This window comes from Coregonus lavaretus (genome assembly GCF_964263955.1).
Source record: "Coregonus lavaretus genome assembly, chromosome: 16".
Taxonomy (NCBI): domain Eukaryota; kingdom Metazoa; phylum Chordata; class Actinopteri; order Salmoniformes; family Salmonidae; genus Coregonus; species Coregonus lavaretus.
In genome coordinates this window covers 36,306,272-36,378,360 of record NC_140003.1, presented here as the reverse complement: position 1 = coordinate 36,378,360, position 72,089 = coordinate 36,306,272, and the positions used below count along the sequence as shown (strand labels likewise).

The 72,089-nt window shown below is 45.5% G+C and overlaps 1 protein-coding gene across 1 annotated transcript; it reads left to right on the top strand.

Annotated features, from left to right (window-relative positions):
- Positions 1-26,604: 26,604 nt before the first annotated feature.
- LOC311143830 (NALCN channel auxiliary factor 1-like) lies at positions 26,605-41,705 on the top strand (the record flags this gene model as incomplete). Its single annotated transcript, XM_084179712.1, has 3 exons — positions 26,605-26,682; positions 39,231-39,402; positions 41,383-41,705. 3 exons carry the CDS (start codon positions 26,605-26,607, stop codon positions 41,703-41,705), a joined length of 573 nt encoding a protein of 190 aa, XP_084035838.1.
- Between the last annotated feature and the right edge of the window lie 30,384 nt (positions 41,706-72,089).

The following is a 72,089-nucleotide window of genomic DNA, read 5'->3' as shown; positions in this document are numbered from 1 at the left end:
AAGCTCTTAAAGGGTGGTCTGCTCAATGTGAGGGGCGGTGTCTGGGTGTTTCCATAGGGGCGACCTCGGTGGAGAGTCCGAATCTAATGCCAGCACTGCAGATTCCCCCCGAGTATGAGGATTTGGCACGGGCGTTCAGTAAGACTAAGGCGGCGCAGCTGCCGCCTCATAGACGGGGGGATTGTGCGATAGATCTCCAGTCAGGAGCAGCTCTCCCGCGGAGCCATGTGTATCCCTTGTCTCAAGAGGAGAGAAAGGCTATGGAGACGTACATCTCTGAGTCTCTTAGACAGGGATACATACGGGCCTCCATTTCACCCGCTTCCTCAAGTTTCTTTTTTGTAAAGAAAAAGGATGGAGGTCTGCGCCCGTGTATTGATTACCGCGGTCTCAATCAGATCACAGTGAAGTACAGCTATCCACTTCCTCTGATTGCGACTATGACGGAGTCACTGCACGGTGCGCGGTTCTTTACAAAATTGGATCTTAGGAGCGCATATAACTTGGTGCGCATTCGAGAGGGCGATGAATGGAAGACAGCGTTTAGCACGACTTCCGGACACTACGAGTATCTAGTCATGCCATATGGGTTGATGAATGCTCCCTCAGTCTTCCAATCCTTCGTCGATGAGATTTTCCGGGACATGCAGGGACAGGGAGTAGTTGTATACATCGACGACATTCTGGTGTATAGTCCTACCAGTGCTGAGCATGTAGCCCTGGTGCGCCGAGTATTGAGGAGGCTGTTGGAGCATGACCTATATGTCAAGGCAGAGAAATGTCTGTTTTTTCAGAAGTCGGTCTCCTTTCTGGGTTACCAGTTATCTGCGTCAGGGGTGAAGATGGAGGTAGACCGGGTGTCAGCTGTGCGTAATTGGCAGACCCCAACCACTGTGAAGGAGGTGCAACGGTTCTTGGGTTTTGCGAATTATTACCGGAGGTTTATCCGGGGTTTTGGACAGGTGGCAGCTCCCATAACGTCTCTGTTAAAGGGGGGTCCGGTGCGCTTGCGGTGGTCAGCTGAGGCGGACAGGGCATTTGGGAGACTGAAGGACCTGTTTACCTCGGCGCCGGTGTTGGCGCATCCGGATCCCTCTTTACCGTTCCAAGTAGAGGTGGACGCGTCAGAGGCCGGGATAGGGGCCGTTCTTTCCCAGCGTTCTGGCACTCCACCTAAACTCCGTCCCTGTGCGTTTTACTCTAAAAAGCTCAGTCCGGCGGAGCGGAATTATGACGTAGGAGACAGGGAGCTGTTAGCCGTGGTACAGGCCCTAAAGGTGTGGCGGCATTGGCTCGAGGGGGCTCAACACCCTTTCCTCATTCTAACTGACCATCGTAACCTGGAGTACATCCGGGCAGCTAGGAGACTGAATCCTCGCCAGGCTCGCTGGACTATGTTTCTAGCCCGGTTTGTGTTTAAAATCACATACATCCCTGGGTCCCAGAACGGGAAGGCAGATGCTCTGTCTCGGCGGTATGACGCAGAGGAGAGGTCAGTTGAGTCCACGCCCATACTACCGGAGTCTTGTCTGGTTGCTCCGGTGGTGTGGGAGGTTGATGGTGAGATCGAGCGGGCGTTACGCACCGACCCGAGTCCTCCACAGTGTCCTGTGGGTCGGACGTACGTTCCGCTCGAGGTACGCGATCGCCTCATTTGTTGGGCTCATACGTCCCCCTCCTCTGGCCATCCGGGTATCGGCCGGACAGTGCACTGCCTTAGCACGAAGTACTGGTGGCCAACGTTAGCTAGGGATGTGAGGATTTATGTCTCCTCCTGTTCGGTGTGTGCCCAGTGTAAGGCGCCCAGACATTTGCCCAGGGGTAAGTTACAACCCCTGCCTATTCCACAACGACCCTGGTCCCACCTCTCGGTGGATTTTGTTACCGACCTTCCCCCCTCACAGGGGAATACTACCATCCTGGTCGTTGTGGATCGGTTCTCTAAGGCCTGTCGTCTCCTTCCCATGCCGGGTCTACCCACTGCCCTACAGACCGCAGAGGCTCTGTTCACCCATGTCTTCCGGCATTACGGGGTACCCGAGGATATAGTGTCTGACCGAGGCCCCCAGTTCACCTCTAGAGTGTGGAGAGCATTTATGGAACGGTTGGGGGTTTCGGTAAGCCTTACCTCGGGTTACCACCCGGAGAGTAATGGGCAGGTTGAACGTGTCAACCAGGATGTGGGTAGGTTTCTGAGGTCATACTGTCAGGGCCGGCCGGAGGAGTGGGCGAGATATGTGCCCTGGGCCGAGATGGCACAGAACTCTCTTCGCCACTCCTCCACCCAACTAACCCCTTTTCAGTGTGTATTAGGGTACCAGCCGGTTCTGGCACCATGGCATGAGAGCCAGATCGAGGCCCCCGCTGTGGATGAGTGGGTGCGGCGCTCGGAGGAGACGTGGGACGCTGCACACGTCCATCTGCAGCGTGCCATACGTCGACAGAAGACGAGCGCCGACCTACACCGCAGTGAGGGGCCAGTGTACGCACCTGGAGATCGAGTCTGGCTCTCAACCAGAAACCTGCCCCTCCGCCTGCCCTGCCGGAAGCTGGGTCGGCGGTTTGTGGGGCCATTTAAAGTCCTGAGGAGATTGAACGAGGTGAGTTATAGGTTAGAACTACCTGTTGATTACAAAAATATTAACCCCTCGTTCCATGTGTCTCTCCTCAGGCCGGTGGTAGCTGGTCCACTCCAGGACTTTGAGATTGAGGAGACTCCTCCGCCCCCGGTTGGACATCGAGGGGGCTCCGGCGTACACCGTGAGGTCCATCCTGGATTCTAGACGCCGGATGGGGGGTCTTCAATATCTCGTGGAGTGGGAGGGGTACGGTCCGGAGGAGCGGTGCTGGGTGCCAAGGAGGGACGTATTAGACCAGTCCCTACTGACCGATTTCCATCGGGGTCATCCTGCGCGCCCTGCTCCGCGTCGTCCGGGTCGTCCCCGAGCTCCGGGTCGGCGCACGGCTGGAGCCGCGCGTCAAGGGGGGGGGTACTGTCACGGTTTCGGCCGAGGCTGCTCCTCTTCCTTGTTCGGGCAGGCTTCGGCGGTCGTCGTCTCCGGAGTACTAGCTGCCACCGTTCTATGTTTCATGTTCATTTGGTTTTGTCTGTTCATAACACCTGTCCCTTATTTGTGTCTTAATTGTTTCCCTATTTAGTTTCGTGTTTTGGGTCAGGTGTTATGCGTGATTGTTCTTGTCAGCCTGCCTCTAGGCATTTGAGTCTCTCGTAATTTGTGTGTTTCGAGAGTTCGCACTGCGTGCGCTTTTCTTGTTTTTTCCGCACTTTGTTTCGTGCGTAATTGTTCGCGCCACCCGGTTGGGTTGGCGACTCATTATTGTGTTGGACTTTACTAAAGTTCTGTTAAAGTCCTCCTGGTTTCCTGCGCTTGATTCCCTACTCACCCACACCACTCTGACATAGTATTGATTTCCTCCTCTTACCTTACCGCAAGGGACTATGTTTTTGTGTGTGTGTGTGTGTGTGTGTGTGTGTGTGTGTGTGTGTGTGTGTGTGTGTGTGTGTGTGTGTGTGTGTGTGTGTAGGTGTGTGTTTGTAGTTATGTACAGTACCAGTCAAAAGTTTGGACACACCTACTCATTCAAGGGTCTTTCTTTATTTTTACTATTTTTTACATTGTAGAATAATAGTGAAGACATCAAAACTATGAAATAACACATATGGAATCATGTAGTAACCAAAAAAGTTTTAAACAAATCAAAATACATTTTATATTTGAGATTCTTCAAAGTAGCCACCCTTTGCCTTGATAAAAGCTCTGCACACTCTTGGCATTCTCTCAACCAGCTTCATGAGGTAGTCACCTGGAATGCATTTCAAATAACAGGTGTGCCTTGTTAAAAGTTAATTTGTGGAATTTCTTTCCTTCTTAATGCGTTTGAGCCAATCAGTTGTCTTGTGACAAGGTAGGGGTGGTATACAGAAGATAACCCTATTTGGTAAAAGACCAAGTCCATATAATGGCAAGAACAGCTCAAATAAGCAAAGAAAAATGACAGTCCATCATTACTTTAAGACATGAAGGTCAGTCAATCTGGAAAATTTCAAGAACTTTTAAAGTTTCTTCAAGTGCAGTCTCAGAAACCATCAAGCGCTATGATGAAACTTGCTCTCATGAGGACCGCCACAAGAATGGAAGACCCACAGTGGAAACATCTCTCATGTTTCTGAGTTTGTATTCTGTCTATCAATACTCTGCTCTCTGTTTGAGATGCACTAGGACTCACCTACATGCACACACACACACACACTAACGCATGCGCACACACACACACCTTTGTTTTGCTGTTTGTTATTTTGCTATGCCCTCTGTACTGTAGTACTGCTGAGTGGTTTGACCGCAGAGCTTAGAGAGTTTAGAGAATGTTGTCCCAGTTTTCACCTTTTCACACAGACCTGTTTGTTTCTCTGTTCAGCTTTCCATCTGTGAACTCTCCCCTCCTTAATCTCTTGCTTCCCATCTCACCCTCTCTTCTTTCCTCTTCCTTTATCTTCACTCGTTATATCTCCTTCCCTCCCCATCTTCTCTCTTTACGGCTTTCCCGCTATGTTATGCTATCTGCACCCCCGCCGGGATCTCTCTCTCTCTCTGTCTCTCTCTGTCTCTCTCTCTCTCTCAATTTCAATTTCAATTTCAATTTAAGGGCTTTATTGGCATGGGAAACGTGTGTTAACATTGCCAAAGCAAGTGAAGTAGATAGTATACAAAAGTGAAATAAACAATAAATATTAACAGTAAACATTACACTCAGAAGTTTCAAAAGAATAAAGACATTTCAAATGTCATATTATGTATATATACAGTGTTGTAACAATGTGCAAATAGTTAAAGTACAAATGGGAAAATAAATAAACATAAATATGGGTTGTATTTACAATGGTGTTTGTTCTTCACTGGTTGCCCTTTTCTTGTGGCAACAGGTCACAAATCTTGCAGCTGTGATGGCACACTGTGGTTTTTCACCCAGTAGATAAGGGAGTTTATCAAAATTGGGTTAGTTTTCTAATTCTTTGTGGATCGCTGTAATCTGAGGGAAATATGTGTCTCTAATATGGTCATACATTTGGCAGGAGGTTAGGAAGTGCAGCTCAGTTTCCACCTCATTTTGTAGGCAGTGTGCACATAGCCTGTCTTCTCTTGAGAGCCAGGTCTGCCTACGGCGGCCTTTCTCAATAGCAAGGCTATGCTCACTGAGTCTGTACATAGTCAAAGCTTTCCTTAAGTTTGGGTCAGTCACAGTGGTCAGGTATTCTGCCACTGTGTACTCTCTGTTTAGGGCCAAATAGCATTCTAGTTTGCTCTGTTTTTTTTTTTGTTCTTTCCAATGTGTCAAGTAATTCTCTTTTTGTTTTCTCATGATTTGGTTGGGTCTAATTGTGTTGTTGTTGTTGTTGTTGTCCTGGGGCTGTGTGGGGTCTGTTTGTGTTTGTGAACAGAGGCCCAGGACAAGCTTACTTAGGGGACTCTTCTCCAAGTTAATCTCTCTGTAGGTGATGGCTTTGTTATGGATGGTTTGGGAATCGCTTCCTTTTAAGTGGTTATAGAATTTAACGGCTCTTTTCTGGATTTTGATAATTAGCGGGTATTGGCCTAATTCTGCTCTGCATGCATTATTTGGTGTTTTACGTTGTACACGGAGGATGTTTTTGCAGAATTCTGCATGCAGAGTCTCAATTTGGTGTTTGTCCCATTTTGTGAATTCTTGGTTGGTGAGCGGACCCCAGTCATCAGAACCATAAAGGGCAATGGGTTCTATAACTTATTCAATTATTTTTAGCCAGATCCTAATTGGTATGTCAAATTTTATGTTCCTTTTGATGGCATAGAAGGCCCTTCTTGCCTTGTCTCTCAGATCATTCACAGCTTTGTGGAAGTTACCTGTGGCGCTGATGTTTAGGCCGAGGTATGTATAGTTTTTTGTGTGCTCTAGGGCAACGGTGTCTAGATGGAATTTGTATTTGTGGTCCTGGCAACTGGACCTTTTTTGGAACACCATTATTTTTGTCTTACTGAGATTTACTGTCAGGGCCCAGGTCTGACAGAATCTGTGCAGAAGATCTAGGTGCTGCTGTAGGCCCTCCTTGGTTGGTGACAGAAGCACCAGATCATCAGCAAACAGAAGACATTTGACTTCAGATTCTAGTAGGGTGAGGCCGGGTGCTGCAGACTGTTCTAGTGCCCTCACCAATTCGTTTATATATATGTTGAAGAGGGTGGGGCTTAAACTGCATCCCTGTCTCCTCTCTCTCTCTCTCTCTCTCTCTCTCTCTCTCTCTCTCTCTCTCTCTCTCTCTCTCTCTCTCTCTCTCTCTCTCTCTCTCTCTCTCTCTCTCTCTCTCTCTCTCTCTCTCTCTCTCTCTCTCTCTCTCTCTCTCTCTCTCTCTCTCTCTCTCTCTGCCTCCCTCCTTCACTTAATCTCTCCTTTCATCTCTCCCTCCCTCCCCTCTTTTGCATAGTTGGAGCTCTATCCTGTAGACTGTGAGTTGTATTGTATTCCTCCGTCGTTGGCAGCGGGTGTATGTGCCTGTATTTGTCTTTCTGACCTCCGACCTGTTCCATATGCATGCTGCCTGTTTCCAGCCATCTCACCACTGAATAACAGTCTTCCCAATACAACTCCATTATAGTGTGATCTGTATCTGCAATGCAAATAGTCTGGGTAGCCATGATTAGCAGTACAGGAGTCGTATGGCTTGAGGGTAGAAGCTGTTAAGAAGCCTTTTGGACCTAGACTTGGCGCTCCGGTACCGCTTGCCGTGCGGTAGCAGAGAAAACAGTCTGGGGCCTTCCTCTGACACCGCCTGGTATAGAGGTCCTGGATGGCAGGAAGCTTGGCCCCAGTGATGTACTGGGCCGTACGCACTACCCTCTGTAGTGCCTTGCGGTCGGAGGCTGAGCAGTTGCCATACCAGGCGCGATGCAACCAGTCAGAATACTCTCGAGGATATGAGGACCCATGCCAAATCTTTTCAGTCTTCTGAGGGGGAATAGGCTTTGTTGTGCCCTCTTACGTTACAACATTTTTCAAAAATGTATTCAATTGTTTTTTCCCCCCTCATCAATCTACACACAATACCCCATAATGACAAAGCAAAAACAGGTTTTTATAAATGTTTGCTAATTTACAATTTAAAAAAAAACTTAAATATCACATTCACATAAGTATTCAGACCCTTTACTCAGTATTTTGTTGAAGCATCTTTGGCAGCCCCGAGTCTTCTAGGGTATGACGCTATAAGCTTGGTACACCTGTATTTGGGGAGTTTCTCCCATTCTTCTCTGCAGATCCTCTGAAACTCTAACAGGTTGGATGGGGAGGTAGCTGAACAGCTATTTTCAGGTCTCTCTGGAGATGGTCGATCGGGTTCAAGTCCTGGCTCTGGCTGGGCCACTCAAGGATATTCAGAGACTTGTTCCGAAGCCACTCCTGCGTTGTCTTGGTTGTGTGCTTGGGGTTGTTGTCCTGTTGGAAGGTGAACCTTCGTCCCAGTCTGAGGTCCTGAGTGTTCTGGAGCAGGTTTTCATCAAGGATCTCTCTGTACTTTGCTCCGTTCATCTTGGCCTCGATCCTCACTAAACGTGGCTTTATCCACACCTCCGTTCCTTTGAAGAAGAGCTATCTTTGATTCATCCCCCCATCGCTCCCTCCATTCCTCCCTCCTTCTCCCCCCACCCCCCAACACAGCGATACACTTTTGTGAAATCCTTTGAAGATGACTTCCTCTCTTCCTCCCTTTTTTCTCCAACTTTATTTGGTGCTACTGCATCAGTGATCCCCTTGTCAGATAAACATTGATGTCAATGTGTTCCAGATCATCATATGATAAATCAAACATGTCAAGGGATGTTCTATTGACTCAGTAGAGTGGAGTAGAGTGTGATGACAGACAGTCACTGTTTTATCCAACTGTGTAAGTGAGTATTGTTTTTTTTTGATAAGTGGATGTAGCTCAGTTGGTAGAGCATGGCGTTTGCAACGCCAGGGTTGTGGGTTCGATTCCCACGGGGGGCCAGTATGAAAAATATAAAAAATAATGTATGCACTCACTAACTGTAAGTCGCTCTGGATGAGAGCGTCTGCTAAATGACTAAAATGTAGATCGTGTAGTGCTTGTTGACTACAGTTATAATGCCACAGAGGATACATATGGCTTTCTGCTGTTGCTGCTATTGTTTAGTGTGACTTTTGGCCCAGAAATGCAAACAGCATATTATTAATTAATAAGGAGGAGTATAGGAGTTGATGTTGGAGAGTTAGATAACTAGTCCATAACACTGTTATTGTGCAATAATACAGTATGCGTGTGTATGGTATGTGTGTGTGGGCTTGTATTACTTGTATTGTAAATCCCCCAAAGTCCCCACAAGGATAGTAAAACAAGGAAAATGCTCCCTCGTGGGGACATTTCCCAGGTCCCTGTGAGGACAAAGGCTATTTTAGGCTTAGGGGTCAGGTTTAGGGTTAGGGTTACAATGAGGGTTAGATTAGAATTAGGGTTAGTGGTTAGGGAAAATAGGATTTTAAATGGATGTATTTTTAGGTCCCCACAAGGATAGTAAAACATACTCTTTGTATATGTGTGTGTTTGTGTGTGTATTATCCTCCAACATCACTTGAAGGGAAATTTGACTCTCGTACACACGTATCCGGAACACGCACACATGCACACATGCAGGTACATACATAAACTAAACGACTAAAACACACACAAACACATACATTTCATTTACAATGACGGCCTACCAAAAGGCAAAAGGCCTCCTGCGGGGACGGGGGCTGAGATAAAAAATTAAAATGTAGGACAAAACACACATCATGACAAGAGAGACACCACAACACTACATAAAGAGAGACCTAAGACAACAACACAGCATGGCAGCAACACATGACAACACAGCAAGGTAGCAACACAATATGACAACAACACAGTAGCAACACAACATGGCAGCAGCACAACATGGTAGCAGCACAAATATGCTACAAACATTGTTAGGCACAGACAACAGCACAAAGGCAAGAAGGTAGAGACAACAAAACATCACACGAAGCAGCCACAACTGTCAGTAAGAGTGTCCATGATTGAGTCTTTGAATGAAGAGATGGAGATAAAACTGTCCAGTTTGAGTGTTTTTTGCAGCTCGTTCCAGTCGCTAGCTGCAGCGAATTTAAAACAGGAGCGACCCAGGGATGTGTGTGCCTTGGGGACCTTTAACAGAATGTGACTGGCAGAACGAGTGTTGTATGTGGAGGATGATGGCTGCAGGAGGTATCTCAGATAGGGGGGAGTGAGGCCTAAGAGGGTTTTATAAATAAGCATCAACCAGTGGGTCTTGCGTCAGGTGTACAGAGATGACCAGTTTACAGAGGAGTATGTATGTGCAGTGATGTGTCCTATAAATCTGATGGCCGAATGGTAAAGAACATCTAGTCGCTCGAGAGCACCCTTACTTGCGATCTATAAATTAAGTCTCCGTAATCTAGCATGGGTAGGAGGTCATCTAAATCAGGGTTTGTTTGGCAGCTGGGGTGAAAGAGACAGGAGGAATTTGTTAATTTGAATCTAATGCTTGTTTTATTATTTAAATGTGGAACATGAATTGCATCATTCAAGTCAGGTGTGTCCTGACGGGGCGGCAGGTAGCTTAGTGGTTAAGAGCGTTGTGCCAGTAACCGAAAGGTCGCTGGTTCTAATCCCCGAGCCAACTAGGTGAAAAATCTGTCTGTGCCCTTAAGCAAGGCACTTAACCCTAATTGCTCCTGTAAGTCGCTCTGGATAAGAGCGTCTGCTAAATAACTTAAATGTAAAGAGGAGCAATTACGATAGAGGAAACCAAGTCTAGATATAATCTTAGCCTGCAGTTTTGATATGTGCTGAGAGAAGGACAGTGTACCGTCTAGCCATACTCCCAAGTACTTGTATGAGGTGACTACCTCAAGCTTTAAACCCTCAGAGGTAGTAATCACAGCGGTGGGGAGACAGGTTTTCTTCTTACCGAACCACATGACCTTTGTTATGGAGGTGTTCAGAACAAGGTTAAGGACAGAGAAAGCTTGACCCTATTAGATTTATTTTTATTCAATTCAGTCTGGTATGAGAACGGTAGCCCCTATCTGCAAAAGCATGGTGTCTGCAGGAAGCTGAGTATCTTGGCTATTGATCGGTGCCCTCAAATCTTTGGTATGACTTAATACCATATATGGGCAGGCCGAGCCGATGACCACATTTCAAGATGGCTGCTACCTACATTCCGGTTAGCGTTGTGAAGCATAAACTAAATAAACACGGAATACGTTGATACACACCGAAAGCCGGGACTCCACAGATCATGAGGATATCTAACTTGTCTGCCTGTGACCTACCGTTATTGATCACCAGCCCCGAGAGTCAAAATGTTTATTTTACACGTTTTCACCAAACAGCAAACATCTTACAAAGTAAGCTTCAATTTGGTCTGTGTTTGAGCTATAGCGACATGGGGGGTATCAGATTAACCCATAGGTTGGTAGGAACACATCTAGCCTATTGTTATCTGATGATGTATGACTTAATGGCAACATCAAATGTCCAACGAGTGACTATATCTTTGCGCATCAAAAATATGATGTTGCCTGCTTACGAGTTACAGTCATCCATATCGCCTGTATGTCCCCGACAACACCACAATGTTTGAGAGAGGTTGGTGTTGTAGAAATTTAGTTATTATAGTAAACAATAACGTTTAGGCACATCCAGTGTGCAAAAACAGTGCAATTACCACATTCAGACACTTTGGAGATGTTGAAAGGACACTTGAATGTACCCTGGATACCCCATAACACCACCACAATGTTTGAGTGAGGTTGATATGGTAGAAATTGTGTTTTTATACTGAACAAATAGCATTTAGGGATAGCAAATATGTAATAGCACTGGAATTATCTAATTTCCAGAGATATGCCACTTTGGAGAGGTTTAGGGACACTTGGAAACGTCCTGTGACCACACCTGACATCACTTACTAAAACATCTGCCCATTTCTAGTTGTTAGGTCTATCGGCCCCATTTTTCTTCTGATATTGTTCACATGTTGTGGAAGCCATCTGATGTGTTTCCAGCTCTAGTCATCAATAATTCACTTATAGCTTGTCAATGAAAGATGACTTTCAAAATAAAAAAATAAAAAACATATATTTTGTGTGTGCTTGATCTTGTGTATTCTGAACTATGTAACTCCTATCTATCTTCTGGTAATTTCCTCATAATCTCCCAGATGTCTTCTTTCCAAGTATACCAAGTTTTTGCATGTCAGAATCATGTAATTACACATGAATAGCAGTTACTTTTGGGTATGTCTATTTAGGCGGAAATCTACATTTTGCCATTACATTTAAGAGGTGAATTAAGGGCAGAGAAAGCTTGATGGACACTAAGAAAGCTTTGTTGTAGACCGTTTAACACAAAATCTGGGGAGGGGCCAGCTGAGTATAAGACTGTATCATCTGCATATAAATGGATGGGAGAGCTTCCTACTGCCTGAGCTATGTGGTTTATGTAAATTGAGAAGAGCGTGGGGCCTAGGATCGAGTCTTGGGGTACTCCCTTGGTGACAGGCAGTGGCTGAGACAGCAGATGTTCTGACTTTATACACTGCACTCTTTGAGAGAGGTTGTTAGCAAACCAGGCCAAAGACCCCTCAGAGACCAATACTCCTTAGCCGGCCCACAAGAATGGAATGGTCTACCATATCAAAAGCTTTGGCCAAGTCAATAAAAATAGCATGGTGATATCATTTAGGACCTTTAAGGTTGCAGTGACACATCCATAACCTGAGCAGAAACCAGATTGCATACCAGAAAGAACACTATAGACATCAAGAAAGCCAGTCAGTTGATTATTGACAAGTTTTTCCAACACTTTTATAAACAGGGCAAAATAGAAATTGGCATATAACAGTTAGGATCAGCTTGATCCCCCCCTTTAAATAAAGGACGCAGCGTGGCTGCCTTCCAAGCAATGGGAACCTCCCCAGAGAAGGGAGACAGGTTAAAAAGGTCAGAGATAGGCTCAGCGATGATAGGGGCTGCAACCTTAAAGAAGAAAGGGTCTAAACCATCTGACCCAGATGTTTTTTTTGGGTCAAGTTTAAGGAGCTCCTTTAGCACCTCAGACTTAGTGACCGCCTGGAGGGAGAAACTTTGTAGCTGGGCAGGGGAAAAAGAGGGAGGAGCATCGGGGCTAGTCGCATTAGAAGGGCTGGGAGATGAGGAAATGTTGGACGGGCAAGGAGGCATGGCTGAGTCAAATAGGAATCCTGACTTAATGAAGTGGTGATTAAAGAGCTCAGCCATGCACTCCTTGTCAGTAACAACCACATCATCAACATTAAGGGACATGGGCAGCTGTGAGGATGAGGGTTTATTCTCCAGGTCTTTCACCATTTTCCAGAACTTCTTGGGGTTAGACCCACAGAGAGAGAACTGCTCCTTAAAGTAACTAACTTTAGCCTGCTGGATAGCCTGAGTGCACTTATTTCTCATTTGGCTTTACAAGAGCCAGTCAGCCTGAGTATGTGTGTGCCGAGCCTTTCGCCAAATGGAATTCTTGAAGTGGAGTAACTCTGCCAGATCAGGTTCGAACCACGGGCTGAACCTGTTTTTAATTGTCATTTTCTTTATGGGGGCGTGTTTGTTAACAATACCACTGAAAATATTAAAAAATATGGTCCAAGCGTATTCGACAGAGGGGATCAAGCTGATTCTATACCAATTTACAGATCCAGGTCATGAAGGAAGGCTTGCTCATTAAAGTTTTTTAGCAAGCGTCTATGACAAATCAGGACAGGTTGTTTAACTGAGCAGCCATTACGAATACAGGCTGTAAAACAGTGATCACTAAAGTAATTACCGAAAACACCAGACTGATACCTATCAGGATTATTTGTGAGGATTACATCAAGGAGAGTAGCCTTTTCTGGGTGTTTGGAGTCATACCTTGTGCGATTGGTAATAATCTGAGAAAGATTTAGGGAGTCTCAGTTGGTTTAAGCATGTCCCAGTTAAGGTCACCTAGCAGGACAAATTCAGAATTAGTGTAAGGGGCCAGGAGAGTGCTTAGGGCAGGTAGGGTACAGGCCGGTGCTGATGGTGGACGATAACACCCAGCAATAGTCAACAAAGAGCTATTTGAAAGCTATTTGGTTAACATCAGTGTTCAAAACACTCTTTCTTAACAACGTGAACCCACACTTTCAATTGATCCATTTTAGGTAATAAGCTTCTAGTGTTAACGTGCAGAAAACCCAGGCTTTTACGAGAGTAGAAATCAGTGAAGCAGAAATCAGAACACAAGTCAGAATTGGGGCTAGCAACAGTAGATGGGCCAGGGTGTACATGCATATTTCCAGATATCATCAGCAGTAATACAATCAGGGCACGGCAGAGGACAAGGAGAGCTCTGCGGTGTTGATTTTTTATGACATTTTTTATGGCATCAGATGGTAACAAGATCATATTGTACAGCAATTTCATCAGGTAACATGAATACAAAGCCTGCGAGAGGTGGTTAGAATAGGATGGGAGGACAAGAATCCGTGTAACCAATAGAGAGTCAGAGTCGCGAGTGTGGGAACAAACATTGTCTGTCCCACGGTCGGGTAAACAAGCAAGTTCATAGTCAACAAATAAAACGACTTGGGGCTAGTGATTGTAAATTCAAAGAGTCACTCACCCCAACAAGATAACTTGAGAGAGTAGCTCTCTATGAGTCCAGCAGGCTATAAAAGTCTGAGATAAAATAAATAAATAGTAGGCCTATACTAGTTAATTAAAGCGTTTTGGAGTAATTTCATATAATAAGCTTCACAAGTTCATTAGCCTACATAAAATTCTGATCAGTCCAAAGTCTGCAGTGTGTGTGTGTGTACGTGCGTGTGTGCTGGAGGCGAGCGAAAGCTCGGGAGAGATGGGGGAGTGTGGCGGGGGTACCTGTACCAGACAGGGGAGACAGGCCAGGGCAGACAGGGAACAGATTGCAGGGTGGGACGCAAGCAGCAGTGCAGAAGGCAATGAGAGTAGGTGTCACACCCACTTGGGAGAAGCTTTTTTCGGGAGGCTGAGTAGGAGAGGATGCGTTCAACCTTACCAGACAGGTGCGTGGTAGAGCAGATAAAAACGTCAGAAGCGAAAAGCTTGTTGAAAAACCATGGTAAAGTTGGCTTGAGTTTCGATATTCGCCAGACATTCGGGCAAACCTGTCTGCCCTGGCCACCCTCTCTGCCCTGGCCTGGTAACGATCAACTTGTTACCAAGCTGAGACTTCTGGGAACACTTCCGCGAGACTTCCGGGAACACTTGCGAAACAGACCAAGCAGACGTCATCAGAGTGCGCAGCTGAACATTGTATGCTGGAAAACACTTGGTTTGTTATTTTTGATTAAAACAAAAACGTTATTCATAAATACGAATACAGAACTTGTTTCTGCGTGGATTCCACGACGCGGTTAGCTTTAAACAGCTAGGACCGCTATTTCTTGTTCCTGGAATCCCGCTTAAGAGACTGGTTGAAGCCTGCTAGACAGAGACGCTAAGCTGCCAGTGGCTCGACGGTGTTTGCGCTTGTTGGATGCATCTCTGCCTTGTAGTTATCTGACTGGCCGGTGTTGCCCGGAGCTCCCCCATCTGATAGTGTCGTCGAAGGAGCACAGCATGAGGAGAAAGGCAATCAATGATGGTCGCATGTCACGAGCCGTGGACGCCGAAGACAGCGACCTCTCGCAAAGCAGTCTACACTCCCAACGAGAGGCATGGAGCGGATACAAACAATGAATAGTTTCGCCGTCCTGGAGCCTGATCTTCCTGCACCTTCGTCGCTGGGGTTATCTGTGTCTGTGGCCGCAGTGCCAACTACTACAATTTCGAAATCGACGTCGGCAACCTTCCGTCCCTGCTCTGGATCGAGCGGGGCTTCTCCATCTGTCGGAGGCCTGCATCATGTGAAGCGTGGGAGTGGGCAGATTTCCTCATCCTTCTCGCCAGACGTGATTTTGGGCAGCTCCATGATAAGAAATGTGACCGTTCCTGGTGCAAAAACAATGTCCTATCCCAGAGCGCGAGTAAATTACATTACTAAGCTGCTCCCGAATGCACTAAGTCAGGACATGGAAATGGATTCTATCGTAGTCCATGTGGGTTTTAATGACATTATTAAGGGCAGCTCTGAACAGTTGAAACTGGATTTTAAAGAACTGATTGACTCTCTGCTAGACACTTACAAAAAACCAATCATCTCTTGCCCTGTGCCCTCTCTTTTGCTTTGGCAGGATTCTTGATCTTCACAACTGGCTACGTGATTATTGCAGCTCAATGGGTGTAACTTTTGTTGACAATTTCGATACCTTTTGGAAACAAAACACGTTTTATGAGGAGGATGGGATGCACCCAAATCATTTGGGTTCCTGGATCCTTTCAAAGCATTATAAGGCATCATTGAGACAATGACTTAGCAATGACCTAGCCCAGCTCAGCTAATCCCTACCATTGTGACACAGAGTTGTCAAAATGCTTCAGCAAATGTACATTACACCAGGGGCAATATAAGTAACCTAATGTATGTCCCTCTAACTGCCCTGAATGCCTCTGCTGATCCTACAGCTATTGTATGCAGTAATCATGTACCTAAGAACCAGATTTATACTGTTAGCACTGAGCCGGTGTGCCCGAGGAGGAAGGCCACTGTGTGCAGCTCACCCTTCATTAACATAAAGAACATGACCACATCTACTGCTGCTAAGCGTCCCAGTAAAGCAATAACAACAAGTAAGGATCCCAGACGAAAAGTGCTCAAAATAGCCCACGTTAACATATGTAGCTTAAGAAACAAGGTTCATGAAATCAATAATTTTCTAGTAACAGATGACATTCATATTCTGACTATCTCTGAAACTCACTTAGATAATACCTTGATGATACAGTGGTAGCAATACAAGGTTATAACGTTTACAGAAAATATAGAAATGCCAATGGTGGAGGTGTTGCTGTTTATATTCAGAACCACATTCCTGTGAAGATTAGAGAGGATCTCATGTTAAATACTGTTGAAGTAATATGGCTACAGGTTCATCTGCCTCACCTAAAGCCCATTCTGGTGGGAAGCTGCTATAGACCACCAAGTACTAACAGTCAGTATTTGGATAACATGTGTGAACTGCTTGATAATGTATGTGATATCAACAGAGAGGTATATTTTCTGGGTGATTTAAATATTGACTTGCTTTCATCGAGCTGCCCACTCAAGAAAAAGCTTCCAACTGTAACCAGTGCCTGCAACCTGGTTCAGGTTACCAGTCAACCTACCAAGGTAGTTACAAACAGTACAGGAATGAAATTATCAACATGTATTGATCATATCTTTACTACTACATATCTCCCGAGTTGGGCAGTGGTCTAAGGCACTGCATCGCAGTGCTAGCTGTGCCACTAGAGATCCTGGTTCGAATCCAGGCTCTGCTGTAGCTGGCTGCAACCGGGAGACCAATGGGGCGGCACACAATTGGCCCAGGGTAGGGGAGGGAATGGCCGGCAGAGAGGTAGCTCAGTTGGTAGAGCATGGCGTTTGCAACGCCAGGGTTGTGGGTTCGATTCCCATGGGGGGCCAGTATGAAAAAAAAAGAATAATGTATGCACTAACTGTAAGTCGCTCTGGATAAGAGCGTCTGCTAAATAATGTAAATGTAATGCTGCAGAGATTTGTTTGAAAGCAGTATTCAAATCCATTGGATGTAGTGATCACAATATAAACTCAGCAAAAAAAGAAACATCCCTTTTTCAGGACCCTGTCCAAATAACTTCACAGATCTTCATTGTAAAGGGTTTGAACCATGAACAATTAATGAACATGCACCTGTGGAACAATCGTTAAGACGCTTACAGACAGTAGGCAATTAAGGTCACAGTTATGAAAAAACTTAGGACACTAAAAAGGCCTTTCTACTGACTCTGAAAAACACCAAAAGACGCTCATCAAACACGCTCATCTGCGTGAACATGCCTTAGGCATGCTGCAAGGAGGCATGAGGACTGCAGATGTGGCCAGGGCAATTTATTGTCCATACTGTGAGATGCATAAGACAGCGCTACAAGGAGACAGGACAGACTGCTGATCATCCTCGCAGTGGCAGACCACGTGTAACAACACCTGCACAGGATCGGTACATCCGAACATCACACCTGCGGAACAGGTACAGGATGGCAACAACAACTGCCCGAGTTACACCAGGAACGCATAATCCCTCCATCAGTGCTCAGACTTGTAGGCCTGTTGTAAGGCAAGTCCTCACCAGACATCACTGGCAACAACGTTGCCTATGGGCACAAACCCACCGTCGCTGGACCAGACAGGACTGGCCTTCACTGACGAGTCATGGTTTTGTCTCACCAGGGGTGATGGTCAGATTCGCGTTTATTGTCGAAGGAATGAGCATTACACCGAGGCCTGTACTCTGGAGCGGGATCGATTTGGAGGTGGAGGGTCCATCATGGTCTGGGGCGGTGTGTCACAGCATCATCGGACTGAGCTTGTTGTCATTGCAGGCAATCTCAACTCTGTGCGTTACAGGGAAGACATCCTCCTCCCTCCTGTGGTACCCTTCCCGCAGGCTCATCCTGACATGACGCTCCAGCATGACAATGCCACCAGCCATACTGCTCGTTCTGTGCGTGATTTCCTGCAAGACAGGAATGTCAGTGTTTTGCCATGGCCAGAAAAGAGCCTGGATCTCAATCCCATTGAGCACGTCTGGGACCTGTTGGATCAGAGCGTGAGGGCTATGGCCATTCCCCCCAGAAATGTCCGGGAACTTGCAGGTGCCTTGGTGGAAGAGTGGGGTAACATCTCACAGCAATAACTGGCTAATCTGGTGCAGTCAATGAGGAGTAGATGCACTGCAGTACTTAATGCAGCTGGTGTCCATACCAGATACTGACTGTAACTTTTGATTTTGACCCCCCTTTTGTTCAGGGACACATTATTCAATTTCTGTTAGTCACATGTCTGTGGAACTTGTTCAGTTTATGTCTCAGTTGTTGAATCTTGTTATGTTCATACAAATATTTACACATGTTAAGTTTACTGAAAATAAACGCAGTTGACAGTGAGAGGACGTTTCTTTTTTTGCTGAGTTTAGCAGACATATCTAGGAAAACCAAAGTTCCAAAGGCTGGGCCTAATATTGTGTATAAGAGGTCATACAATAAGTTTTGTAGTGATTCCTATGTTGTTGATGTAAATAATATATGTTGGTCCGTGGTGTGTAATGAGGAGCAAACAGACACTGCACTTGACACATTTATGAAATTGCTTATTCCAGTTACTAATATTTACGTCATTTAGCAGACGCTCTTATCCAGAGCGACTTACAGTTAGTGCATAAATTATTATTATTTTTATTTTATTTATTTTTTTATACTGGCCCCCCGTGGGAATCGAACCCACAACCCTGGCGTTGCAAACGCCATGCTCTACCAACTGAGCTACCTCCTTGCCGGCCATTCCCTCCCCTACCCTGGATGACGCTGGGCCAATTGTGCACCGCCCCATTGGTCTCCCGGTTGCGGCCGGCTACAGCAGAGCCTGGATTCGAACCAGAATCTCTAGTGGCACAGCTAGCACTGCGATGCAGTGCCTTAGACGACTGCGCCACTAATAAGCATGCACCCATTAAGAAAATGACTTCAAAAACGGTTAAATCCCTGTGGATTGATGAGGAATTGAAAAATTGTATAGTTGAGAGCGATAAGGCAAAATAAATGGCAAATAAGTCTGGCTGCACAACCGATTGGCAAACGTTACTTCTGAAGGTAATTGGTTGCTCCAGATGTTATTTAGGGAATTCATAGCAAAGGGGTTGAATACATATGCACGCACCACTCTTCCGTGATAAATTTTTTTAAACAAGTAATCTTTCCCTCGATCCTGACTAGTCTCCCTGTCCCTGCTGCTGAAAAACATCCCCACAGCATGATGCTGCCACCACCATGCTTCACCGTAGGGATGGTGCCAGGTTTCCTCCAGACGTGATGCTTGGCATTCAGGACAAAGAGTTAAATCCTGGTTTCATCAGACCAGAGAATCATGTTTCTCATGGTCAGAGTCCTTTAGGTGCCTTTTGGCAAACTCCAACTCATGTGCCTTTTACTGAGGAGTGGCTTCCGTCTGACCACTCTACCATAAAGGCCTGATTGGTGGAGTGCTGCAGAGATGGTTGTCCTTCTGGAAGGTTCTCCCATCTCCACAGAGGAACTCTAGAGCTCTGTCAGAGTGACCATTGGGTTTTTGGACACCTCCCTGACCAAGGCCTTCTCCCCCGATTGCTCAGTTTGGCCGGGCAACCAGCTCTAGGAAGAGCTTTGGTGGTTCCAAACGGCTTCCATTTGAGAATGATGGCGGCCACCGTGTTCTTGGGGACCTTCAGTGCTGCAGAATTATTTTGATGCCCTATGCCTCGACACAATCCTGTCTCAGAGCTCTACGGACAATTCCTTCGACCTCATGGCTTGGTTTTTGCTCTGACATACACTGTCAACCATGGGACCTGATATAGACAGGTGTGTGCCTTTCCAAATCATGTCCAATCAATTGAATTTAGCACAGGTGGACTCCACTGAAGTTGCAGAAACATCTCAAAGATGTTCAATGGAAACAGGAAGTAGCTAAGGTCAATTTTGAGTCTCATATCAAAGGGTCTGAATACTTATGTAAATAAGGTATTTCTGTTTTAGATCTTTGCAAAAATGTCTAAAAACCTGTTTTCGCTTTGTCATTATGGGGTATTGTGTGTAGATTGATGAGGCCAATTTCTAATTTAATCCATTTTAGAATAAGGCTGTAACGTAACAAAATGTGGAAAAAGTCAAGGGGTCTGAATACTTTCCGAGTCCACTGTACATGTAGACAGGGCTGAAAAGTGAATGGTAGCAGGAATATATAAATACTTATGGTAATTTACTAATGGTAATATATTCTGTACATGTAAACAAGAGTAATAGTGACCAGTAGCAGGACAAATAGATACACACTAATGGTAATGGCAATCAATAATCAATGGACAGTAGCATCATGGAGTAATACATCTAATCAATAATAATTTTAGCAGCAGCGTAGGTTGTGTCTGAGCATGTGGATGTGCATAGAGTCAGTGTGGATAGTCTGTGGAAGAGGGAGAGCATTAGCTGTTAGCCTGTTACGAACCCCGTGGCTTTAAACGTCTAGGGTGGATGGACATGAGACCCGTAACATAATTCATGCAAATTATAAGCGTGACATGGAACAGTGAGAAATAAAACTACACGACAACCATAAACTACCGTCAAACATAAAATGTTTATTTTTAAACACACGGTAAAGGTTTGGGAAAAAAACTGATCTTGCCTGCCTCAAGAACCGCTAAGCTACTGCTAATCATACAAAAATACAGTGTGTGGTCCGCTGAGGTCTAACTAGTGTTTTTAGACAGTTTTCTTCCTACGGGTAATGTACGCCCAAGGGCAACTTGCTTAAACTCCCCTTTTCCCAGAAACACACAGAGTTACCAAACAGAGTAACCAGCAAATGAGTGAGTACACAAAACACAGGACACCACAGTATTCATACTCACATACGAAAAGTAGTCTAACAAAGTTACCAAACAGAGTAACCAGCAACTTAGTGAGTAAACAAAACACAGGACACCACAGTATCCATACTCACATACGGAAATAGTCTCACAAAAAAGACAACTGACCGGCTTTTAAACAATGGGATGTGTGATGGAAAAACCAGCTACAGGTGGTGCAATGCAGAGGAATGTTCACTGATTGGTCCACCTTAGCAATCAGCAGACACCTCAACGACCACCAATCAGGAACATACAGGACACCTGTGATTAGGGCAGAAGGAGAGGAAAAACACAAAAAGACACAGGATACCTGTATCCGTAACATAGCCATTTAACAGTCTTATGGCCAGGGTATAGAAGCTGTTTAGGAATCTGTTGGTCTGAGCCTTGATGCACTGGTACTGCCTGCCGGACGGAAGCATGGAGAACAGTCCATGTCTCGGGTTGCTGGAGTCTTTGGGAATTTTTCGGGCCTGTCTCAGACACCGTCTGGCATGTACGTCCTGGATGGCTGGGAGTTCGCCCCCAGTGATGCTCTGGGCCGTCCGCATCACCGTCTGTAGGGCCTTTCTTCCGGTCACGGGCGGTGCATGTGGCCACACAGTCGTGGGTAAACAGGGAGTACAGGAGAGGGCTGAGCAAAAACCCCTGGGGGGTCCCGGTGTTGAGGGTCAGCGTGGCGGAGGTGTTGTTGTTACTCTCACCACCTGGGGTTGACCCGTCAGGAAGTCCAGGTTCCAGTTACAGAGGGAGGTGTTCAGTCCCAGGGTCCCGAGCTTGGTGACGAGCTTGGAGGGCACTATAGTGTAGTCGATGAACAGTATTCTCACATAGGTATTCCTCTTGTGCAGGTGGGAGAGGGCAGTGTGTAATGCAATTGAGATTTCATCATCTGTAGATTTGTTGGGGCGGTATGCAAATTGGAGTGGCTCTAGGGAGTCTGGGATGATGGAGGTGATATGTGCCATGACCATCCTTTCAAAGAACTTCTTGATTACAGATGTTAGTGCTCCAAGGTGGTAGTCATTGTGTCAGGTAGCCTAATAGTTCTTGGGAACAGGAATGATGGTGGTCAGCTTGAGACATGTGGGGATTACAGACTGGGACAAGGAGAGGTTAAAAATTACCATGAAGATGCCTGCCAGCTGTGTGTGTGTGTGTGTGTGTGTGTGTGTGTGTGTGTGTGTGTGTGTGTTTGTGTGTGTGTGAGAAGGTGAGTGTGTGTATCTGTGTGTCGCTGCTGGCAACCTTGCACCAGTTTCCCCTTGCAGGCAATTTTTCATCCAACTGCTGCATTACAGACTGAAGAGAGAGATATAAAGGGGTAGAGGGAGATGGAGAGAAAGAGAGAGAGCGACAGAGAGCAAGAGAGTGAGAGTGAGAGAGAGAGTGAGAGAGAGAGCAAGAGAGAAATTAGCAAGAGAGGGGGGAGAAGGAGAGAGAGAGAAAGAGAGGGAGGCAGAGGAAGAGAGAGAAAGGGGGAGGGACAGAAAATGAGAGAGGGAGGAAGGGAGGGAGGGAGGGTGGGAGGGAGGGAGGGAGGGTCTGAGAGACTCTCCCTCCCTCCCTTTCTTTCATTCTATTTTAATTTGTTTAGTATTTTAGCCTAGTCAGCTCTAATAACGTGGAATCAGAAACGTGGGGATGTTATTTGTTCATCCTCTGTTTGTTATTCTGTCCTGCATTTTCCCCAAAAACACATTCCAATATACTCTGCAACCTGCAAATGGGGATGGGTGCAAAAATCAATGGACAAATTCTGCAGATGAGCACCTGAATCTGAAAGCTGTTCAATGATTTAGACAAATCATTTACTACACTCTTAGAAAAAAAGGTGCTATCTAGAGCCTAAAGGGGTTCTTCAGCTGTCCCCATAGGATAACTCTTTGAAGAACCCTTTTTGGTTCCAGGTAGAACCCTTTACACAGAGGGTTCTACCTTGAATCAAAAAGGGTTCTACTTGGAACCAAAAAGGGTTCTCCTGTGGGGACAGCCGAAGAACCCTTTTTGAACCCTTTTTGTCTAAGAGTGTATCCCCCAGATGGTAGTACATTGTAGAGAAGTGTGGTTAAGCTAACGGCAGCCTGTATCACTGAGGTGAATATTGATGAATCACTCCTACTCACAGTAGGCTCCTCCTGATAATTATCTTTGTCAAATTAATTATGTTTGTGTCAGCATTATAATACTATCTTACACCACATAACCTTGATTAATCAAACAGAATACATTTAGTTTACTATGAAACAAGCTGCATGTGTGTGTGTGTGTGTGTGTCTGTGTGTATGTTCAGTTATGTGTAGACTACAGTGTGTATGTTCAGTTATGTGTAGACCAGTGGCGGTCGGTGCCGTTTAAGATGATTATTTTAATGAGTATGGCCTTATTTCTATTACAGCATGTTGGATGACTGTCATTCATATTCCATTCACCCAGCTCAATGTAACGTCGATAGGTTTAGGCTACTACATGATACTCTAATTGTCGCTATACCCATCATGTGAATGAAAGTATACAACCTAGGTGCACAGGTAGAGAGACATTTGTGTCAAGGGGACAGACATTGACACATTCAATACCGCATTGCACATGTTTGCCTGCATCTAGCTGATCTAGGGTGTAATCATTAGTCCAACAGTTGCAAACAAGAGTTTCTATTGGACAAATTCAGGTATATTTATCCCCATTTTGTTCCGTTTGCTTCCATTTAAGAAGAGTTTTTCAACAGAATCGGCAGAATGAATACACCCGTGATCACACACAAACACAATTCACTTTCATAGCAGCCACATAAAAACAGCATGATCCCTTTGATCGTTGTATAGTTCCTTATCACATCTACGCGCTCTCCCCCTCTCACCTTTTCCCTTTGCTTGTGGACTTCAGTGCACAACACATCAGCTGTCTGTGACCAGGCAAAAAAAAACTTTCCAAGCCAAACCATTTTTATCCTAACCGCTAACCGCTACACACAGCCTACATCGTTGTCACCATATTAGCGAACGTCATAGACAACATAGCTACTAGAGCAACCTGCTACAATCATGCAGTACAGCAAGCAGTTTAGCAGTTACACCGGTGGGCCCCGGTGGCAATAAATTAATAAACCAAAAGCTTACCTTGACTTGGAAGAGTTCCAGTGTTGGATAGCCATAGCCAGCTAGCTAACATAGCATCCCTCTCTGTTTGAGCCAGGTGTTTGAGTAGGCTAAACCAGCTAGCTGCATTTGCCAGCTAAGTAATTGAAAGTGAAAGTGAAAAAAATATGAAATATAGCTAGTTCTCTCTCTAATTTCTGAATAAATTAATTTGTTCAGAACCGTTCAACTATTGTCTTTCTCTCTCTTTGAGTCAACTACTCAACACATTTTATGCACTGCAGTGCTACCTAGCTGTAGCTTATGCTTTCAGTACTAGATTAATTCTCTGATCCTTTGATTGGGTGGACAACGTGTCAGTTCATGCCGCAAGACCTGTGATAGGTTGGAGGACGTCCTCCGGAAGTTGTCATAATTACTGTGTAAGTCTATGGAAGGAGGTGAGAAGGAGGTGAGCTACACCATTGTGCTACCCTACAGGGTGCTGTTGAGGCTACTGTAGACCATCATTGTAAAAGTGTGTTTTAATCAATTATTTGGTGACGTAAATATATTTAGTATAGTTCTATCTAAAAAGTATAACTTTTTTAAAGTTTCACTATTTAAATTTTTCTGAAATTCACTGAGGAGGATGGTGCACCCCTTCCTCCTCTAAGGAGCCTCCAATGGTGTAGACTAAAGTGTGTATGTTCAGTTATGTGTTGACTACAGTGTTCATACTGCCGGTTCCTATATCCTATTTTCTGTTCACTCCCTCTTGGTCTCATTTCCCTCACCCCTGTTTCTCTCCCTCTCTCCCTCCCTCTCTCCTTGTGACTGGATTTCAGTTTGGTTTTATCTTATCAGTGTAAATGCCCATGTCTATTGATCTCTGTGGTACAGTGAGACAGTACAGGCATGGAGACAGACAGTTAGATGCCTGAGCCTCTCTCTACTCTACCCATACGCTCTGCATTAGAGTCTATAGTATGGTCATTTTGAGTCTGTAACGTAAACGCTAGGAGTCAGGAAGCAGGTGCAGAAGGTGAGCTTAATGATGAGAATAAGCAGATAAACAAAACAGGAGAAGTGTACTGAACGTGAACAAAACCAATACTGCCTGATGACTGAGCTACTGAGGGCTAAATAAAGGGGAAGTAATCAAGGTAATGATGAAGTCCAGGTGTGCATAACGATGGGGAGCAGGTATGTGTAATCTGGCATGCCAGGACCTGTGTTTAGTAGCCCAGCGACGTCGAGCGCCAGAGAGAGGGAACGGGAGAAGGCGTGACAGTACCGCCCCACCGACGTGCGGCTCCAGCCGCAGGACGACGCCGGCCAGTAGAACGATCCCGAGGGCGAGGAGCGGGCCAGTCTGGACGCGGAGATGGAAATCCGGGACAATGTTGGGTTCCAGGATGTCAGCCGCCGGAACCCAACAGCGCTCCTCTGGGGCGTACCCCTCACAGTCCACCAGGTACTGAAGCCGACCCCCACTACGTCGGGAGTCCAGTAGGGACCTGACGGCATAGGCAGGGGACCCATCGATGTCCAGGGGAGGCGGAGGGGTGTCACGGGGGACGGCATCAGCAAGGGGACCAGGAACCACCGGCCTGAGGAGGGAAACGTGAAAAGAGGGTGAGATGCGGTAGTTGGTGGGGAGTTGTAAATGGTAAGTTACCACATTAACCCTCCGGAGGGCCTTGAAGGGCCCCACAAACCGGGGGCTCAGCTTCCTGCGGGTGGAGCGGGAGGTTCCTGGTGGAGAGCCAGACCCAATCACCAGGATGAAACACGGGGCCGCACTGCGGTGGCGGTCTGCACGATCCTCTCTGACGGCGGACAGCGCTCTGGAGCCTCACATGGGCGGCGTTCCACACCTCCTCTGCGCGTCGGAACCACTCATCCACTGCAGGGGCCTCGGTCTGGCTCGGAGTCCACGGAGCCAGGGCCGGCTAATATCCCAGGACGCTCTGGAAGGGAGTCAGCCCAGTGGAGGAGTGACGAAGTGAGTTCTGGGTGTATTCCGACCAGGGAAGGAACCAAGCCCACTCCCCCTGCTGGTCCTGGCAGTGACTCCTTAGGAACCTCCCCAGCTCCTGGTTGGTCCTCTCCACCTGCCCTTTGGACTGAGGCCGGTACCCGGATGTAAGGCTGACCGTGGTCCCCAGCTTCTCCATAAAGGCTTTCCAGACCTGCGACCTGAATTGGGGACCAATTGTCCTCCAGAAGGCCATAGTGCCGGAAGAATTGCTTGAATAGTGCCTCAGCGACCTGGAGAGCGGTAGGTAGACCTGAGAGAGGGATAAAACAGCAGGATTTAGAGAATCTGTCAACAACGACCATAATAGTGGTAAAACCATCAGAAAGGGGGAGATCAGTTTCAAAGTCTATGGACAGATTTGACCAAGGCAGCTGAAGCACGGGAAGGGGAAGAAGTTCCCTGCTGGATCGTGCCGGGGAGATTTGGATTGGATACATACGGTGCATCAGTTGACATAGTGGGCGATGTCCTGCGCCAAGGTGGGCCACCAGTATTTATTGGAGATGGATTGGATGGTGCGGGTGATACCTGGGTGTCCAGCGGCGAGGGATGTGTGTGCCCAGGTCAACAGTTGATCTCTCACCCCTGTGGGGATGAAGATGCGGTCTGGAGGGCATGTAGCAGAAGTGGGTTTCCTCTCCAAAGCCTGGCAGATGTCCACATCTACGTTCCAACACACGGGGCCAACGATTCGGGAGGACAGACTGATAGGCTGGAGGGCACTCACAGGACCCTCCACCAACGTGGAACCACAGGGTGCAGGAAAGCAGGTCCGCTGGGTTCCTGGTCCCCAGGCGGTGATTCTCATCCTCGATCAGGAGATGGTGGGGTTATGAAGTTGGAGCCACGGGAGGCCGAGGAGGACTTTGTGTACGGGTGCGGTGGTGATGAGGAAGGAATGGCTTTCCTGGTACATGGGTCCCACGGTGAGGGTGAGTGGTGCTGTGATGTGCGTAATTGTGCCGGATCCCAATGGCCGCGTATCCAGGGCTTGGACAGGAAAAGGAGAGGAGAGCGAGTATGAAGTTATGTTCAGAGAGGAGGCGAGGGCCTGGTCGATTAAGTTCCCAGCGGCATCGGAGTCCTGTAGAGCTGTAGAGACAACACTTGAGGGACAGCCAGCCAGTGAAATGGGAACCAGAAAGGGTTTGGCGGAAAACAATGATAATGGAATACTCACACCTACCCTGGGAGACAGAAGGTCACGGGGCCTCCCCTCTGCTCTAGTGGACCCCGGGCTCTCCCGATGAAGGTTATCCAGACGGATGGCCATCACGATGAGAGCGTCCAATAATATTTTGTCATCCAAACATGCCAACTCTGTCTGGACCTCCTCGTGCAGTCCACTGCGGAATAAAGTGCGGAGCGCCGGCTCATTCCATCCGCTGGAGGCTGTCACAGTCCGAAAGGTGAGGGCGTACTCTGCAGCAGTCTGGGCACCCTGCTGGAGTTGGAAAAGTCACTCACCTCCCTTTCTGCCCTCTGGAGGATGGTCGAAGACCGCCCTGAACAGAGCCATGAATCTCTCATAAGAACCCAGCTCCTCACGGTAATGAGGAAGTCCAGGTGTGCATAACGATGGAGAGCAGGTATGAGTAATGATGGTTGTCAGGTGTGCGTAATGTGGGTTGCCAGGACCGGTGGTTAGTAGACTGGCGACATTGAGCGCCAGAGAGAGGGAACGGGAGTAGGCGTGACAGAGTCTGTGTCATGGCTTTATTGAGCACGCCTGACATCGACGCTGACAGGACGGACCACACTGAAGCATTTCAGAGCACGTCTGATACAGTCACCTGAATTAACCTATGGATAAATATAGTTCAGCAATTCTCAGAAATACATGGTACTGAAAGCATCAGATGTATATGTACGTGATTTAGCAGATGCACTTAATCAGGGCAATTTACAAGAGGAATTAGGATTAGGTGCCTTGCTCAAGGGCACATAGACAGAATTTACACCTATTGTGCTCGAGGATTCAAACCAGCAACCTTTCGGTTACTGGCCCTACAATCTTAACCACTAGGCTATCTGCATGTGTGTGTGTGTGTGTGTGTGTGTGTTTCTTGTATTTAATAACTCCACTCTGTATAATAGAATAGGCCTCCTGTAGCTCAGTTGGTAGAGCATGGCGCTTGCAACGCCAGGGTTGTGGGGTCGATTCCCATGGGGGGCCAGTATGAAAAATGTATGCACTCACTAACTGTAAGTTGCTCTGGATAAGAGCGTCTGCTAAATGAATAAAATGTAAAAATGTATAATGGGGCCCTTGCTGTGCGGTAATAAAATTAGCATTGCTTTACACTGCCAAATAAGCTGCTCTTATTAAAAGAGGTGTGTGCGTCAGGTTTTTTTTTTCCAGTAGAAGCAACAGGTGAATATATCTCTCTAGCCTCAGTTCAGGCTTGAGAAAACAGCCCTCCTGTTTTGTCATACCCATTCAAATGTAGCATGTGTTTAATTGAAGATGTGCCACTCAGGAAGTATGTGTTGTAGGGCTTTTTGCTTCACTTCCATTCCAATCAGTGGTGTTTGCTTCTGCATTACAGTCTGCCTGCCTGCCTGCCTGCTTGCAGCCTAGCTAGCTACCCCATTTTTTCCTCTATTGTGTTCACATTGGCTGTGCTAAACGCTTTGACTAAATCTGCCCATTCATTCCCTATACACTGGTCCTCTTCTTAAGATGATTAGTTCTGCTACAGTTACTGTCGTGTGTCTACAGGCTGTGTGCTAGCCAGTCTTCTCCTCCAGTGGCTAAGCTGGTTCATTAAACACTGCTAAATACAGTACATACACTGTATTATTGGTTTGGCTAACCTTGCTTTGTGCATGTGGTAGTGTCAGTTGATTTGGTAGAATCAGGTGATTTTTATAATGCCAAGTCAACAATGAGTTTGTAGTAAGCTTAGCCTCTGCAAACTCAATGCAATGTTTTTACTTATAATGTAAATAGCTAAACTAATTGGTAATCATGATAAAGGAGCATCATACAATATGTTTGCTGAAAGTGCCCTTCATATATCTGCAGTAATAGTGGAATGTTAGTGTTTCACAATATTTCCCTCAAGAAAATGTGCATTCTGATGGTGCAGCTTTTCTATTTGTCAACCAAAGCCGGTCCGTCTCTTGTTGTCAAATTGGAAGGCTGCAGTAATCTCCTCAAACCAACAACAGCGGCAAGCATTCAACATTTACATTTTAGTCATTTAGCAGACACTCTTATCCAGAGCAATTGGGGTTCAGTGCCTTGCTCAAGGGCACATCAACAGATCTTCACCTTGTCAGCTTGGGGATTCGAACCAGCAACATTTTGGTTACTGGCCCAATGCTCTTAACCACTAGGCTACCTGCTGCCAAAATGTAGATATGGCTCTGCCATCACCTGGTTGCTATAATTATACATTGGTTACCTAATTTCAGGTTATGAACAACACCAGAAATGTATAGTGTAGAGAACCATCTAAATAGCTGCAAAATATTATTTCAATAAGTTAAAAAAATCGTATTTTCAGCTGTTTGAAGCTGGTGGACATGCCTGCAGAGATGTGTTGTTGGTCTTTGCTGGTTGTTTACGTTCATGCTTGATTACTTTCATCGAGCGTATCCTTCTCTGTGGTTGGCCGTTTGTTTGCTTATATCAGCGTGTTTCTGTGTGTGTGTTGGTGTGTGTGTAGCCATCCATGAGGTTGGAAATTGGTATGTGACCCCTCACCCATGGTTTGTACTAGAGCTCCCAGGGGGCATTGCTGCTAGTGCTCAGAGAGCACTGTGGGAAATGAGGTGCTGACTTACATGCTGCCTCCTGCAGTAGTGTAACCTCCATTTGACCTTTCACCCTTTACATTTCATATTGGATCCACTGCTAGTCTGCTCAGGTCACCTCAGGAATTGTACACTATAACAAATAGTTTTGTATTTTATTCTGTTTTCTCTGATCCGGTATTTCCCAATATGTTCCTCTGGGACTACTAGGGTTTAATACTTTCTTTCAGCTCAGCAGTAGCACACCATATTCAACTAGTCAACTAATTATCAAGCCATTGACTAGTTGAGTAAGGTGTGCTAGTGCTAGACTAGAACAAAAATGTGTAACCCTGAGGGTCCCTGAGGTACGGATTAGGAAACCCCGCTCTAGTCCATTTATTTCTGTACTCTGTGTTACTTGAGTATTGTTTACTGTAGATAACAACGTACTGTAGAAAATTGAGTGTTTATTACAATGTACTGTAGACAATTGAGGGTTTATTCCAACGTAGTGTACTGTAGATAATTGAGGGTATATTCCAATGTACTGTACTGTAGATCATTTCAAACAAAGGAATAGCAGATGAGGAAACGCGGTTGTGACTGTGTTTTACAGTAAATGATGGTGTTTTACAGTAAATGACTGTGTTTTACAGTAAATGACTGAGTTTTTACAAACTGTGTTTTACAGTAAATGGTGGTGGTAGGGTGCGTCGAGACAGGGTGCGTGAGGAGTGCAAGACTGCAGTAATCCGATGTGTTCTCATGCCCTCCCTCCCTCCAGCCCCAGTCAGTAGTTTACCCCATGTACAGGGGAGCAGGGGGGTGCAGGAGCACAGATAAAACATAAAAAACTAAGCTCTGACAAGGCAGGGCCACCCGAGGCCTGGTAAAACCAATACTACGGGGTGCTGAAAGGGCCCTCCGTCAATTACAACCTTATTAGGCTAATCGTAATGGAATAATGCAATCCAGGAGAACAGCTTAGCTAGCTAACATTGCAGCTTGCCAAGGAGACCAAGACAAGACACTAACGGATACGGAGAAGGGAGGATGGGGAGAAGAGAGATAGAGATAAAGAAAGAGGGAGAAGGAAATAAGGAATTAAAGAAAATGAACGTTTGAGAAAGATGAAACAGCGAGTATGACAAAGAAATAAGAAGGCAACTAATGTTGACCTTGAGCATGCTAGGATGGTTGATTGAAGTGTGTTGATGTTTCTGCCAAGATATCAATAGTACAAGTACCAGGCAGAAAACTCTCTCTCTCTCAGACTGATGGGCTCTTGTCTGGAGTTCCCTCAGAAAACAGCCGTGTGGCTCTCTAACTAGGGCACAGAGAGAGAAAGGATGGAAGAGAAGAGAGCGGGGGAAAGATATAGAGGAGGAGAGAGAGAGAAAAGGAGGGAGAGAGAGAGACAGGGAGAGAGGGGGAGGGAGAGAGGGGGAGGGAGAGAGAGGCAGTGAAAGAGTGGGTGGGGAGATAGAGAGTGGGGAGAAAGTGAGAGGAGAGAGAGGACCCTATATTGCACCAGAGCCCTATGCAAGGCTAGCCCTGCAGAAGCACTACAATAACCGTCACTAGCATCTGCACTGCTCACAGCAGCAGCAACACTGCAAACCTGAATCCACGTTGCTGTAAGGGTTGGTGTGAGGTATGACCCAGGTGCGGTGCAGGATAGACAGTAGGCAGTAGGCAGAGATGGTGAAACAAGGATCTTTACTGGTGGTACGAAAACCAGGATACAAAATAACGGACTTGTCACGATAAAATAAAGTAGGAGAAAATTGGTCTCCAAAAACAGGCTGACAGCAAACATATGAAATACTAACTATGACTGAAAACAACAATGAAACAGGGAGAACACTTCTCAAGTACCTGTACATATGTCTCGCGATCAGACACTGATTAGTACTGTTTGGCATCGAGAACTAGCAGAGAAAACAGAGCAAGGGAAAACAGGGAAGTGAGGGCATAAATACACATCTGAACAGGTAGACACAGGTGACACCAATAAGATAATGATTAGTCCAGACTGTGATTGAGGAGGTGCCTAAGGTTGTTGGAGGATGACACCTAGTGGGTCGCTGCGGAACTGCAACCCCCTCCTGTAACATGTTGCTAGCTAACAGCGCTAATACTGGCCTATGGATATGCTTTAGCTTTTATCCAATATCTGCCTTTTCTTCTGCACTTTAAATGATGTGTTTGGCCTAAATCCTGAGTGTTACAGATTTGGTATTAGGAGGCATATATAATCTCCCCCCCCCCCCCCCCCCCCCCCAATTGTAAAGTGGTTATCCCACTGGCTATAGGGTGAACGCACCAATTTGTGAGTCGCTCTGGCTAAGAGCGTCTGCTAAATGACGTTAATGTGCCCTTGAGCAAGGCACTTAACCCTAATTGCTCCTGTAAGTCGCTCTGGATAAGAGCGTCTGCTAAATGACTAAAATGTAAATGTAAAATATGGGATGTTATTGATTATCTAGCCTGATTCTTTATCCACGTCTAAGCCCCAGGAGAAGGGACACGATCGGCTTTGACTTTGGAATAAGAGATACTACTGACTGGGAGAATTGAAGAATAACTACACACACACACACACACATTGTCTGTGTAATACACATTGCTGAGTGAGAGAAATCTTATGCCTTTGCCAAGCTTGTATCCATTGCTCTGTCGCCACCCAGTGGTCAGACACCAATACAACAAGTGGTCCATGTATAATGTCAAACTCACACACACACACACACACGCACACACACAAACACACAATGACCGTGGAATTATCAGTGATAATGTGTAGATGAGGATGTGACATTAACATAATGACATGATGATATTTACTGATGTGACATTCACACACTGACAGCAGCTCAGCGCAGAGAGAAGGGCAATGTGTGTATCTGGTCGAATCACTCTTATCTCCCATCCATCTGGAATTCAATGATTAGTTAGTTACAGCGCTGTCCATTGTGCCGAACGCATCAGGTTTGTGTGTGTGTGTGTGTGTGTGTGTGTGTGTGTGTGTGTGTGTGTATGACTGAGCAAATAGATTCCCCCTCTTCTATGTGCTTATGCCTGGCATACTGTTTCTATAGATTTCCATTTGTCTTATTTTCACATCACATCAAATGCCGCCAGAGGATTTACACTTTGATATTTAATAAAGAGCACATTGTGAGTCACATCATTTAAACAAGAGACACACACACACTCACACACACACACACACACTCAGTGGTGGAAAAATAACTTAATTGTCATACTTGAGTAAAGGTAAAGATACCTTAATAGAAAATGACTAAAGTAAAAGTGAAAGTCACCCAGTAAAATACTACTTGAGTAAAAGTCTAAAAGTATTTGGTTTTAAATATACTTAAGTATCGAAAGTAAATGTAATTGCTAAAATATACTTAAGTAACAAAATTAAAAGTATAAATCATTTCACATTCATTATATTAAGCAAACCAGTAGGCACAATTATTTATATGTATGGATAGCCAGGGACACACTCCAACACTCAGACATCATTTACAAACAAACTTTTGTGTTTAGTGAGTCCGACAGATCAGAGGCAGTAGGGATGACCAGGGATGTTCTTTTGATAAGTGTGTTAATTAGACAATTTTCCTATCCTGCTAAGCATTTGTATTTTGTATATATTAAGGAACCCCATTAGCTGTTGCCAAGGCAGCAGCTACTCTTCCTGGGGTCCAGCAACATTAAGGCAGTTATATACAATTCAAAATATTACATGACATTACATTTCATAACACTTTACCGAATACATTTAGTGTGTTCCCTCAGGCCACTACCACATATTTACAATACATCATCCATGTGTATGTGTGTGTAGAGTGCGTGTCTTATCATGTGTATGTGTGTCTGTGCCAGTGTTTATGTTTCTTCATAGTCCCTGCTGTTCCAAAAGGTGTATTTTTATCTGTTTTTTAATCTAATTTTACAGCTTGAATTAGTTACTTGATGTGGAATAGAGTTCCATATAGTCATGGCTCTATGTAGTAGTACTGTGCGCCTCCCGTAGTCTGTTCTGGATTTGGGGATTGTGAAGAGACCTCTGGTGGCATGTCTTGTGGGGTATGCATGGGTGTCCGAGCTGTGTGCCAGTAGTTCAAACAGACAGCTCGGTGCATTCAACATGTCAATACCTCTCACAAATACAAGTAGTGATGAAGTCAATCTCTCCACTTTGAGTCAGGAGAGATTAATGTTAGCTCATTCGAAATGTAACAAGTACTTTTGGGTGTCAGGAAAAATGTATGGAGTAAAAAGCACATTATTTTATTTATGAATGTAGTGGAGTAAAAGTAAACGTAAAAAAATATGAATAGTAAAGTAAAGTACAGATACACAAACAAATACTTAAGTAGTACTTAAAAGTATTTTTACTTAAGTACTTTACAACACTGCACAGGATAAACACTTCATCTGTGGAGAGGAGCGACATGATCTGATTGAGTTCAGTGTATTGAGGTATGACAGTTAGCCCACGGTGGGGCTAACTCGCCTAGCGCTCTGCGCTTCCTCCGACGAGCTCTGAGTGATTCACCAGAACCACCGGCTAATTACCACAGCCGCAAGGCGACCCGGAGCAGCGTGGAGAGTTAGGAAACACACTCGCTGACAGGTGACAGCTCCACCCTACACCATGTAGGGACAGAGGGCTTATCGTAACTCCATGACGGCAGGGGTTGAGATGAGGAGCCCAGGGAATATAGCCCAGGGAGACCTGGAAAATCTGTGTTAGAGAATAGGAAGGCCCCTGGCTGGCATATGTCTTAGAGGCAATAGGTCAATGGAATTCATTGTGTACTGTGTGTAGGGTGGATTATGTACAATACACTCTTAGAAAAAAAGGTTCCTTATAAAACCAAAAAGGGTTCTATCTCTTTCTTCATATATGGAACCTCTAAAACTTCTATATATAACCCTTTTATAGGGTTCTTTGATCAGAACCCTAGAGGTTCTTCTTCACTGAACCGAAATGGTTGCATATAGAACCCTGCATGGTGCCATTTATGAATTATGGCTACTTCTATTAAATAGCAATATTTTGAGCTAATAATGTAATTTAATAAACAATTAAATAATGGAAAAAAGAATACCAGCATAGTGTTTAGAATTTATAGTTTGAAAATATGCACTGGTGGCCAGGGAGGCATCTCATACCTTCCATACAGTTTACCTCAACCATTCAATGGATTCTTTCAGGTTAATTCTGAAATCCATCTTTATAACACAAGACACTGCGAAAACCTTCACCCTCCCCACCGCCACACCTCACATATTCTCTATCAGATACAGAGGTACCATACTCTGGAATTCTTATCTTCACATTGCCAAAACATCATCATCCCTCAATAACTTCAAGCAAAGACTGGGGGTCAGCCTGATGAACCAAACTACCCAATAATCACCTCCATGTAGCCTAACTCTCACACTCACTCTCACACACACACACACACACACACACACACACACACACACACACACACACACACACACACACACACACACACACACACACACACATAATCAAAAATGGTTTTTCTTGTATACTGAGTAGATCATGTGCAATTGTAATGAACATGTTTTGTTTAACTGATTGAAATTTGTTTTTTTGTACTTGTATGTGTTGTGTGGTTTTCATATCAGCCCTTTTGGGCTTCTAACCTCACCTGCACACCATCTTTACCAGTTTTTTATCTATACTGTTTTGTCTTTCACTTCTTTTCTTTGGTGCGAATAAATAAAACCTCAAACCTCAAACTTTGTTTGAATGATGGCCCACGTCAACTCCGGCTGACTTCTTTACAATACATTACAATATACTTTGTCCATTAGTTACAGTGAACAACAAAAATGTGTCTTCTGCTCAGTTCTCAACCCCCCCAAACAGTAGACCTCACACATACAGTTGAGACAAGCACAGGTTCAAGCTGCATGCAGCATCCATGGTTGGAGAGCATGTTGTGGAGTTAGGGGCCTTGCACAAGGGCCCAACAGTAGTTGAATGTTTTGAGGATGTGAACCCAGCAGCTCTCCAGTTGTCAGATCAATTCCACCCGTTTTTTTTTTTTCAGCAACCTGCCCGGGATTCAAACCGGCCACCTTTCAGCCACAGGTTCAACTCCTGCCATAGGTCCAACTCCTTAGCCGCTGGGCTACCTGCTTGACTGGTTCCATAGAACAAGAAAAAATTAGCAAAAACACAAGTTAATTTCCAGAAATAAACATGAGTTAATCTCCAGAAATAAACATGAGTTAATCTCCAGAAATAAACATGAGTTAATCTCCAGAAATAAACATGAGTTAATCTCCAGAAATAAACATGAGTTAATCTCCAGAAATAAACATGAGTTAATCTCCAGAAATAAACACGAGTTAATCTCCAGAAATAAACATGAGTTAATCTTAAGAAATAAACACGAGTTAATCTCCAGAAATAAGCATGAGTTAATCTGCCAAAATTAAGACAAAATGCTATGCAGACATATAATTACTATGATGTAGAAGAACAACTTACATGCAGTTGTTGTCAGCGCCAGCCAAAAGAGATATCCTCTTCCTCTGATTGTTCTGGGTTACTGCCAGATTTAGAAGGAAAAAAAATAGTGTGTTAAAGTCATGTAATGATTAACTAGGCTATTGAATCACCAAGACTTATTATACATAATTTATTTGAAATAATTTATACATGCCTCCTCTCAGTCAGCAACAGTCTTTAATGGCTTCATAAAACATAGGCTAGTCCCCTCAATTGACTCCACACTGAAATACTGAAATAAAAGAAACAATTAGCTAATTGCCAATATCAGGCTGGGTCTGTAACTCTACTTGGCATTTCCCATAATACAAAAAAAAAAAATATTTTAAAGAGTTACCTGGCTAGCTTGTAACGTGGCAAATTAAAATAGCCTTTTCTGTTTAGCTAGTTAAGTTAGCTAGCTAGCTTACAAATGTGCTCAAATTCTAATAACATTTCAACTTCATTTATCTAGCCTATATTTTATGATATGACTTTGGCTTCATATATTTGAATTAAATAATCAACTTTGCTTACCTTAATACATTGAAATATAACGTGCTTATTGGTAGGCTACTTGCAAATTGGTTCAACCACCATCCTCTTGTATTATTGTGCTGGAATCGATTGGCAGTTGCTTTTTTAATCGGAATGCCAGTAAACATTTTAATTGACCAATGCAAAAGGTTTGATATAGAACCACTTTTTTATCTGATTGTATGCTTTTACTAAACACATTATTTCCTCTTGCTTCTAGCTAGCATTTAGTTTGAAATTGCAATAGCACAGGTTTGTATGAACCTTGGTGTTTGCCACTCAGACCTCGGCAACAGAGCTAACGGTGTCAGACGTCTGCTAGCCATTTTTCTGATCAGGCGAAATCATGCAGCAGCATCATTAATATGGATACAATTGTCAACGGAAAACAGTTCAAACAAATGAAAAGGGAATGTTAGCTGTCATTTCAGAGTTTGATGTGACTGGGTTAGCTTTTATTAGCTGTTGATTTCTAAGATCCCCATTACACTCTGGGGTAGGGTTAGAAACCTCAAGGCTCTTTGCCTTCACTGGGTACAGTGGGGGAAAAAAGTATTTAGTCAGCCACCGGTTGTGCAAGTTCTCCCACTTAAAAAGATGAGGGAGGCCTGTAATTTTCATCATAGGTACACGTCAACTATGACAGACAAATTGAGACTTTTTTTTCCAGAAAATTACATTGTAGGATTTTTAATGAATTTATTTGCAAATTATGGTGGAAATAAGTATTTGGTCACCTACAAACAAGCAAGATTTCTGGCTCTCACAGACCTGTAACTTATTCTTTAAGAGGCTCCTCTGTCCTCCACTCGTTACCTGTATTAATGGCACCTGTTTGAACTTGTTATCAGAATAACAGACACCTGTCCACAACCTCAAACAGTCACACTCCAAACTTCACTATGGCCAAGACCAAAGAGCTGTCAAAGGACACCAGAAACAAAATGGTAGACCTGCACCAGGCTGGGAAGACTGAATCTGCAATAGGTAAGCAGCTTGGTTTGAAGAAATCAACTGTGGGAGCAATTATTAGGAAATGGAAGACATACAAGACCACTGATAATCTCCCACGATCTGGGGCTCCACGCAAGATCTCACCCCGTGGGGTCAAAATGCTCACAAGAACGGTGAGCAAAAATCCCAGAACCACACGGGGGGACCAAGTGAATGACCTGCAGAGAGCTGGGACCAAAGTAACAAAGCCTACCATCAGTAACACACTACGCCGCCAGGGACTCAAATCCTGCAATGCCAGACGTGTCCCCCTGCTTAAGCCAGTACATGTCCAGGCCTGTCTGAAGTTTGCTAGAGTGCATTTGGATGATCCAGAAGAGGATTGGGAGAATGTCATATGGTCAGATGAAACCAAAATATAACTTTTTGGTAAAAACTCAACTCGTCGTGTTTGGAGGATAAAGAATGCTGAGTTGCATCCAAAGAACACCATACCTACTGTGAAGCATGGGGGTGGAAACATCATGCTTTGGGGCTGTTTTTCTGCAAAGGGACCAGGACGACTGATCCGTGTAAAGGAAAGAATGAATGGGGCCATGTATCGTGAGATTTTGAGTGAAAACCTCCTTCCATCAGCAAGGGCATTAAAGATGAAACGTGGCTGGGTCTTTCAGCATGACAATGATCCCAAACACACCGCCCGGGCAACGACGGAGTGGCTTCGTAAGAAGCATTTCAAGGTCCTGGAGTGGCCTAGCCAGTCTCCAGATCTCAACCCCATAGAAAATCTTTGGAGGGAGTTGAAAGTCCGTGTTGCCCAGCGACAGCCCCAAAACATCACTGCTCTAGAGGAGATCTGCATGGAGGAATGGGCCAAAATACCAGCAACAGTGTGTGAAAACCTTGTTTGACCTGTGTCATTGCCAACAAAGGGTATATAACAAAGTATTGAGAAACTTTTGTTATTGACCAAATACTTATTTTCCACCATAATTTGCAAATAAATTCATAAAAAATCCTACAATGTGATTATCTGGATATTTTTTTCTCATTTTGTCTGTCATAGTTGACGTGTGCCTATGATGAAAATTACAGGCCTCTCTCATCTTTTTAAGTGGGAGAACTTGCACAATTGGTGGCTTACTAAATACTTTTTCCCCCCACTGTAAATACATACATACAACCTTTTTTTAGTAAAGGGTTCATTAATCTTGTCCAAAGAACCAAAAGGTTATAAATAAAACCCCAAAGAACCCTTTTTTTCTAAGCGTGTAGGTTAATGTTTGGAATACTGTACATCTAAGACAATAGGAAGGTCTATGGAATACTCTATATGAAAATATTGATGTAGGACTGAGGAATATATGAGAAAGGAAAGGAAGGGAGAGGCCTGTGGCGTACAGAGAGAGAGAGAGAGAGAAAGAGAGAGAGAGAGAGAAAGAGAGAGAGAGAGGGAGCGAGAGATGGCCTTCTACCCATATCCTTACAGATGCACTGGAAACCAGGAAGTACGATCAAATCAAGTTAATCAATTGCAGTAGAGGTCACGGATGGTGCGTGTGCACATGCGTGAGTTTATTTGAGCATGCGAGCGTTGTGTGTGTGTATCATCAGCGGCAATACAATTTCTAACCCATCAATATGTTCTCTCCCTCCCATCCTTCTCCTACTAGACGGTATATAAGCCCTGGCTGTGCTCGCAGTACTTCCAGACCACCCAGATGCACTGCAGTAAGAGGATCCCATGTGGCCAGTACTGTCTGGAGGTGCAGCAGAGGTGTCCCTATATCCTGCCTGACAACGACGATCTCATCCACGGAGGAAGCCCCAGTTTTATATGCACAGGTACAACCTTATATACTGTACTGTACACAGGTTATATGCTTAGGGACACACAGAATGGGCTGAATAGGGAGATTACTCCCTGTTGAACATGGAGTTCAACTACAGGACTGATATGTTACAAATAACTCATGGAACGAAAATGCCCCACCCAAAATATTTCACCTTTATTTATACTGATAAGTCAATTAAGAACAAATTCTTATTTACAATGATGACCTGCCATGGAGCGGGCGCAGCACGTATAACACACAAGTAGGAGGCTAACAATATCATACAATCAACAGTCAATAAGAGAGTCAGTAAGACAGTCAGTAAGACATTAATAGGCAGCATTTAAGAGGTAGGGAGAAAACACATACAGTTATCAGTTAACATCTCAAAACAGTTTGTTTTCAAAAGTACCAATGGACACAAATCAAATCAAATCTAAATCAAAGAGCTCAGTTTCAGAGTTTTTTGAAGGACGGTCCAGTCTCTAGCATTGGAGAATTGAAAACCATTTTCCCCAAAGATACTGAGAGTCTTGGGGATTGCCAGCTTTATGTAATTGCTGGATCTCAGGTTGTTGTTGGTGGTGTCATAGTCTTAGTAGTGAGCTGAGTTAAACGGGGGTCTTGCCCACGAGGAATATGTATATGAATGTGAGCCAGTGGGTTTGATGTCGTACATGCAGGGATGGCCAGTTAATGGATGAATATAAGTCACAGTGATGGGTTTTGATTGGGGCACTAGTAACAAAGCGAATGGCAGAGTGTAACTGTTGTAGTGTGAGATATGCTGTAGAGCACACATCATTATGTATGTCAAACATACACTATACAAATGTATGTGGACACCCTTCAAATCAGTGGATTCGGCTAATTCAGCCACACCCGTTGCTGACGTGTGTATAAAAATCGAGCACATAGCCATGCAATCTCCATAGACAAACATTGGCAGTAGAATGGCCTTACTGAAGAGTGACTTTCAACGTGGCACCGTCATAGGATGCCACCTTTCCAACAAGTCATTTCGTAAAATTTCTGCCCTGCTAGAGCTGCCCCGGGTCAACTGTAAGTGTTGATATTCTGAATGGGAAACGTCTATAAGCAACAACGGCTCAGCCGCGAAGTGGCCACAGATCTAGTAATCCATGTTGATTTATCTGTCAGAAATATAATATGAATTCGTGCCTTCTGAAGCTTATTCATTTTGTTTTGTGCTGAGTTGGTGCTGCTTTCCTTAGTGTTGAAAACATCTGATCTGTGTGTGTGTGTGCATTCGCGTGTCTACATGCGTCTGTGTGTGTACACCCCTTTGTGTGTTTCCAAACACACACTCTGAAAGCGTGGCCTGTCAGATCGGAGCTGTAACCGTTTTTGAGATTTTAATCTCTTTAACGTCAAACAGTCTAGAGTGGGAGACAACTTAGCCCTCCTCACAAGTTCACCCACTCACATAAGCATGCACACCACTCACTGACACACACAGACACACAGCCCGCAAGGAGGGAGCAACAGTCGTGGTTGTTAGAGTACAGAAGATAATCCATTGTCCAATCCAAAATTAACCTATAGCCTCTACCAGACTACTACGAGACACTTTTTGATTTGAGAGGATCAGATGCTTGTACTAATGTTGGAAACAAGATTTAGGAGTGATTAGGATTTTTCTTACACACACGTTATATTTGTAGGGGTGTCAAGGGGTAAGGCTAAGAGATGTATATTCTTTTGATTTTTATCTTATGTTTGTTGTGTAGTAAATATTTCAGCTTACATTTTCATTGTTTTTTATTAGTTTTTTCCTGTAAAGCACATTGCATTGCTTTCCAAGTCTGAAGTGTGCTGTATAAATAAAGCTTGATATGATTTAAGATGAGCAGAACTGTGTATGGTACTGTAGCCTATGTTTGCATATGGTCTAAATAGCGTTGACAAAAAAATACATTTATCCTACTAGTTGTATATTGAGTAGTAAACGTGTGTTCCTCCTCTGCAGGGCTGTTGGAGGAGTACCCTGGGGGCGTGGATGCAGACGCAGAGTGCTGTGATGTCTGGTGGGACTTCCAGCCGGAAGCGGACAACAACCGTTCCCGGGGGACCCTTAAAAGAACTCACCCATCCTGTCACCACCGTACCTCTCTCAGTTCTTCGGCCGCATGCAGACTGTGCAACAGCCGGCTCAAACTCTGCCTGCTAGTCCTGGTCCTCCTGCACACTGTCGCCTCCCTCACCGCATCCCACAATGCAACAGGACTGGGCCTGGGCCTCCCCGCCTCCCTCACCCCTCTGGAGGAGAGTTCCCCCGCCAACGAGGAGTGATGGGATGGCTGAGGATTTACGTTGTCATGGCAACCCACGCGGCTACGAGGATATGAAACATCTCTGCCTCGGTCAGGAATGCTATGTGCTGTGGACGGGACGTCTGCAGCCGCCGTGCTTTCTTGGTAATGGAGTCTTTCCGGAGGTGTGGGACTACTTGGAGACGTGCAAATCAATCAAAACAAACAGACTAACAAACAAACAAAGAGACAAAAAACATGACAGTGGCGGGAACGTGGGACAATGCCACAGCCTTTGTTGACTGCGAAGGCCTCCTCACTGCTGAGTTTCTCTCACTGCTCTTTTTTACACTGTGTTCCTGTTCTGGCTTTTTGTTGCACTGGCTGACTACAGGATAACATTCACTCTCCTCCTTTTAGAATTTCCGCCCCTTATGTTGTTTCTTTATTGGTCTCTTGTGCAGGAAAATGTCTCATCGATATAGGATAGATAACACGTATCAAAAGCAAAGTTGTGAGTGTGTGCATGCTTGTGTGTGTGAGTGTGTGTGGATGTGTGTGTCCACTCTGAAGTCTCCACTTATTTGGGTTCCCATTCCTAAACCTTCTTTAGATGTAGGAAAGGACACTCTAAATGTTAGAGTAGTAATTTGTTCTCATGTTCTCAATCAACATACTATCCCATGTCAAATTAACACCCACCCAGATTACATCAGATTACACTACTGGCCAATCTCTCAATATAGAAGACAACCCCTTAACCCAGCCCTAGATATATCAATATTCCACAATATTCTCTGAATCCTGTCCCTACCACACTCTGTCCATTTCCTATGACATCTTCTCAGCCCAGCACTCCACACACAGGAGGTCTACTTTAGCTTCTGTTCTATTTGGTGTTTATTGTTCTGTCTTATCAAGATGTGTAGACTCTATTCTGTACTTGCATGTGGAGTCTCTCTTACATTATGTGAAATTCACAGCCTTGTTGGTTTGCTTTGAGTAGCCTTAGCCCCCCCTCTGTGTTACAGAACACTACTGCACCCCCAAAAGATCACCAGTAAGGTAGCATTGTCCTCTGTTTTTCACTGCTTTCTTCAGAAAATGTGACTTAAATCTCACATTAAGTAAAGGGCTTATTTCTATTTACATTTATACACACACTCACACATCACAAAGACGGGTGTATGGCTTGAGGTATCTCATTTGACACTGCATGCTTAGGGATACACCTTCAAAGGTAAGCGTTTGATTACAAGGCGTTTCATGTGTTGCTATATAGAATGGGCAGGTGTAGGACCCAGTATGGAGTATGTTTAAATGCGGCAGAGTAAGGTTGAGAAGCTCAGCGGTAGACTTTAGCATTACTGTTCGCAATATGTTTAGCAATAGCTGGAGGAAAAGGCGATCTTTAAGGGCTGTTTTTGTTCTTTCATTGTCCCGTTGTTTTCTAGATAATGAACTGAACTGATGGATAGGTGAGTCAGGTTCAGATAGGTGAGTCAGGCCTAACAAATGTCTGCTGATTGCAGCATTCTCCACTCTCATGTCTGTCGATTATGTGTGTTTGCTGTATAGCTAGGGCCGGCTTGCCAGAGTCTATTAGTCAACCATAGGTTCCAAAAATGTAGAAACAATTTCAAAAGTGGTTCTCCTCTTTTACATCCATTGCTCATTTGTTGTTCCATTCTCCATTGTGAGGTCTGTCTGATGTTTACTTGTGGTCTCACTCATATTCATGACCTCCCGGAGAGTTGGGGAATACATTTATATTTTAGCAGACGTTCTTATCCAGAGCGACTTACAGTTAGTGAGTGCATACATTTTCTCATACTGGTCCCCCGTGGGAATTGAACCCACAACCCTGGCGTTGCAAGTGCCATGCTCTACCAACTGAGCTACACAATACAACCTGTATACTTGGAGCAAAGAGTTGTGTGCATTCACGTGCATTAAAACAAGTTGAGCCATTAATTCACAAATTAACAGCAAACTATCTACTTTCCAATTTGTAAGTCGCTCTGGATAAGAGCGTCTGCTAAAGGATGTAAATGTAAATGTTAACCATAAACCAAAAGTACAGCTATCATGCTCATAAACAAATTATAGTGTTAAAAAACATATACGTTTTTGCTGTTGCGTTTAACTGCCAAAAATGCTGTCATCGAAGTCATTTCCTTAGGTGATGTCACAGTTCAGAATGTCAGAGGTTTTGGGGTCCAGAGATGATACCAGAGTTGCCAAATTGCAAGTAACACTTGGAAGCTAATGTGGACCTTTTTTTCTCCTATTTTAGATAACTCCGATAGGTTGTGAATGCAGGGTCAGTTCATTTGACCTCATCACCCCATAATTTCCTTGCTGGTTCCACAGCCTGTTATTTCATAGGCCAACAGTAGATGGGGCTCTTGACTAGGTTTATTTCCAGCATGCAGTATAAATGATGAATTAAAGGTAGAGGGATGTCCTAGCAAGATTGAACCACTGGAAGACAGCTGAGGGTCAAAGCAGATGCATAGGGATACAGGAGGCTGAGGTCTTCTGGACCTAGACAAACTAGAGGTGTGTGTGTGTTGTGTGCAGGTGTGCGTGCGTCCGTACATGCACGCGTGTGTGCCTGTATTAGAGGGGATTCTGGTGGCTCACTAATTAGTCAGGTTCAGCCTAGAGCCAGTCTTCTCTGGAGACCTCATTAGCATGGCTGTGACCTTGGGGCCTGCAGGTGTAGAGGAAACCTGTCCTCAGAGCCCCCAGGAGACACAACACTAAATAGCCCCATTAATCACTTCTTCATCTTCATGAGCACCAGATTAGAGCATACATACACCTTCATCAGCATGACATCTCTATCAGCCTCACATCCCCTCATCCCTCATCTAGACCTACATCAGCATTATACCTCAATCATCACCTCATCCCTACATCAGCATTATACCTCAATCATCACCTCATCCCTACATCAGCATTATACATCAATCATCACCTCATCCCTACCTCAGCATTATACCTCTATCATCACATCATCCCTACCTCAGCATTATACCTCTATCATCACCTCATCCCTACATCAGCATTATACCTCTATCATCACCTCATCCCTACATCAGCATTATACCTACAATACTTCTGCACATCTGAACATAATCTTCTAGTAAACAGCCTCATTCTGTCTGTCCATCTGAGAGGAGTGAGAAAGAGAGAGACAAAGATTCAGAGGCATATAAAAAAAATAAAAAGATACAAAAAAGAGAGGTTGACTAATCAAAATGAACAAAGTGGACCCTAGCCCAAAACCGAAATCAGTAAGAGTGTGTGATGACACAGCAGGGCCGTGAACAGACCTTTTTGGAGGGCAATCTATAAAAAGGGCACCCCCAAAAATATGTTTCTGCAACAGCGGTCACAGACTGTTGAGCAATTATGACTTAGATTATTTATACTGAGTAAAAATATAAACGCAACATGTAAATTGTTGGTCCCATGTTTCATGAGCTGAAATAGAATATCCCAGAAATGTTCCATACACACAAAAAGCTTATTTCTCTCAAATGTTGTGCATAGTTTACATCCATGTTTGTGAGCATTTCTTCTTTGCCAAGATAATCCATCCACCTGACAGATGTGGCATATCAAGAAGGTGACTAAACAGCATGACCATTACACAGGTGCACCTTGTGCTGTGGACAATAAAAGGTCACTTTAAAATGTGCAGTTTTGTCACATAACACAATGCCACAGATGTCTCAAGTTTTGAGGGAATGTGCAATTGGCATGCTGACTGCAGGAATGTCCACCAGAGCTTTTGCCAGAGAATGTTCATTTCTCTACCATAAGCCGCCTCCAACGTTGTTTTAGAGAATTTGGCAGTATGTCCAACCGGCCTCACAAATGCAGACCACATGTGACCATGCCAGCCCAGGACCTCCACATCAGGCTTCTTCCCCTGCGGGATGAGACCAGCCACCTGGACAGCTGATGAAACGGTGGGTTTGCACAACTGAAGAATTTCTGCACAAACTGTCAGAAACCGTCTCAGGGAAGCTCATCTCGTTCTGAACAGAGTGCCCCATGGTGGCGGTGGGGTTATGGTATGGGCAGGCATAAGCTACGGACAACAAACACAATTGCATTTTATCGATGGCAATTTGAAAGCACAGAGAGAAACGGTGACGAGATCCTGAGGCCCATTATCGTGCCATTCATCTGCCGCCATCACCTCATGTTTCAGCGTGATAATGCACAGCCCCATGTCGCAAGGATCTTTACACAATTCCTGGAAGCTGAAAATGTCCCAGTTCTTCCATGGCCTGCATACTCACCAGACATGTTACCCATTGAGCATGTTTGGGATGCGCTGTATCGACGTGTACGACAGCGTGTTCCAGTTCCCGCCAATATCCAGCAACTTTGCACAACCATTGAAGAGGAGTGGGACAACATTCTACAGGCCACAATCAACAGCCTGATCAACTCTATGCAAAGGAGATGTGTCGCGCTGCATGAGGCAAATGGTGGTCACACCAGATACTGACTGGTTTTCTGATCCACGCCCCTACCTTTCTTTTAAGGTAACTGTGACCTTTTTTTGTGACCAACAGGTGCATATCTGTATTCCCAGTCATGTTAAATCCATAGATTAGGGCCTAATGAATTTATTTCAATTGACTGATTTCCTTATGTGAACTGTAACTCAGTAAAATCTTTGAAATTGTTACATGTTGCGTTTATATTTTTGTTCAGTGTAGTTACATAAAAACAATAGATGGCCACATCTAAATGGTTAATTAAATGACACATAGTTAAACGCGAATATAACGACGACTTGCCGGCAGTGGGTTCAGAACAACAACAACAACTGTATACAAAAACACTTTAGAGACCGGAAGGGCAAAGGGGCATGTGCTCTGTACAGGTAAAGCCCTATCTGCGTTACAGTATGCAAGAGAATCCTACACACACCCAGAATAAAGCCATGCCTCTTTTGGAGAGCTCTAAATAGTATGTCCTAAGAGAAATGATATAGTATCACCAAATATAAGACACTTCTCAGTAACTACAATACCACTAGTCCCATCCTGCTGCCCTCGTTAAAGGTGCTCTAAAAAGACTATGTTAGCATGTTAGCTGCAGTGCTATCCTTATACCCCCTGATTCTCACTCTTATGTCTGACCCATACCTTGCAGAAGTGTTACACGTTAATAGCCTACTCCCCCCAAAATAAGGCCCAAAACATAGTAAAATGGCGTCTTGTCTTGCTCTTGATTTTCCCATTTTCCATATTTGGTATCAGGTTGAGAGCCAATGACCTTATGGACCATGTTGTGATCTGACCTTGAACAAGTATACAAACTAGAGCTGTCTTTACAACACACTGTAAGGATATACTATGTGGACAAGGTTGATCCTCGGGGGCCTCCGTAGTTGATGTGATGTTGACAACAGGCTAGCTAATAAAGCAGTTTTGATTATACTAGCTTGGTGGTCAGTCGTCAGTCATCACACACTAAGCCATGCACATGTAAAAGTCACTTTTACATGCAGTAATGCATAATGTACCACCAATGGCTGTCCTGGCTGATGACAACAGTGTGTGTTGTTCTCCATGCCCTTTCATTGACAATAACGTGCCATGGACTCATCAAATAAATTACTGTACGCAAGTTTTCTCCAAAACATAGATAGACTTGATGAAATCCCATGAATATAAATGTATCTAATTTCAATATGGTCAATGCAGGCATGCACGCAACTCTGCTGTGATTTGCTATGTTAGATTCCCTATTATGCTAATGTTGTCTAAGGCCCTATCAATACAATTTGGATCACAATGACTAATGATGTTGTACTTTATGTAACGTGGTCCTCCAAATGAATACCATGACCCAATCTAAAGAAATCTAATTTATAGTGTTCTTTGCACATATGTGTTCTTGTCCTGTCCCACTCTTCCCTGTGTGCGCCTGCCAGATAAAAAATGTATCTCTCTTTCTTTCTCTCCCTCTCTCTTTTTAACCATGGTTAAGTTATATCTCTTGTGGATCTATGCAGAAGCCCATTCCTTTTTTGGGGGGTTGGAAATATGTCCTCTTGAATGCTGAACCATGTATCATGTATGTCTTTGCTTTCAGGTTATCTTGCGTTTTGAGTTGATGTCATGTTTCTATACTCTTCTTCTCTTGAGCGTCTGAAATCATTGGTTGCGTTTTTGTTAAAGTAGGAAGAGAATGCGGTGGGGCTTAACCAATAGAATTGTCCTCAGCTTCACAACCATATTGAGAGAGGTTATGGGACTGTGTGTGTGTGTGAGAGAGAGAGAGAAAGCTATATGATTATTAAAACAAGTTTCAAAGGCATATAGAAGTATCATTACAATTCTGATTATTATGATTACTATTATACTACCGATATATTGTAATATTATAGATGCTTTAGTTCAGTAACTTCTTTAATTTTTTTTACAAATGACTTTGATGAAATGATTTATAAAACAATCTCACAAGTCATGATATTTTGGAAAAGTATGAAAACTACTGGGATGATGATTAAAATTGTGTTCTGATTAAATTAAATGCAGACATATAATCTGTTCGTCTCTGGTGAATGTATGTGTGCTGCAGTACTCTAGACACTCAGGAATCACAGTTAGCTGTTCTTACTGTCTTGAAACAAGGCAGATGGTAAATCTTTTATGAGGTAGTGGAGAGGTTTTAAGAAATAACCCTTCTGTCTTCATCTTTGTCATTAGTAATGAAGGGCTATTTTCTCCCATTTGAGCACAGTCCCGCATTCACTAGATGGTAGTATAGGCCTAATGGTGGGGGGCAGAGATACTCCACAAGGTGGCAGTATAGGTGCACTATATGCTATTGTAGCGAGAGCCTACAATACATCACATCAGAAATAGTTTGGCAGCAACTCATTTCATCCACTAGGCTACTGTGGAGTGCCAGGGATAGTCTTTGCATAGACTTTCTTTTGAATGAAGTCAAATATAAGGTTTTGATTCTACTAAGTGTATTCAGCATAGAAAATAATGGAGAAGAGAGAAAATACCCACCTCTCTTCCCTATCTATAATACAACATGGTTGGTGGAGCCTTGCATGCCAGGCTTCGACACACAGCCGCCAGTAAAATAGATTGAGGATGCCACAACCCCTGCAGGAGTACTGGAGATGATTGCCTTGACAACAATGAGGAAGGCTGTTGACAGAGTTGACCAGACATCTGTGGGGTTGTCTGAGGGTGACAACAGGGTGACAACAGTTGTCTTGACATCAAATGATAACAGCAACACAGACACTTGATGATCACGCTGCCTCTTGTTTCCCCTGACTCAAACCCTTCTTAGTTTAGTCTGACTTGACTCCAGATCCATATAGAGAGCAGAGACATAACAAACTGATCCTGATGATCCTACTGGACCATACCAAGCCCAGGCCTGTAGCCTGCTGGGGTGGGACAATAATAGGATGTTGGACAATAGTCCTTAACTACCCAGAAGTCAGATGAATCCGTTAGGCCAAATCCCTTCACCAGAGAGCTTTTACTGGAGGACATTCCCTCAAATGCATTCCAGTCATCCTGAAAGTTTAGAATGAGATGTTGTAGGAAAGTTTTCAACACATGTTTTGGGGAGCACTCTGTTGAAATCAGAGCACCCAAACGTAAAGAACCGGTGACTTTTCCACCTGGCGACTGGCCTCCGGTGTGTAAATTGTGGAAAGTGCTGAGCTCAGATATTCTATTGTGAGCTGAGATATGAAATAGAAGCCAATCAACGATTCTGAAAATGCTGAACAGGACCTGCTGGGGCCAGACGGGCCGGAGCCCACACACGATGACACTCAGACTCTTCTATATTTCATGATTCCAGACATACTGTACAGTACTGGACATACATTTATTCAGCCGTTTACTAACTAGAATCCTCTGTGTGTGTATGTGTGTGTTTTTCATGAACTGAGTCAAATCATTCTCACTTGCAATATATGAAACTTTGGAAAAGTTCCGTTTTTTACTGTAGCTTTGCCCTAGTGACCTACCTACCTACCTGCTCACCCACAGGGATTAAGCTGTTATTTCTATTAGTCTTGTTTTGGAGGATGGAGGTGTCATTCCTCTAATCCACAGCCCAGCTGCTGACAGTCTGCACCTGCCATTCAATCCTCACTCTGCCTCAATGACTGACTGAATGTGTTGAGCACCATGGGCAGATAGGAGGTTAGGGATTGGGAAATAAGACGATTATGTTGATTGTGAGAGTATATAGTATTGCTGGCTAGAGTGCATCCATATTGCTGATGCACACTTTGTAACAAGGTGAGTAGGACGGAGCCAGACACAGGAGGTGTCAATCATAGAATAGGGTTTATTTGGCCAATACTGCAGTCCGCAGCAATGTGTAAACCAAATGCAGTGTGACTTAAATGCGTACTGTGTAAACAAAACACACGGGTGAATATTCCGGCGATAAAAGTAACATAATGCTCAACACGAGCTAGCGAGACCTCCACATGGAACAATAACACACAAAGACATGGGGGAGCAGAGGAAATAATTATACAGAGACTGATGAGGGGATATGTACCAGGTGTGTGTGAAAAACAAGACAAAACAAATGGAATGATGAAAAGAGGAGCGGCAGTGGCTAGAAGGCCGGTGACGACGAACGCCGAAGCCTGCCCGAACAAGGAGATGAGGCAGCTTCGGAGGGAGTCGTGACAGTACCCCCCCCTTGACGCGCAGCTCCAGCAGCGCACTGACACCGGCCCCGGGGACGGCCAGGAGGACGTGGAGCAGGGCGATCCGGATGGCAACGGTGGAAATCCCGCACCAGGGAGGGATCGAGGAAATCCTTCACCGGGACTTAGCACCGTACCCCTCCCACTCCACAAGGTACTGAAGGCCCCCCACCCGACGCCTGAAATCCAGGATGAAACGGACGGAGTACCCCAGGGCCCCCTCGATGTCCAGAGGGGGCGGAGGGACCTCCAGCACCTAAGACTCCACCACCGGCCTGAGGAGAGACACGTGAAACAAGGGGTTAATACGGTAATCAGGCAGGAGCAGCAATCTACATGTAACCTTGTTCACTCTCCTCAGGACTTTGAACGGCCCCACAAACCGCAGGCCCAGCTTCCGGCAGGGCAGGCAGAGGGGCAGATTCTGGGTCGAGAGCCAGACCCGATCACCCGGTACAAAGACCGGGGCCTCACTGCGGTGGCGGTCAGCATTGGACTTCTGGCGATGCACAGCACGCTGGAGGCGGACTTGGGCGGCGTTCCACGTCTCCTACACGCGCCGAAACTAGTCGTCCACCGCAGGAGCTACGGTCTGGCTCTGATGCCATGGTGCCAGGACCGGCTTATACCCTAAAACACATTGAAATGGTGACATGTTAGTGGAGGAGTGGCGGAGAGAGTTCTGGGCATACAGTGAGGGAAAAAAGTATTTGATCCCTTGCTGATTTTGTACATTTGCCCACTGACAAAGAAATGATCAGTCTATCATTTTAATGGTAGGTTTATTTGAACAGTGAGAGACAGAATAACAACAAAAAAATCCAGAAAAACGCATGTCAAAAATGTAATAAATTGATTTGCATTTTAATGAAGGAAATACAGTGGGGAAAAAAAGTATTTAGTCAGCCACCAATTGTGCAAGTTCTCCCACTTAAAAAGATGAGAGAGGCCTGTAATTTTAATCATAGGTACACGTCAAATATGACAGACAAATTGAGGAAAAAAAATCCAGAAAATCACATTGTAGGATTTTTAATGAAGTTATTTGCAAATTAGGGTGGACAATAAGTATTTGGTCACCTACAAACAAGCAAGATTTCTGGCTCTCACAGACCTGTAACTTCTTCTTTAAGAGGCTCCTCTGTCCTCCACTCGTTACCTGTATTAATGGCACCTGTTTGAACTTGTTATCAGTATAAAAGACACCTGTCCACAACCTCAAACAGTCACACTCCAAACTCCACTATGGCCAAGACCAAAGAGCTGTCAAAGGACACCAGAAACAAAAGTGTAGACCTGCACCAGGCTGGGAAGACTGAATCTGCAATAGGTAAGCAGCTTGGTTTGAAGAAATCAACTGTGGGAGCAATTATTAGGAAATGGAAGACATACAAGACCACTGATAATCTCCCTCGATCTGGGGCTCCACGGAAGATCTCACCCTGTGGGGTCAAAATGATCACAAGAACGGTGAGCAAAAATCCCAGAACCACACGGGGGGACCTAGTGAATGACCTGCAGAGAGCTGGGACCAAAGTAACAAAGCCTACCATCAGTAACACACTACGCCGCCAGGGCCTCAAATCCTGCAGTGCAAGACGTGTCCCCCTGCTTAAGCCAGTACATGTCCAGGCCCGTCTGAAGTTTGCTAGAGTGCATTTGATGATCCAAAAGAGGATTGGGAGAATGTCATATGGTCAGATGAAACCAAAATATAACTTTTTGGTAAAAACTCAACTCGTCGTGTTTGGAGGACAAAGAATGCTGAGTTGCATCCAAAGAACACCATACCTACTGTGAAGCATGGGGGTGGAAACATCAAGCTTTGGGGCTGTTTTTCTGCAAAGGGACCAGGACGACTGATCCGTGTAAAGGAAAGAATGAATGGGGCCATGTATCGTGAGATTTTGAGTGAAAACCTCCTTCCATCAGCAAGGGCATTGAAGATGAAACGTGGCTGGGTCTTTCAGCATGACAATGATCCCAAACACACCGCCCGGTCAACGAAGGAGTGGCTTCGTAAGAAGCATTTCAAGGTCCTGGAGTGGCCTAGCCAGTCTCCAGATCTCAACCCCATAGAAAATCTTTGGAGGGAGTTGAAAGTCTGTGTTGCCCAGCGACAGCCCCAAAACATCACTGCTCTAGAGGAGATCTGCATGGAGGAATGGGCCAAAATACCAGCAACAGTGTGTGAAAACCTTGTGAAGACTTACAGAAAACGTTTGACCTGTGTCATTGCCAACAAAGGGTATATAACAAAGTATTGAGAAACTTTTGTTATTGATCAAATACTTATTTTCCACCATAATTCGCAAATAAATTCATAACAAAATCCTACAATGTGATTTTCTGGATTTTTTTTCCTCATTTTGTCTGTCATAGTTGACGTGTACCTATGATGAAAATTACAGGCCTCTCTCATCTTTTTAAGTGGGAGAACTTGCACAATTGGTGGCTGACTAAATACTTTTTTTCCCCACTGTACGTATTTGACCCCCTCTCAATCAGAAAGATTTCTGGCTCCCAGGTGTCTTTTATACAGGTAACGAGCTGAGATTAGGAGCACACTCTTAAAGGGAGTGCTCCTAATCTCAGCTTGTTACCTGTATAAAAGACACCTGTCCACAGAAGCAATCAATCAGATTCCAAACTCTCCACCATGGCCAAGACCAAAGAGCTCTCCAAGGATGTCAGGGACAAGATTGTAGACCTACACAAGGCTGGAATGGGCTACAAGACCATCGCCAAGCAGCTTGGTGAGAAGGTGACAACAGCTGGTGCGATTATTCGTAAATGGAAGAAACACAAAAGAACTGTCAATGTCCCTCGGCCTGGGGCTCCATGCAAGATCTCACCTCGTGGAGTTGCAATGATCATGAGAACGGTGAGGAATCAGCCTAGAACTACACGGGAGGATCTTGTCAATGATCTCAAGGCAGCTGGGACCATAGTCACCAAGAAAACAATTGGTAACACACTACGCCGTGAAATGACTGAAATCCTGCAGCGCCTGCAAGGTCCCCCTGCTCAAGAAAGCACATATACAGGCCCGTCTGAAGTTTGCCAATGAACATCTGAATGATTCAGAGGAGAACTGAGTGAAAGTGTTGTGGTCAGATGAGACCAAAATGGAGCTCTTTGGCATCAACTCAACTCGCCGTGTTTAGAGGAGGAGGAATGCTGCCTATGACCCCAAGAACACCATCCCCACCATCAAACATGGAGGTGGAAACATTATGCTTTGGGGGTGTTTTTCTGCAAAGGGGACAGGACAACTTCACCGCATCAAAGGGACGATGGATGGGGCCATGTACCGTCAATTCTTGGGTGAGAACCTCCTTCCCATAGCCAGGGCATTGAAAATGGGTTGTAGATGGGTATTCCAGCATGACAATGACCCAAAACACATGGCCAAGGCAACAAAGGAGTGGCTCAAGAAGAAGCATATTAAGGTCCTGGAGTGGCCTAGCCAGTCTCCAGACCTTAATCCCAAACGTCAGCCTCGAAACCTTAATGACTTGGCGAAGATCTGCAAAGAGGAGTGGAACAAAATCCCTTCTGAGATGTGTGCAAATCTGGTGGCCAACTACAAGGAACGTCTGACCTCTGTGATTGCCAACAAGGGTTTTGACACCAAGTACTAAGTCATGTTTTGCAGAGGGGTCAAATTCTTATTTCCCTTATTAAAATGCAAATCAATTTATAACATTTTTGACATGCGTTTTTCTGGATTTTTTTGTTGTTATTCTGTCTCTCACTGTTCAAATAAACCTACCATTAAAAGTATAGACTGATCATGTCTTTGTCAGTGGGCAAACGTACAAAATCAGCAGGGGATCAAATACTTTTTTCCTTCACTGTATTGGGCCCATGGCAAGAACACCGACCACTCCACCGGCCTGTCCTGGCAGTAGGACCGCAGAAACCTGCCCACATCCTGATTCACGCATTCCACCTGCCCATTAGATTCGGGGTGAAACCCAGAGGTCAGGCTGACCGAGACCCCAGACGTTCCATGAATGCCTTCCAGACCCTAAATGTAAACTGGGGACCCCAGTCAGACATTATGTCCTCTGGCACCCCGTAGTGCCAGAAGACGTGAGTAAAAAGTGCTTCCACAGTTTGCAGGGCCGTGGGGAGACCGGGCAGAAGAAGGAGGCGGCAGGCTTTAGAAAAGCGGTCCACAATGACTAGGATGGTGGTGTTACCCTGAGAGAGGGGAAGATCAGTTAGAAAATCAATAGAACTGGTAAGGGATGTAACTTACCCGCTGAAAGGTGCCTAGGTGCCTCACTCTGGGCGCACACAGAGCAGGAGGAGACATACACCCTTAGCCAAGGTAGGCACCAGTACTTCCCGGTAAGGCTTCGCACTGTGCTGCCGATGCCTGGGTGACCATAAGAGGGGGACGTGTGTGCCCAACAGATAAGACGATCACGGACACTAGACGGCACGTACCGAAGCCCAGCTGGGAACTGAGGTGGAGATGGCTCTGTGCGTAACGCCCGCTCTATGTCCGCGTCCACAGCCCACACCACCGGTGCCACAATGCAGGAGGCCGGGAGTATGGGGGTGTTATCAATGGGCCTCTCCTCTGTGTCGTACAGCCGTGACAGTGCGTCTGCCTTCACGTTCTTAGTGCCTGGTATACAGTGGCTTGCGAAAGTATTCACCCCCCTTGGCATTTTTCCTATTTTGTTACCGTACAACCTGGAATTAAAATGAATTTTTGGGGGGTTTGTATCATTTGATTTACACAACATGCCTACCATTTTGAAGATGCAAAATATTTTTTTTGTGAAACAAACAAGAAATGAGACAGAAAAACAGAAAACTTGACAATACTTTGTGGAGCCACCTTTTGCAGCAATTACAGCTGCAAGTCTCTTGGGGTATGTCTCTATAAGCTTGGCACATCTAGCCACTGAGATTTTTGCCCATTCTTCAAGGCAAAACTGCTCCAGCTCCTTCAAGTTGGATGGGTTCCGCTGGTGTACAGCAATCCTTAAGTCATACCACAGATTCTCAAATGGATTGAAGTCTGGGCTTTGACTAGGCCATTCCAAGACATTTAAATGTTTCCCCTTAAACCACTCGAGTGTTGCTTTAGCAGTATGCTTAGGGTCATTGTCCTGCTGGAAGGTGAACCTCCGTCCCAGTCTCAAATTTCTGGAAGACTGAAACAGGTTTCCCTCAAGGATTTCCCTGTATTTAGCGCCATCCATCATTCCTTCAATTCTGACCAGTTTCCCAGTCCCTGCCAATGAAAAACATCCCCACAGCATGATGCTGTCACCACCATGCTTCACTGTGGGGATGGTGTTCTCGGGGTGATGAGAGGTGTTGGGTTTGCGCCAAAAATAGCGTTTTCCTTGATGGCCAAAAAGCTCAATTTTAGTCTCATCTGACCAGAGTACCTTCTTCCATATGTTTGGGGAGTCTCCCAAATGCCTTTTAGCGAACACCAAATGTGTTTGCTTATTTTTTTCTTTAAGCAGTGGCTTTTTTCTGGCCACTCTTCCGTAAAGCCCAGCTCTGTGGAGTTTACGGCTTAAAGTGGTCCTATGGACAGATACTCCAATCTCCGCTGTGGAGCTTTGCAGCTCCTTCAGGGTTATCTTTGGTCTCTTTGTTGCCTCTCTGATTAATGCCCTCCTTGCCTGGTCCGTGAGTTTTGGTGGGCGGCCCTCTCTTGGCAGGTTTGTTGTGGTGCCAAATTCTTTCCATTTTTTTATAATGGATTTAATGGTGCTCCGTGGGATATTCAAAGTTTCTGATATTTTTTTATAACCCAACCCTGATCTGTACTTCTCCACAACTTTGTCCCTGACCTGTTTGGAGTGCTCCTTGGTCTTCATGGTGCCGCTTGCTTGGTGGTGCCCCTTGCTTAGTGGTGTTGCAGACTCTGGGGCCTTTCAGAACAGGTGTATATATACTGAGATCATGTGACAGATCATGTGACACTTAGATTGCACACAGGTGGACTTTATTTAACTAATTATGTGACCTCTGAAGGTAATTGGTTGCACCAGATCTTATTTAGGGGCTTCATAGCAAAGGGGTGAATACATATGCACGCACCACTTTTCTGTTATTCATTTTTTTGAATTTTTTGAAAGAAGTTATTTTTTTCATTTCACTTCACCAATTTGGACTATTTTGTGTATGTCCATTACATGAAATCCAAATAAAACTCCATTTAAATTACAGGTTGTAATGCAACAAAATGCCAAGGGGGATGAATACTTTTGCAAGGCACTGTATAGGACAGCGTGAAATCAAACCGGGTGAAGAACAAGGCCCACCTGGCCTGGCGAGGGTTCAGCCTCCTGGATGCCCAGATGTACTCCAGGTTATGGTGGTCAGTCCAGACGAGGAAAGGGTGTTTAGCCCCCTCAAGCCAGTGCCTCCACGCTGTCAGGGCTCTGACAACAGCCAACAGCTCCCGATCACCAACGTCATAGTTCTGCTCTGCCGGGCTGAGCTTCTTAGAGAAGAAGGCACAGGGGCGGAGCTTGGGTGGCGTGCCCGAGCATTGAAATAGGACAGCGCCTACCCCTACCTCGAATGCGTCCACCTCCACTATGAATGGCAATGAGGGATCGGGATGGACCAGTACCGGGGCTGAGGTGAACAGCGCCCTCAGGGTACTGAAAGCCCTGTCAGCCTCAGCAGACAAGCGGAGCCGGGACGGCCCACCCTTCAACAGAGAGGTGATGGGGCTGCGACCTTGCAAAAGCCCAGGATAAACCTCTGATAGTAATTGGCAAAGCCAATGAAGCGCTGCACCTCCTTAACCGTGGTTGGAGTTGGCCAATTACGTACGGCTGAAATGCGGTCTCCATCCATCTCCACACCTGAGGTGGTGATGTGGTATCCGAGAAAGGAGATGGATTGTTGGAAGAACAGATATTTTTCTACCTCTGCATTCAGGTCATGCTCCAACAGTCGCACTCTGCGAACCAGGGACACCTGCTCAGCGCACCTGACCCTAATGGTCGATTGTCAAGTGCTTTGATGGGCAATGGAATAGACAGGGTAACCAATGTAACACATAGACTAAGAGCTAAAGACCTGTCCATAAAGTTCCCATCTGCGCCTGAATCTACCAGCGACTTACCCTGGGGAACTACCGTGTAATCAGGGAAGTTGACGTGGGATGATTAAATACGCAGCAGAGGGCTCTGAACGAGTGTGGGTTTGTGCTACCTGGGGTGACGTGAGAGTGCCCTGCCTGCCGCCTCCAGAACCAGAAGAACTCTGACCACATCGTGGAGCAGAATGTCCTCTTCTGCCACAAGAGTGACACTGGATTTGTTGTCCTCCGTTCTCCCGGAACGCTTCACCACCCAGCTCCATCAGAACGTGAGCCAGGGTGAGGGGGGGTGAAACGGGCAGGCCCCTTCCAGGACGTCCTCTCGAAGCCAGCAGGTTGTCCAACCGGATGGCCATGTCCACCAGTTGGTCGAAGGTCAGAGTGGTATCCCGGCAGGCTAGCTCCCTTCGGACGTCCTCACGCAGGCTGCATCGGAAATGGTCGATGAGGGACCACTCGTTCCACCCGGACCCAGCCGCTAGGGTTCTAAACTCCAGGGCAAAGTCTTGCGTGGTCCTCGTCCCCTGCCTCAGATGGAACAGACACTCGCCCACCTCTCTTCCTTCGGGGGGATGATCAAAGACTGCAAGGAAGAGGCAAGCAAACTTTCCGTAGCTGTCCAACGCGTCTCCTCTTTCACTCCAGACCGCGTTGGCCCACTCCAGGGCTTTCCCCGAGAGGCAGGAGACGAGGGCGGACACCTTCTCCGGATCTGATGGAGCAGGGCTAATGGTGTTGAAGTAGAGGTACATCTGCAGGAGGAAACCCTGGCAGAGGGAAGCTGTCCTGTCGTATTCCCTCGGTAGAGACAGGTGAACACCCCTGGTTTCTGGTGGGTGGCTGGATCCGGTCGCTCAGCTGGTTCCGCAGGGTCGGATCCTCTCTTCTCCAGGCGCTGGACGGCCTGGAGAACCCAATCCATCGCTTCGCCCAAGCTGGCTAACATGGTGGAATGCTCCCGGACCCGCTCAATGACTCCAGGCATATTCCCCACTCCTTCTGAACATGCTGTTTGGGTGTGTTATTCTGTAACAAGGTGAGTAGGACGGAGCCAGGCGCAGGAGGTGTCAATCATAGAATAGGGTTTATTTGGCCAATACAGCAGTCCACAGCACTGTGTAAACTAAATACAGTGCGACTTAAATGCGTACAGGGAAAACAAAACACACGGGTGAATATTCCGGTGATAAAAGTAACATAATGCTCAACACGAGCTAGCGACACCTCCACATGGAACAATAATACACAAAGACATGGGGGAGCAGAGGGAATAATTATACAGAGACTGATGAGGGGATATGTACCAGGTGTGTGTGAAAAACAAGACAAAACAAATGGAATGATGAAAAGAGGAGCGGCATTGGCTAGAAAGCCGGCGACGATGAAACCACGAAGCCTGCCCGAACAAGGAGATGAGGCAGCTTCGGAGGGGGTCGTGACAGACTTACCTATCTATTATCAGTGAATAGGAGTGGCATAAGTCCCCCAGCATGAGAGAAGTGCTGTTGATGGGCCATTGTGCTCGATCCCTATCTGTCATAAACATATTGATGTGTAATTGCAGTTTGGTTTTTTTAATGCTCTAGATACTGGTGTCCACGGGGGACTGGTATCACTTGCATTCAATGTAGCGTTCAATGTATTCTACAAGACTTTCTGTGATGAGATAACATGACAGAAAGTTACCGACACAGACATCGACGTCTCGCTTCCAGACAAGCTAAACACCTTCTTCGCCCGCTTTGAGGATAACACAGTGCCACTGACGAGGCCCAATACCAAGGACTGTGGCCTCTCCTTCTCCATGGCTGACGTGATTAAGACATTTAAGCATGTTAACCCCCGCAAGGCTGCCGGCCCAGACGGCATCCCTAGCCGCGTCCTCAGAGCATGCGCAGACAAGCTGGCTGGTCTGTTCATGGACATATTGAATCTCTCCCTTTCCCAGTCTGTTGTTCCCACATGCTTCAAGATAGCCACCATTGTTCCTGTACCCAAGAAAGCAACTGAACTAAATGACTATCGCCCTGTAGCACTCACCTCTGTCATCATGAAGTGCTTTGAGAGACTAGTCAAGTATCATATCACCTCTACCTTACCTGTCACCCTAGACCTACTTAAATTTGCTTACCGCCCCAATAGATCCACAGACGGTGCAATTGCCATCACACTGCACACTGCCCTATCCCATCTGGACAAGAGGAATACCTATGTAAGAATATTGTTCATTGACTATAGCTCAGCATTGAACACCATAGTACCCTCCAAGCTCATTATTAAGCTTGAGGCCCTGGGTCTGAACCCCGCCCTGTGCAACTGGGTCCTGGACTTCCTGACGGGCTGCCCCCAGGTGGTGAAGGTAGGAAACAACATCTCCACTTCGCTGATCCTCAACACTGGGGCACCACAAGGGTGCGTGCTCAGCCCCCTACTGTACTCCCTGTTCACCCATGACTGCGTGGCCAAGCACGCCTCCAACTCAATCATGAAGTTTGCAGACGACACAACAGTAGTAGGCTTGATTACCAACAATGACGAGACCGCCTACAGGGAGGAGGTGAGGGCTCTGGGAGTGTGGTGCCAGGGAAATAACCTCTCACTCAACATCAACAAAACAAAGGAGATGATCGTGGACTTCAGGAAACAGCAGAGGGTGCACCCCCCTATCCACATTGACGGGACAGCATTGGAGAAGGTGGAAAGCTTCAAGTTCCTTGTCGTACATATCACTGACAAACTGAAATGGTCCACCCACGCAGACAGTGTGGTGAAGAAGGCGCAACAGAGCCTCTTCAACCTCAGGAGGCTGAAGAAATGTGGCTTATCACCTAAAACCCTCACAAACTTTTACATTTCCACAATTGAGAGCATTGTGTCGGGCTGTATCACTGCCTGGTACGGCAACTGCACCGCCCACAACCGCAGGGCTCTCCAGAGGGTGGTGCGGTCTGCCGAACGCATTACCGGGTGCAAACTACCCGCCCTCCAAGACACATACAGCACCCGATGTCACAGGAAGGCCAAAAAGATCATCAAGGACATCAACCACCCGAGCCACTGCCTGTTCACCCCGCTATCATCCAGAAGGCGAGGTCAGTACAGGTGCATCAAAGCTGGGACCGAGAGAATGAAAAACAGCTTCTATCTCAAGGCCATCAGACTGTTAAATAGCCATCACTAGCACACTAGAGGCTGCTGCTGCCTATTGAAATCACTGGCCACTTTAAGAAATGGAACACTAGTCACTTTAATAATGTTTGCATATTTTGCACTACTCATCTCATATGTACAGTGAGGGGAAAAAGTATTTAGTCAGCCACCAATTGTGCAAGTTCTCCCACTTAAAAAGATGAGAGAGGCCTGTACTTTTCATCATAGGTACACGTCAACTATGACAGACAAAATGAGAAAAAAAATCCAGAAAATCACATTGTAGGATTTTTAATGAATTTATTTGCAAATTATGGTGGAAAATAAGTATTTGGTCAATAACAAAAGTTTCTCAATACTTTGTTATATACCCTTTGTTGGCAATGACACAGGTCAAACGTTTTCTGTAAGTCTTCACAAGGTTTTCACACACTGTTGCTGGTATTTTGGCCCATTCCTCCATGCAGATCTCCTCTAGAGCAGTGATGTTTTGGGGCTGTCGCTGGGCAACACGGACTTTCAACTCCCTCCAAAGATTTTCTATGGGGTTGAGATCTGGAGACTGGCTAGGCCACTCCAGGACCTTGAAATGTTTCTTACGAAGCCACTCCTTCGTTGCCCGGCGGTGTGTTTGGGATCATTGTCATGCTGAAAGACCCAGCCACGTTTCATATTCAATGCCCTTGCTGATGGAAGGAGGTTTTCACTAAAAATCTCACGATACATGGCCCCATTCATTCTTTCCTTTACACGGATCAGTCGTCCTGGTCCCTTTGCAGAAAAACAGCCCCAAAGCATGATATTTCCACCCCCATGCTTCACAGTAGGTATGGTGTTCTTTGGATGCAACTCAGCATTCTTTGTCCTCCAAACACAACAAGTTGAGTTTTTCCAGAAAGTTCTATTTTGGTTTCATCTGACCATATGACATTCTCCCAATCCTCTTCTGGATCATCCAAATGCACTCTAGCAAACTTCAGACGGGCCTGGACATGTACTGGCTTAAGCAGGGGGACACGTCTGGCACTGCAGGATTTGAGTCCCTGGCGGCGTAGTGTGTTACTGAAGGTAGGCTTTGTTACTTTGGTCCCAGCTCTCTGCAGGTCATTCACTAGGTCCCCCCGTGTGGTTCTGGGATTTTTGCTCACCGTTCTTGTGATCATTTTGACCCCACGGGGTGAGATCTTGCGTGGAGCCCCAGATCGAGGGAGATTATCAGTGGTCTTGTATGTCTTCCATTTCCTAATAATTGCTCCCACAGTTGATTTCTTCAAACCAAGCTGCTTACCTATTGCAGATTCAGTCTTCCCAGCCTGGTGCAGGTCTACAATTTTGTTCCTGGTGTCCTTTGACAGCTCTTTGGTCTTGGCCATAGTGGAGTTTGGAGTGTGACTGTTTGAGGTTGTGGACAGGTGTCTTTTATACTGATAACAAGTTCAAACAGGTGCCATTAACACAGGTAACGAGTGGAGGACAGAGGAGCCTCTTAAAGAAGAAGTTACAGGTCTGTGAGAGCCAGAAATCTTGCTTGTTTGTAGGTGACCAAATACTTATTTTCCACCATAATTTGCAAATAAATTCATAAAAAATCCTACAATGTGATTTTCTGGAATTTTTTTTCTCAATTTGTCTGTCATAGTTGACGTGTACCTATGATGAAAATTACAGGCCTCTTTCATCTTTTTAAGTGGGAGAACTTGCACAATTGGTGGCTGACTAAATACTTTTTTCCCCCACTGTATATACTGCATTCTATTCTATAATATTCTACTGTATCTTAGTCCATGCTGCTCTGTCATTGCTTGTCTATATATGTATATATTCTTAAATCCCATTCCTTACTAGTTTTGTGTGTATTGGGTATATGTCACGCTCTGGCTCCGGGACTCTGTATGTTGAGCCAGGGTGTGTTCGTTTCTTTGTGTTCTGTTTCTTGGTTGGGTTGTTCTAGGTTGTTGTATTTCTTTGTTTGAGTGACTCCCAATCAGAGGTAACGAGTGTCAGCTGTTGGCTCGTTGTCTCTGATTGGGAGCCATATTTAAACTGTCTGTTTTCACCTTGTGTTTGTGGGTTTTTGTTCCTTTACGGTCAGTGTTAACCGTTGGACTTCACGAGTCGTGTTTTGTTTGGTTTGTGAGTACTTTAATATAATAAAGTCATGTTTCTTTCACACGCTGCGCCTTGGTCTACTTCGCTACTAGACGATCGTGACAGTATATTTACATTTACATCATTTAGCAGACGCTCTTATCCAGAGCGACTTACAAATTGGTGCATTCAACTTATGATAGATATTGTGAAATTGTTAGATATTACTGCACTGTCGGAGCTAGAAGCACAAGCATTTCACTACACCTGCTATAACATCTGCTAAACACGTGTATGTGACAAATAACATTTGATTTGATTTGATTTGATATTGACCTTTTCCGGATGGTTTGAAATATGCCTATCACCCATTTGCTGGCTCCTCCGGTTGGTGATATTGGTAGTTCAAAAAGGTTGTGGTCAAACTATTAGTTATTGATATTGGTAGTTATTCATTAACTATTTGAGGAAGCACAGACTCTGCTGTACTGATTGTAGTGTCTAAAACCTCTAGCAGTACCATCTCTCCACCAAGAGGGGGTAGTGCTCTGCAGGGAGTGATAGCAGGCAGACGGAGAGGAGGAAGAGGAGGACGGGTATTAAGTGACTGGGTGTAATCTATTCCTGCTTGTCCCTTCTTCATAAGAGGGTGCAGACACCCTGTGGATGCAATAGGTCTGTGTTCTTCTATAGCATGGACAGACATTTCCCCTGAGAATTGGCTTTTCTCATAAATAATAAAGGGTGGATGTCTGTGTTCATATCTCAACCACTACCCTGAGGGAGCGGGTCTTAGTGGAATGGTTCTGTATCACAAATGCACAGAGGTTGAGTCGAGCTGTGCTGAGATAGGGGTTATTTTTCTTCCTCTGCCTAATCGTTTCAGACCGTTGTTCTGTCAGCTGAGAAGAGGTGTTTATTTGTCTCTCTGGGGTCTCAGTCCTCTTCTTGGGGGGCTCGTATTGAAGCCTTTACAGTTTTAACCCCTGTATTGAATCCTTTGTGTGTGTGTGTTGCAATGTTTTGTTTGATAAGTGCGCGTTTGACTCTCCGCCATTACTTAGTGTTTATTGAGGGTCTGAGTGAATATTATGTTGACTGTTGTATTGTGTTTAGTGTAGCCAAAGCTTGTGTACTGTCCACTGGTTTCATGCTTTTGAGGTCTTTGAAGGAAACTAGACATTTTCTCTTTCTGTTCCTCTTGTCATCTGTTTTCTCTTAGCATTTCTAATGGTTACTGCAGCCGGAGTGAGAGCAGAGAACATTGAATGTGTTTGCTTTAACGTGTGACCAAATCGGAAACAAGGAGAGAGACAGAACAAAAGTGTAAAAATTGAGAAAACAGGTGACACATGCATGGTATGGGTAGCATGGTGTCGATAGCAGCATTGATAATCGGTAGTCTGACATTCAGTGTGAAGACATCTTCAATAAAGAACTGCAACAACAGTGACACTATTTTGATTTCCCCTCTGAATGACCAGTAATGTCAAGTTGGTTAGGTCATTTCTACAAGTTTTAATTGACCTCAATTAATTAAGCAGGGAGTTGTTGATTAGATGTGTGGCCATGCAGCGAGACAAGCTCCTTGTGACAGGGGAAAGGGCTGTGTCAGTAACACAGGAGCCATTTACACACTAATTATTTCCTTTATTCCCTCTGTTGCTGATGAGGAATGTCCAATTAGCTCTAATAACAGAGCCGGTCACTACGTACTGCACACTTCTCATGGCAGAAAAAGAAAGGGGGAGGGATGGAGGGAAAGGTGGTAGGAGAGAGAGAGAGAGAGAGAGAGAGAGAGAGAGAGAGAGAGAGAGAGAGAGAGAGAGACTGAGACGCTCTCTCTGTCTCTCTCTCTCTCTCTCTCTCTCTCTCTCTCTCTGTCTCTGTCTCAGTCTCTCTGTCTCTCTCTCTCTGTGTCTCAGTCTCGCTCTCTCTGAGACTGAGACAGAGAGAGCGAGACTGAGACACAGAGAGAGAGAGACAGAGAGACTGAGACTGAGACAGAGAGAGAGAGAGAGAGAGAGAGAGAGAGAGAGAGAGACGAGAAATAGAGAAATATGTACAGTTGAAGTCGGAAGTTTACATACACTTTAGCCAAATACATTTAAACTCAGTTTTTCACAATTCCTGACATTTAATCCTAGTAAAAATCCCCTGTCTTAGGTCAGTTAGGATCACCACTTTATTTTAAGAATGTGAAATGTCAGAATAATAGTAGAGAGAATGATTTATTTCAGCTTTTATTTCTTTCATCACATTCCCTTTGGGTCTTAAGATTACATACACTCAATTAGTATTTGGTAGCATTGCCTTTAAATTGTTTAACTTGGGTCAAACGTTTCTGAGTAGCCTTCCACAAGCTTCCCACAATAAGTAGGGTGAATTTTGGCCCATTCCTCCTGACAGAGCTGGTCAGGTTTGTAGGCCTCCTTGCTCGCACATGCTTTTTCAGTTCTGCCCACACATTTTCTATAGGATTGAAGTCAAGGCTTTGTGATGGCCACTCCAATACATTGTCTTTGTTGTCCTTAAGCCATTTTGCCACAACTTTGGAAGTATGCTTGTGGTCATTGTCCATTTGGAAGACCATTTGCGACCAAGCTTTAATTTCCTGACTGATGTCTTGAGATGTTGCTTCAATATATCCACATAATTTTCCTTCCTCATGATGCCATCCATTTTGTGAAGTGCACCAGTCCCTCATGCAGCAAAGCACCCCCACAGCATGATGCTGCCACCCCCGTGCTTCACGGTTGGAATGGTGTTCTTCGGCTTGCAAGCCCCCCCTTTTCCTCCAAACATAACAATGGTCATTATGGCCATACAGTTATATTTTTGTTTCATCAGACCAGAGGACATTTCTTCAAAAAGTATGATCTTTGTCCCCATGTGCAGTTGCAAACCGTAGTCTGGCTTTTTTATGGCGGTTTTGAAGCAGTGGCTTCTTCCTTGCTGAGTGGCCTTTCAGGTTATGTCGATATAGGACTAGTTTTACTGTGGACATAAATACTTTTGTACCTGTTTCCTCCAGCATCTTCACAAGGTCCTTTGCTGTTGTTCTGGGATTGATTTGCACTTTTCTCACCAAAGTACGTTCATCTCTAGGAGACAGAACACATCTCCTTCCTGAGCGGTGTGATGGCTGCATGGTCCCATGGTGTTTATACTTGCGTACTATTGTTTGTACAGATGAACGTGGTACCTTCAGGCGTTTGGAAATTGCTCCCAAGGATGAACCAGACTTCTGAGGTCTTGGCTGATTTGTTTTGATTTTCCCATGATGTCAAGCAAAAAGGCATTGAGTTTGAAGGTAGGCCTTGAAATACATCCACAGGTACACCTCCAATTGACTCAAATTATGTCAATTAGCCTATCAGAAGTTTCTAAAGCCATGACATCATTTTCTGGAATTTTCCAAGCTGTTTAAAGGCACAGTCAACTTAGTGTATGTAAACTTCTGACCCACTGGAATTGTGATACAGTGAATTATAAGTGAAATAATCTGACTGTAAACAATTGTTGGAAAGATTACTTGTGTCATGCACAAAGTAAATGTCCTAACCGACTTGCCAAAACTAGTGGTTGGAAAACGAGTGTATGTAAGCTTCCGACTTCAACTCTATACTATATATACACTACCATTCAAATGTTTGGGGTCACTTAGAAATGTCCTTGTTTTCGGAAGAAAAGCACATTTGTTGTCTATTAAAATAACATCAAATTGATCACAAATACAGTGTAGACATTGTTAATGTTGTAAATGGCTATTGTAGCTGGAAACGGCTGATTTTTAATTGAATATCTACATAGGCGTACAGAGGCCCATTATCAGCAACCATCAGTCCTGTGTTCCAATGCCACGTTGTGTTTGCTAATCCAAGTTTATCATTTAAAAGGCTAATTGATCATTAGAAAACCCTTTTGCAATTATGTTAACACAGCTGAAAACTGTTGTGCTGATTAAAGAAGCAATACAACTGGCCTTCTTGAGACTAGTTGAGTATCTGGAGCATCAGCAATTGTGGGTTTGATTACAGGCTCAAAATGGCCAGAAACAAATAACTTTCTACTGAAACTCGTCAGTCTATTCTTCTTCTGAGAAATGAAGGCTATTCCATGCGAGAAATTGCCAAGAAACTGAAGATCTCGTACAACGCTGTGTACTACTCCCTTCACATAACTGCGCAAACTGGCTCTAACCAGAATAGAAAGAGGAGTGGGAGGCCCCGGTGCACAACTGAGCAAGAGGACAAATACTTTAGAGTGTCTAGTTTGAGAAACAGACGCCTCACAGGTCCTCAACTGGCAGCTTCATTAAATAGTACCCGCAAAACACCAGTCTCAACGTCAACAGTGAAGAGGTGACTCCGGGATGCTGACCTTCTAGGCAGAGTTGCAAAGAAAAAGCCATATCTCAGACTGGCCAATAAAAAGAAAAGATTAAGATTTGCAGTCTGAGATATGGCTTTTTCTTTTCGTGGCCCGCTCACAGAACATTTCTGATCCACAGTAGATTGTTATCGATACAACATAATTACAAACAATATAAATTGAAACATTTTTTGTAATTATGATGCAGGAATAAAAAGCACTGGGGAGCAGTAATATTTTGTGTTCAAGGCTTCTCATTTCATTATCTCACACTAATACACAGACTCACTAACTTTCAGCCAGTCATATTTTAATGATGCGTCATGGTTTAAAGTGTTTCTAAACTCTGGAAGTACAGTGGGGGAAAAAAGTATTTAGTCAGCCACCAATTGTGCAAGTTCTCCCACTTAAAAAGATGAGAGAGGCCTGTAATTTTCATCATAGGTACACTTCAACTATGACAGACAAATTGAGAAAAGAAAATCCAGAAAATCACATTGTAGGATTTTTAATGAATTTATTTGTAAATTATGGTGGAAAATAAGTATTTGGTCACCTACAAACAAGCAAGATTTCTGGCTCTCACAGACCTGTAACTTCTTCTTTAAGAGGCTCCTCTGTCCTCCACTCGTTACCTGTATTAATGGCACCTGTTTGAACTTGTTATCAGTATAAAAGACACCTGTCCACAACCTCAAACAGTCACACTCCAAACTCCACTATGGCCAAGACCAAAGAGCTGTCAAAGGACACCAGAAACAAAAGTGTAGACCTGCACCAGGCTGGGAAGACTGAATTGTCAGTAGCTGAGTGTAGATGCGGTGTGGAAATCAAGCGCAAGAAACACGGGCGTTCATGAACAGACTTTAGTCAACGAAAGCAGCACCAAACAGGCGAACAGCCAACCCAACCGGGAGGCAAAATACAAATTACGCACAATAAACATAGTGCGTAAAACAACGAATGCGCACACAGTGCGGACTCTCGAAACACAACAAAACACGAGAGTAAATCCAGAGAGCAACAGCTTGACAAAAAACAATCACACATAACACCTGACCCAACACACGATAACTAAATAGGAAACAAAATCAAACACTAACAAGGGACAGGTGTACAAACAGACAAAACCAAACAAACATGAAACATCGAACGGTGGCAGCTAGTACTCCGGGGACGACGACCGCCGAAGCCTGCCCGAACAAGGAGGAGGAGCAGCCTCGGCCGAAACCGTGACAGTACCCCCCCCTTGACGCGCGGCTCCAGCCGTGCGCCGATCCCGGCCTCGGGACGACCAGGACGATGCGGAGCAGGGCGCGTAGGATGACCCCGATGGAACTCGGTCAGCAGGGACAGGTCTAATATGTCCCTCCTCGGCACCCAGCACCTCTCCTCCGGGCCGTACCCCTCCCACTCCACGAGATATTGGAGACCCCCCATCCGGCGTCTCGAATCAAGGATGGACCTCACAGTGTACGCCGGAGCCCCCTCGATGTCCAACGGGGGCGGAGGAATCTCCTCTATCTCATAGTCCTGGAGTGGACCAGCTACCACCGGCCTGAGGAGAGACACATGGAACGAGGGGTTAATATTCCTGTAATCAATAGGCAGTTCTAACCTGTAACACACCTCGTTCAACCTCCTCAGGACTTTGAATGGCCCCACAAACCGCCGACCCAGCTTCCGGCAGGGCAGGCGGAGGGGCAGGTTTCTGGTCGAGAGCCAGACTCGATCTCCAGGTGCGTATACAGGCCCCTCACTGCGGTGGAGATCGGCGCTCGTCTTATGCCGACGGATGGCCCGCTGCAGATGGACGTGGGCAGCGTTCCATGTCTCCTCCGAGCGCCGCACCCACTCATCCACCGCAGGGGCCTCGATCTGGCTCTCGTGCCAAGGTGCCAGAACCGGCTGGTACCCTAACACACACTGGAAAGGGGTTAGTTGGGTGGAGGAGTGGCGGAGAGAGTTCTGCGCCATCTCGGCCCATGGAACGTATCTCGCCCACTCCTCCGGCCGGCCCTGGCAATAAGACCTCAGAAACCTACCCACATCCTGGTTGACACGTTCAACCTGCCCATTACTCTCCGGGTGGTAACCCGAGGTAAGGCTCACCGAAACCCCCAACCGTTCCATAAAGGCTCTCCACACTCTGGAGGTGAACTGGGGGCCTCGATCAGACACTATATCCTCGGGTACCCCGTAATGCCGGAAGACATGGGTAAACAGAGCCTCAGCGGTCTGTAGGGCAGTAGGGAGACCCGGCATGGGAAGGAGACGACAGGCCTTCGAGAACCGATCCACAACGACCAGGATGGTAGTATTCCCCTGTGAGGGGGGAAGGTCTGTAACAAAGTCCACCGAGAGGTGGGACCAGGGTCGTTGTGGAACGGGCAGGGGTTGTAGCTTACCCCTGGGCAAATGTCTGGGCGCCTTACACTGTGCACACACCGAACAGGAGGAGACATAAACCCTCACATCCCTGGCTAACGTTGGCCACCAGTACTTAGTGCTAAGGCAGTGAACTGTCCGGCCGATACCTCGATGTCCAGAGGAGGGGGACGTATGAGCCCAATAAATGAGGCGATCGCGTACCTCGAGCGGAACGTACGTCCGACCCACTGGACATTGTGGAGGACTTGGGTCGGTGCGTAACGCCCGCTCGATCTCTGCATCGACCTCCCATACCACCGGTGCCACCAAACAAGACTTTGGTAGTATGGGAGTGGGCTCAACGGACCTCTCCTCCGTGTCATACCGCCGAGACAGGGCATCTGCCTTCCCGTTCTGGGACCCAGGGATGTAAGTGATTTTAAACACAAACCGGGCTAGAAACATAGTCCAGCGGGCCTGGCGAGGATTCAGTCTCCTAGCTGCCCGGATGTACTCCAGGTTACGGTGGTCCGTCAAAATGAGGAAAGGGTGTTGAGCCCCCTCAAGCCAATGCCTCCACACCTTTAGGGCCTGTACCACGGCTAACAGCTCCCTGTCCCCTACGTCATAATTCCGCTCCGCCGGACTGAGCTTCTTAGAATAAAAAGCACAGGGGCGGAGCTTAGGTGGTGTGCCAGACCGTTGTGAGAGGACGGCCCCAATACCGGCCTCGGACGCGTCTACCTCTACCTGGAATGGTAAAGCGGGATCCGGATGCGCCAACACCGGCGCCGAGGTAAACAGGTCCTTCAGTCTCCCAAAAGCCCTGTCCGCCTCAGCTGACCACCGCAAGCGCACCGGACCCCCCCTTCAACAGAGACGTTATGGGAGCTGCCACCTGTCCAAAACCCCGGATAAACCTCCGGTAATAATTCGCAAAACCCAAGAACTGTTGCACCTCTTTCACAGTGGTTGGGGTTTGCCAATTACGCACAGCTGACACCCGGTCAACCTCCATCTTCACCCCTGACGCAGACAACTGATAACCCAAAAAGGAGACCGACTTCTGAAAGAACAGACATTTCTCTGCCTTGACATATAGGTCATGCTCCAACAGTCTCCTCAACACTCGGCGCACCAGGGCTACATGCTCAGCTCGGGTAGAACTGTACACCAGAATATCGTCTATGTACACGACTACTCCCTGCCCCTGCATGTCCCGGAAAATCTCATCTACAAAGGATTGGAAGACTGAGGGAGCATTCATTAACCCATATGGCATGACGAGATACTCGTAATGACCGGAGGTCGTGCTAAATGCTGTCTTCCATTCATCGCCCTCTCTAATGCGCACCAAGTTATATGCGCTCCTGAGATCCAATTTTGTGAAGAACTGAGCACCGTGTAATGACTCCGTCATAGTCGCAATCAGAGGAAGTGGATAACTGTACTTCACCGTAATCTGATTGAGACCGCGGTAATCAATACACGGGCGCAAACCTCCATCTTTTTTCTTCACAAAAAAGAAGCTAGAGGAAGCGGGTGAAGTGGAGGCCCGTATGTATCCCTGTCTCAGAGACTCGGCGATGTAAGTTTCCATCGCCTTCCTCTCCTCTTGAGACAAGGGATACACATGGCTCCGCGGGAGTGCTGCTCCTAACTGGAGATCTATCGCACAATCCCCCTGTCTATGAGGCGGCAGCTGCGCCGCCCTTGTCTTACTAAACACCAGTGTCAAATCCTCATACTCGGGGGGAATATGCAGTGCGGGCATTTGATTTGGACTCTCCACCGAGGTCGCCCCTATGGAAACACCCAGACACAGCCCCTCACACTGAACAGACCACCCTTTAAGAGCTTTCTCTCGCCACGAAATAGTAGGATCATGGGTAATCAACCAGGGAAGTCCCAGCACCACCGGATACGCAGGAGAGTCAATCAGATAGAGCTGAATCGTCTCCTCATGACCCCCCTGCGTCTTCATCCTAAGGGGCGCTGTGACCTCCCTAATTAACCCAGATCCTAACGGACGGCTATCTAGGGCATGTACAGGGACAGGCTTATCAACGGGAAGGAGAGGAATCCCTAACTCTACACAGAACTGGCGATCTACAAAATTCCCAGCTGCGCCTGAATCTACTAGCGTCTTATGCTGGGAACGAGGTGCAACCTGTGGGAAACAAACAGGCAAGGTTATGTGAACGACAGAAAGCTCTGGGTAAGTAGGGCGCCTACTCACCTGGGAGGACTCCCCAATGTGTGGCCTGCCTTCACCTCCACCGGGGGACCTTCCCCAACACCTAGCCGCGGTGTGCCCTCCACGGCCACAGTTGGTGCAGGGAACGGCCCCCCTCGGGTTCCTACTCCTCCGTTCTCTAGCGCCAGCACCTCCGAGCTCCATAGGGCTCGGCTCGGAGGTGCCGGAAGGTGGAATGGGCAACCCCCACCCGGGACGTCCACGGGTGGCGAGCAGGGTGTCCAGCCGAATGGCCATGTCGACCAGTTGGTCAAACGACAACGTGGTATCCCTGCACGCCAACTCTCTCTGGACGTCCTCCCGGAGGCTGCAGCGGAAGTGGTCTATGAGGGCCCGCTCATTCCAC